The sequence below is a fragment of the Cinclus cinclus genome, chromosome 23 (genome assembly GCF_963662255.1).
Source record: "Cinclus cinclus chromosome 23, bCinCin1.1, whole genome shotgun sequence".
NCBI classification, from domain to species: Eukaryota; Metazoa; Chordata; class Aves; order Passeriformes; family Cinclidae; genus Cinclus; species Cinclus cinclus.
Genome location: NC_085068.1, coordinates 2259157 through 2328801, shown reverse-complemented (window position 1 = coordinate 2328801; position 69645 = coordinate 2259157). Strand labels below are relative to the sequence as shown.

At 52.3% G+C, this 69645-nt stretch overlaps 4 protein-coding genes across 6 annotated transcripts in view; all 4 read right to left on the bottom strand.

Annotated features, from left to right (window-relative positions):
* The window catches only part of PAX7 (paired box 7), a 97224-nt gene extending 83883 nt beyond the window's left edge, over nt 1-13341 (bottom strand). For 2 of the 3 annotated variants that reach the window (XM_062507376.1, XM_062507378.1), the window contains exons 1-4: nt 13257-13341; nt 10937-11172; nt 10201-10330; nt 9115-9243 (exon numbers count right to left, since the gene is read on the bottom strand). In XM_062507376.1, coding sequence (XP_062363360.1) covers nt 9115-9243; nt 10201-10330; nt 10937-11172; nt 13257-13341 — 580 coding nt within the window. Of the gene's footprint in view, nt 1-9114; nt 9250-10200; nt 10331-10936; nt 11173-13256 lie in introns of all 3 variants that reach the window. The other variant, XM_062507377.1, reaches the window with a different exon arrangement.
* An 8810-nt stretch (nt 13342-22151) lies between these two features.
* Nucleotides 22152-22733, bottom strand: LOC134052766 (octapeptide-repeat protein T2-like). Its single transcript, XM_062507401.1, has one exon. The coding sequence runs from the start codon at nt 22731-22733 to the stop codon at nt 22152-22154; it is 582 nt and encodes a 193-aa protein (XP_062363385.1).
* Nucleotides 22734-30301: 7568 nt separating this feature from the next.
* KLHDC7A (kelch domain containing 7A) lies at nt 30302-32749 on the bottom strand. The gene has a single exon (XM_062507784.1). The coding sequence runs from the start codon at nt 32747-32749 to the stop codon at nt 30302-30304; it is 2448 nt and encodes an 815-aa protein (XP_062363768.1).
* A 4708-nt stretch (nt 32750-37457) lies between these two features.
* On the bottom strand, nt 37458-55363 carry IGSF21 (immunoglobin superfamily member 21). The gene is made up of 11 exons (XM_062507400.1): nt 55175-55363; nt 54789-54864; nt 53700-53812; nt 48189-48310; nt 43223-43341; nt 42340-42455; nt 41683-42130; nt 38904-38989; nt 38096-38288; nt 37961-37999; nt 37458-37531 (listed from the first exon to the last, which is right to left on the bottom strand). Exons 1-11 carry the CDS (start codon nt 55361-55363, stop codon nt 37458-37460), a joined length of 1575 nt encoding a protein of 524 aa, XP_062363384.1.
* Between the last annotated feature and the right edge of the window lie 14282 nt (nt 55364-69645).

Below are 69645 nucleotides of genomic sequence, written 5' to 3'. Positions count from 1 at the left end.
AAATCCTCCTGGTCCCTGGGGAGTTGGGGAAGTTTCCCGGGTGGTTCCGGGAACTTTGTCCCAACTTTGAGCCAGCCCGGAACCACCCGGGTGCTTCCAGCTCCTGCTCCAAAAGCGCCTTCTGGAATCAACTTTCCTCCCGTAATTCCCAATAAAAATGCAAATCAACGAGTCCCGGCCACGGGAATGAAAATAAATTAAATAAATTAAATAAAGGACGGGATCGCCCCGCGCTACCGAGCTGGTAAAGGCAGAGGGGCAGGCGCGGCTTTCCCCGATTCCCTTGGAAAATCGGAACATCGCTTTTTTTTAATTTCCCGGACTGCGCTGGGGTTTGGGCACGGCGGTTCCTGAGCTGTCCCCACTTCCGGCCCCTCTCCCGGAGATGTCCCCGGGTCTCCTTGATCGCGGGGCCGCGGGGCTGGGGACAAAGGCGGCTCTGAGGGTCGCGGCCGGGGTTCCCCTGGCCTGGGCAGCGCTGCCCAGCGTCAGCCGGGGGCTCCTTCCAATATTAGCACTGAAAGCTCCCGAGGGGAGAGACTGAAAACCAAGAGGGTCTTTTCCTTTTTTTCCTTTTCCTTTTCCTTTTCCTTTTCCTTTTCCTTTTCCTTTTCCTTTTCCTTTTCCTTTTCTTTTTCCTCCCTCGGTCGGGGCAGGGCAGGCCCAGGGCAGGGGGGTAAAAAACAGCGCGAGGGAGCCCTTGGAACATCTCTGGGGTAGGGAGCGTCCTTTGGCATCAGGGAGAGTCCTTTGGGATCAGGGAGAATCTTTGGGGGCATAGAGCGTCCTTTGGGGGCAGGGAATGTTCTTTGGGATCAAGAAGAGTCCTTTGGGATCAAGGAGCATCTTTCGGGGCAGAGAGCGTCCTTGGGGATCAGGGAGAGTCCTTTGGAATCAGGTAGAGTCCCTTGGGATCAGGGAGAACCTTTGGGGGCAGAGAGTGTCCTTTGGGGGCAGGGAGAATCTTTGGGGGGCAGGGAGAATCCTTTGGGATCAATGAGCGCTCTTTGGGATCAGGGGGTGTCCTTGGGGAGGCAAAGGAGAATCCCTCTGTGGGGCACAGGAGAATCCTTTTGGGGCAAAAGACGAGTCCTCAGTGGGGCAAGGGAACTTCAGCTTGTGGGGCAGCGGAACATCCCCTGTGGGACAGGGGACACTCCCTATGGGGCACATGACACGTCTCTCCCTGTGGGACAGGGGACACCCCATTTGGGGCAGGGGACACTCTCTATGAGGCAGGGGACATCCCTCTATCTATGAGGCAGGGGACACCACTATGGGGCAAGGGAGACTCCCTATGGGGCCGGGGAAACCCCCGTGCCCTCTCCGTCGCCCCCTTGGAACCCCAAGTTTCTCTCCGCTCCCCAAATTCCCCCGAGGAGGTGCCGGAAGACGCGGAGGGCGAATCCCCGGGCGGGCCATTCCCACATCGCTCCATTCCCACATCGCTCCATCCCACCCTCTCCCCCTCTCCCGAGGAAAACTTGGCTGGTCTTTCCGGGAATCCTTTTCCAGCATTTCCCTGGGAAAAGCCACGCTGTCAACAACTCCGCGAGCCCAAAATCTCGGATTCCATCAGCGAACCCTGCCCTGCCCCGAAGACACCGAGAGGCGGGAATTTCCAATGATATCCCAAATGATATCCCAAATGATATCCTAAATTAGATTCCAAATTATATCTCGAATTATATTCCCAATGATACTCTCAATGATATTACCATACCATATTCCCAATGATATTCCTAATGATATTCCCAAATGATGCTCTCAGTGATACTCCAAATTATATTCCCAACGATATTTCCAAATGGTACTCTAAATGACATTCGAAATGCTATTCCCGACTCTGTTCCCAGCACTTTTCCCAGCGCTATTCCCGACTCCATTCCCAGCGCTGCTCCCGGTGGATGAGGCAGCCGAGCACGAAACGCGCGGCCTCAGATCCCCCGCGCCCCGGCAGCCGCTAATTAGCGGCGCGAGCCGCTGTGATGTGATGAACTTCCTTTGTGGCGCGGGTGTTCCCGATAAGAGAGAGCAGCCGAGGATCAAAGGCTCGGAGCCTCCGTTTCCTCCAGCGGCCTCCGCCTCTCCTCACCTATCCCGGCTTTTCTGCGCTTGGGCTTGGCTGTTCCCAGTCCCGCTCTGGCTCTGCCCTGGCCACGCCGTCCCGAGGGGGTTTGGAGCTCCAGAACCTCCTCGTGGAGCTCCAAACCACCCCGAGAAGATCCAAACCCAGCTCCAAACGCCCTCCGAGGAGCTGCAACCCTCCCCGAAGAGCTCCAAACCCAGCTCCAAACTACCCCGAGGAGCTCCAAAGCCTCCTCGAGGAGTTCCAAAGGCCCTCTGAGAAGTTCCAAATCCCCTCCAAAGTGCTCCGAGCCTTCCCCGAGGAGCTCCAAACCCTTCCTCGAGGAGTTCCAAATCCCTCCTCGAGGAGCTCCAAACGCCTCCAAAGGACTTCAAACCTTCCCCGAGGAGCTCCAAGCCCCACTTGTCCCTCCCGACAGCCCCGAGGGCCGTTCAAGTGCACGGGTCACTCCCAGACGGTGCCCCCAAAATATCGCCACCATCATCATCACCATCACCATCACCACCATCTCCTCATCACCGTCATCCCCTGCACCTCCCAGACCCCGCTCCGCTGGCGGCTCCCGCCCTCCCCGCGCCCCCCGGCCCTTCCTTCCCCCCTTGTCCCCAACTCCGGGTGACAAATGTCTTTATAAACTGGCATTAGTGACATCCAGCTCCTTTTGTGGCGCGGCCCCGCCGAGCGCCAGCCTCGGGATGAGGCGGGAATGAGGAGGAGGAGGAGGAGGGTTTTTTTTGGGAGGGGGATACCCTGACCCTCCCTTCCCCCGGCAAAGCCGCATCCCCATCCCGAGCTCTGCTCCCTCCCGGAGCTGCACCTGCGCTTCCCGACTCCTCCATTCCTGCTTTTTTCCCGGGATGAGCGGGGAGCAGGGGAGGAGGAGCGCCCCAAAACCCCAGCTCTGGGGGGTCTGGCTCCTGAACCTCCCCCTCAGCGCTCCCGGCCGGGGCTCCCCTTCCCCGGCTCGCATCCCTCCTTTCCTGACCCCCTCAGCATCTCCTCGTCCCACAGAAACCCCAGAGTCCAAACCAGGGGGATGTTCCGATTAAATAAAAAATAAAATAAAAACCTTTTTTTTTAAAAAGGCGACTAAAACCATGTGATGATGAGGAGAGAAAAGTGGCAGCTGATTCAAACGGGTTTTTTAATATCCATAAATAGAGAATATCTGCAAAGCCCAGATCTGCGGAGGGGCCCTGATTCGCTTTTTTTTCTTTTGTGGCAAACGCAATTTTCCCCAGGATCCTTCACCCTAATGCCAGAGTAAGTCCCTTCCCGCTTCAAGGCCGCTCTTATATGTGCTTTAAAACCCCGCCGCGGAAATTCCCCTGAAAAATTTGGAAAAAAGCTTCTCGTGGGGGTGGATTTTGGGGGGGGGGGGGTGGAATGGGGGGTGTGAAACGGCGACGGGAAGGGGGAGGAAGGGGAGGTTAATCCGGGTTTAACGCCGTGATGCAGTCGCAGGACCAGGGCTCGGCTGATTGTGTTATCTCTCCCCAACATTTGGGTCTCCCATATTTCACCCAGCCAAATAGCTGCGAGGGAAAAGTGCGTATGGAGGCACTCCTGACGCCTCAGGAAAATATGTTATTAATATCTAAATAACTTCCCAATACTGTCTCTAAATCTCCCCTTCGCCACTCCAGATGATGAATTCGTTTGAAGTGTTCTCCCGTCTCATCTTCGCTCTCTCTCTCCCCCCCGCTTTTTTTTTCTTTTTCTTTTTTTATTTTTTTTTTCCATAGGCAGGCTTATTTCAAACTGGTAAATATCTAATTCCTTTAACCACGCTGCAGACACGTCTCACCCCTCTCCCGCGCACAATTCCCGCTTGGAAAACATCCTCAACGGGAGAACGAGACCCAGCGCGGCCTTGAGCTGCTCCTTGAGATGATTTCGGGTTAAAAGCGGCGGTTTTTGGGGGGAATCTGTTTGTTTGCAGCAACCCCTGGATCACGCCTTTCCCTCTCAGCCTCTCCTGCCTTAATTCCATCTCTGCCCCCTCCCTCCCTGCCCAATTAGGGTCCAAACCTGGGATTAGGACAAGACGTTCCCTCTTCCTTCCTGCGCTGCTCTATCGCAGATCCATCTCCCCCCTTCGCCCAAAATCTGCTTCCTACCCGCCCTGGATAATGAAATCCCCCCCAAATTCCACATTAAAACGTCTCCGACGCGCTTCCTCTGCCGTTCCCCACCTGCCTCTGATCCCGAGATTTCCTTTCCCATTCCTCCCGCTCCAGGACGGATCATTTTCTTCTCCCCCCAAAAAGGGAGAGAAAGAGGGAAAAAACCTCAACCCCAAAGAAACCCCGGATCTCAGACATCTCCCTGATGCTCTTTCGCTCCCTCCCGTGCAGCCGAGCCCCGCTCGCCGCATCCTTGTCTCAAGTTTGTTTTTTCAAACGCCTCGTGTTCGATTATTCTCGTTTATTCCCCTCTCCAGCCTTATCTCTCCTCCTCTCTTCTCTCCTCCCCGTCACACTCGATTTAGGCAGGAGTTTATCTTGCGAACATTTGCCGACTTTGTTTATGTAGCCCAGGTTCCCGTTCCCAAAAGCCACTGTTTGCCTTTGTAATTGTTATCTGTGTTTATTGTTGTACCTCATTTGTCTCAGCTTTTTTTGTGACATGTAAGCTCCGTGTGCGCCCGCATCCAGCCCCCCCCCCCCCCTCCCTTCTCCCTGCATTTTTTTTATTCTTCTTTCCCTCTCTTCCCTCTCCTCTCGGCCTGAAATATGCACAGAATAACTCAGCCTAAAGCCAATGAATTGCTTGACACCTCCCTATCTCTTCTCCTGCCCCCCATTATTAGAGCTGATCCCGCTCGCAACACTCACAAATCCCGCCTGGGCTCTGTTTGATTAGATTGCCAACCTTTGGTAATCCCTTGATTTGATGAAGTGTCTGCTCGCGCCCCCCCCCGCGCTTCTAAACACACATTTACAGAGGAGCCGCGTGTTGGTTTTTAAACCCGCGCCGATTGTTTGCTGATAAATCGGCCCCGCAGCCCCTCCTGCCTCACGCCCGGCTCGGGGAACAAAGCCCCTGCCCAGGTGTGGGGGTCCCCCCTTCTCTTTCCGCTCCTCCCGAGCTCCCCCAAATCGAGAGGGACCCTACAAACCTGCCCCCACCCCCCCGCTCGCTGCGGCTCCCCAAAATCGCGGCTGGAGAGGGGCTGGCAGCTCCCGGCTGGAATTGTCCCTGCCCCCACTCCCGCACTGTCCCCAGCTCTAGGGAACCCCGATCCCACCGCTCTCCCGCTTTTCCCCTAAATTTGGAACCCAGCTCCCACCACTGTCCCGATTTCCCCAGAATTCGGAACCCCGATCCCGCCTCTCTCCCTCTTTCCTCCAAAGTGGGGACTCCAATCTCACCGCTGTCCGGATTTCCCCCAAATTCGGAACCCCGATCCTGCCCCTCTCCAACTTTCCCCCAAAATTGGAACCCCGACCCTGCCCCTCTCCTGCTTTTCCCCCAAAATCGGCCGAGAGCACAAACCCGGGGGGCACAGAGTTGAATTTGGAAAATCCCCTAAAAATCCGCGTTTCCACCCCAAAAACCAAACGCGGGGTTCCGGGGGGGCAGCGCCTCCCGTCCCTGTTGCTGCTCGGGGGGACCCTCCGGAGACCCCCCCGGCTCTGGTCTCAGTCTGTTCCCTCCCCCCAGGACCTTCTGCCTTCCCCAACAACCCCCGAGCGGCACCCCCCGAAATTTGGGGGTGCCCAAATTCCACCCCCCTTGCACCCCCAGAGAGGGAGAGAGCTGCGCATCCCCTCCCTAATTAATAACAACAACCCCAGATAATAATAATTATAACTATAATAATAACAAATAGTAGCAACAACCACTCGCTCTTAACAAGGAGATATATATATATATATATATATATATATATATATATATAAAATAAACATATATTAAAAAAAATTAAAAAACCCAAAGTGAAGCCTCATGAATATCCGCCCAGGGCTAGCTGGAGTGAGCCGTTTAAAGATGAAAGTGCAAAGAAATAAAGGCTCAATTTAATCTGCCTTAAAACCCTTCAACTTAACGTTTGTGCTGGGAACTCAGAGAGTGAGTACTGATTGGGGATAAATACATTTCTTAGCATGCCTTGGAGCTATTACACCCTTCTCCAACACAGCTCCCTATTCAACAGCCACAGTTTTCATTACCAGCTCTAATAAGTCTTAACATTATTAAATGCCAAGCAGACGATAGAAAGAAACAGGCGCAGGGTGGAAGCTTTCTTTCCCACTTAAAAAGAGAGAGCATTTAGGGCTGTCTTCCCCCGGCTCCCCGCGAGGAGAACCCGCCACGGAGCGAAAAAAAAAAATTAAGAAAAAATATATTTAAAAAAAAAGCAAACCCAAAGTTTTTTCGCCATTTTCCCCTCGCAGCTCTCGGAGGGTGAAGCAGAAATTGACAAAAAAAAAAATAAAAATATAAATAAAAATCCCTTCCTCCGTCAAGCGGTGCGAGGTTGGGTTTGTTTTGGTGGGAGCCACCTGGAAATAAAAACCGTGGAGGGAGAAACAGCTCTGATGAGATTTTAATTGCGGGATGTAAAATCTCGTTGTTTTCCAGCAAAAATTGCTGGGTTTTTTCCAGCAGAAATCGTGTTTGTTTGTGGTTGTTGGGTTTTTTTTGGTTTTTTTTTGGTTTTTTTGTTTTTTTTTCCCCGAGCAGAAACCGCGGCGTTTTCCAGCGCGCAGCCGCCGCCTGCCAGTGTTTTACAAGCAGGATCATCAATTATCTTAATTGGGGCCATTAACACTTTCCCAGGCGTTAAAATCCGCCCGGGCAGCGGGAAATTCGGAATTTTGGACGCTCCTGTTGGAGCCGTGGCTTTGGAGACGCGCACGACCCGAAAAACCCCCCGAATTTACGCGGTTTTTTAGGGATTTCTCCTCGACGCGACAGCGGGGGCGTCGACATAAAACCGGGAATTGCAGAAATATTGGGATTTCTCTGCGGGGCCGGGAGAGATTGCGAGCGCTCGGAGGGAGCGCGGCGCTCCACAGGCTCCGGCCGCGGGAATTTGCCCAAATTAGCCCCCTTTCATCCAGGAACGGGGGCTCGTGTTTGATTTGTCCGCGGCCTCACCCATGAAGGCAGAAGGGAGCGTTTTGTTTTGCCTCTTGACACGCACTTCTTGCGTGCTAATCAGGGATAAAAAGCTCCCCGCTCCTTCATTCTTATTTTTTTTTTAATTTTTTTTGTCTGTTCTTTTGGGGGTAAACGCGGGGACAAGGCGAAAAAGAAAAAAAACAACAACCCGCTGTTTCAAAAATAAAGATATTTTTCCGAGCTGCGAGCCTGAGTGAAAACACAACTTAACCTTCCCCCCCCCCAAATCTCTTTTCCCCCCCTTTAATAAAATTAAAAACACCCCGAAAGTGAGCGGGGGGAGCTTCTGGCGTGCACAAAGGCCCCGATTTGCAAATGAGCATCGCCCCTCTCCCAAATCACAGCAACATTTTGCAGCGTCCAACGGCTCTGCCTTTCTGCAGCAGCCGCTCCGATAATATTACAAAACTATCTAACAGCAGGGAGTTTTGAATAATTTATCTCCCTTTCTTCCCGTCCTCGGCCCTTTGTCCAAAAGTTTTTCTCCTCCTCGCGGAATTTTGAATGAGAATGGACGCGCCCTCCCTCCCCCATCCCTTTACTCCATTTTTAAGGCAGCCTCGGGTTTTCCCCCTTTTTCCCCCTCTTTTTTTTTTTCCTTTCTTTTTTTGCTTTTTTTCCCCTCGCTGTTTGCTTTTGTGGTCAGGAATCTTTTCCTTATAAAGCTTCAATAGACTCGAAGGTCTTTGTAAGTGAAGTTCATCTTCAAGGTTGGGAAAAGAAGGGGGGGGGGGGGGGGAAAGGATCGGATCTCTTTAAAAAATGAAATAAAAAATATAAAACCCCTTTTGTGCACCTTCATTTCCAACTCCCGTGATCGCGGCTGGGGAGAGCCTTTTTTTGCCCCAAAATTCCCCCCACGTCACCATTGCTCCACTTGTCCCAAACTGGGGGAAATTTGGGTTCCGCGGGGAAAGTTTGGGAGCGACTCCCACGCCGGGATTGGGGAGAATCCCGCTCACCCCGACAGCGGCGATGTCACAAATCCCCCAAAATTCCAACTCCGCTCAAACCCAGCCCGTCCTCGCTTTGCGTCGATTCGGGAGAAAACCGAAGTTTTGGCAAATCCCAACTTCCCGCTGCCCGGGATTCCCAAATTCGCCATTTTCGCCCCAAAAAAGCGCCGACCTCCGGCACAGGGCTCTGGTTCCGTGCCCGAACCGAGCGGCTCCAACTCCCCCGTTTTCCCGAGCGAATCGCGCGGATGCTCCCGCAAAATTCCACCTCTTGTTTGGTTTGGTTTTGTTTTGGAACCGCACTCCAATTCCCGCCCCCGAGTCCGCATTCCCAGCTGGGAGAAGTTGGAATTTTCCTGCCGGGTCTGGGAGGTGATAACAGAGCTCCGCCACCGGCCTGGCTCGGAGCCTTCCCCCGCCAGCGCCGGCAGGATATTCCCCGCATCGCATCCCCTGGGTCTTTTCTCCTGGATGGTTTTCCCTGGATATTTTTTTTCCCCAGGATAATTCGGGGGTGCCTGGCCGCTCCAGGGACCCCCCCGTGTCCCCTGGTGCCTGGCGGCGCTCGCGGCTCCCGTCTCTAATTGATATTGATCGGCGCCATCGGTCACCTGTCAGCCCCAGTTCCAGGGGACCACTTAGGCGGCGGCAGCGAAATCTGTTTAACAAATTCATTTACGGCCTCCGAGGTGCCTCTTCCCCCCCCTCCGGCCATTCCCGGCCTTTTTTTTTTTTTTTTTATTTCCTTTTTTTTTTTTTTAATGGATAATTGATCCCGAGCAAAGCGCCGACAACTCTCCCTCCTCCTGGCAGTGCCGCCGGCCCCGCTTCCTGCAGGGATATTTTTCGGGAAAAGCCGAACTGGGCGGCTCTGGAGCCATCCCCGTTGGGCCGGGCCGTGTCCCCGGTGTCCCCCCCGGCCCCAGGGACGCGCGGTACCTTTGTCGCCCAGGATGCCGTCGATGCTGTGCTTGGCCTTCTTGTCGCCGTCCTCCTCCTTCTTGTCGCAGTCCTCGTCCTCCTCTTTCTTGCCGAATTTGATGCGGAGCACGCGGCTAATCGAACTCACTAAACCTCGGACAGTCAAAGGCAGAAAGGCGAGTATAAGCTGCCTGGGAAAAGTGGGAACCGCCGGGAATGCCGCTCTTCCCATGGGAATGCACCTGCCGGCATCTCCGAGATCCCGAAATTCCCGGAGTGGGATCCGTTGGCCGCCACATGCGGGATGTCCCAACATCCCGGGACAGGCCCGTCCCCAGGGCCACCACATGCTCTGTTACGGGGAAAAATCCCCGAATTCCCCCAGATCCCACAGCCGGGATGGAGCTCCGGGCCCTCTCTGGCCCTACAGAGCCGCCCCAAAGCCCGCAGGGACCTCACAGGAGGAGCCCCACAGAGCCCCCCGGAATCCAAACACATCCCTGCAGGCCGAACTTTGGGATCCAGCCTCGCTCCCCATGGACCTCTGGACCTCTCTGGATCTCATGGAATCTCACCGACCTCATGGATCCCATAGGATCTCATGGATCTCCTGACCTCTGGATCTCTCTGGATCTCTTAGGGTCTCATGGATTCTCACGAATATCACGAATCTCATGAAACTCATGAGCCTCATGGATCCCTGGATCTCTCGGGACCTCATGGATCTCATGGATCTCTCGGGATCTCTGCCCCATGAGGACTGTGCAGCCCCCACAGCACAAATCCCAGCGGGACAAACCGGGCTCCCCTTTTCCCCCGGATTTGGGGGGCTTCTCTGGAGGTCTCCCTCAGCCCCAGCATCCCCCGGGCTTTCCAGGGAACTGGAAAAAGTTGGGGGAAAGAGCTTTGTTTGTGTTTGGTTTTGCAGCCGCCAGGGCACAAATTCCCCGCGGTGCCGGGGTTTGCTTGGGGTGAGTTCCCCCCCCTCCATCCAAGCAATGCCAGGAGGGTGTTCGGTTCCTCTGGGAAACCTTTCCCGTGGGACAACCATTCCCGTCCAGCATCGCACGGAGCCGCGGGGCTGTGGCCAAGCTGCCTTCTCACCTGAGGGCACCGTGCTGCGGTCGCAGTGCCCGTCCTTGAGCAGCCGGTCCCGGATCTCCCAGCTGAACATCCCGGGGTTCTCCCGCTTGTATTCCTCGATTTTCTTCTCCACGTCGGGAGTCGCGACCTGCTTTTGTGACCAAGGGGCGCCGGGGTGTCCCCGCGGGGGCGGACAGACGGGAAGGAAAGGAGAGCAGGGGGGAAAAGCGCTTTTAATTCAAAAGAAGCGTTGCGAGGCGCAGCTCAGCCCTGAGTGCGGGGTTTGGGGTGGAAAATGGGGATTGGGAGCGGGGAAAGGACGGAAATAAAGCTGGGAAAAGGCCCCGCTCCCCCAAATACTAAAAATGGGGTCTCTGGGGGCCGGGAGAGCCGGCAGGGTGGGGTTACCCTGAGCTCCGGGGAGGAGTTGCAGGGGACACTTTTTGGGGTGTTTGTGGACAGGCAGGGATTTCCCATTCCCAAACAATCCCGAATTCCCCTCCCCACACCCCGCCGGAATCGCTCCAGCGCGCACCACTTGTTGCACGTGGAAAAAAGAAACCACTTTAACCATTCATCACCTCCAACCAGGGCCCCGCTTTCTCCCCATCAGAGGCCGAAAATCGTAGCTTTATTCAAACCCTCCCCCTCTTAAAAAAAACAAAAAAAAAAAAACCTACAAAACCAGCTTGGAAAACTGGCGATGACCCCCGGAAAAGGCGGAAATTTGGGGGCGCGGTGTCCGCAGCGCACTCACCCTGGGCTTGCTGCCTCCGATGGCCCCGGGCCGGATAGATCCCGTCTCCTGGTAGCGGCAGAGGATTTTGGAAACGCAGCCGTGGGAGACGCGGAGCTGCCGGGAGATCACGCAGGGCCGGATGCCGTGGTGCGCCATCTCCACGATCTTGTGGCGGATGTGGTTGGGCAGCGGGCGCCCATTGATGAAAACCCCTCCGAGCTGGTTCACCCTACCCTGGCCCAGCGGGGTGGACACTGCGAGGGACACAGGGGGAAAAAAAAACCCGACCCAAATAAAACGGGGGAAAGTTAAAATAAGGGGGAAAAAATCCGGCGTGTTCTTCCCCGCACCTCCCGCTTCTCTCCCGGGATTTGGAGGTTTAAAAGAAGGGGAAAACTCTCGCCCGTGCCCTGCGCTCCGTGTTTATCCTGGTGTTTATCCCGGTGTTTGCTTATCACGGTGTTTGTTTATCCCGGCACCACGCGGGAGATTTTCCCGTGGAAAGTGGGGGGAAAAAAAATCCACCCCCCCCAAGCCTCTCGCCCATCCCCGAAACAACCCCCGTGTGTCCATCCCTGTGAATTTGACTGGATTTGGGATTTCACACCTTGGTTTGAAATAATTCCCTGAGTTTTAAACGCCAGGAGATCCAAACCCGCGCAGCAAAACCATCCCAAAACTTTCCATTTCTCCTCCAAAAAATCCTCCCTGCGCTTCTCGCCTCGATTTACCGAGGTTTGCTTTCAAACAAACTTTTAGAAATCACCTCTGAAACACCCTCCAAACACCTTTTTTTGGGTGGTTTGGGTTTTTTTGGGGGGGGGTGTGTTTCGGGGGGTTTTTACTCCGCGGCCGCTTCGCCGCCGCCTCTCCGGGTGCGGGGGTGGCGGCGGCTCCTTCGCCCCCTCCCCAATTTATCGAGCATCTCGCGCCGCAGATCTGGCAGATTAATACGATTTCACAGGCTGGAAATTAAGGCAAAAAGGAGGGGAGGAAGGACGGGAGGGGGCAGAACTCAGCTGGGTAATTTGCGCAAGGCTGGAGGGGGCGAGCATCAGGCGAGGCGAGAGGGGCGGATTTTTTATTTTTTTTATTTTTTTTTAATATAATTTTTTTTTCTCTCCCCTCTCCCGCTACAAAGAAAAGTCGATTCCAGAAATTGCCTGGCGATTTAGCGAGAATCATGCACCGCTAATTCCGAGTCACTTTGGTCGGCGCTCCCTGGATGTATCATTATCGACAGATAACACTCGAGTGGCCAATTTTACATTCAAGAGCCGCTAAAAGCGCCGGCCGCTCTCTCTTTTCATTATTCCCAGTCATGTTGTGCAAATATTGTTGTAATCCTTTGATCCTTTCCCTTGCCGTCTGTTTTACTTCATTTGCTACAGAAAAGCACTTCAGCAAATCCCCGCGCCCTGTGTGTTTTGCAGCCTGCGTGGTTTTCCGCGGGTTTGCGATTCGCCACTTGAGCACGGGCGGGATGAAATTTTCCCCGCTTTTAATAAATGCGGCCAGAGGTGTCCCGGCTAGAAATTTGCCTTTTTTTTTTTTTTTCCTTTTTTCCTTTTTTTTTTTTTTTTGGGAATGTGTGTGCCTGGAAATAATCTCCCCCCGCGTGACAAAGGCACGGAGGAGGGAGGGTGGGTGACACTCGGCGAAGTGACAGCTCCCGAGTCCCCGCTTCGCCAGCGCCGGCCAAGGACATCGCGGCTTCCCGCTGTCCAGTAGCCCTCCGGATAAAGGTTTTTATTCCTATTTTCCCTTCCGAAAAGTGAAATCCCATCAGTTGGGTTGTGTTCCTCCGCTTTGACGCCGAGGTGAAATTGTTGGGACGTTAAAAAACCAACCCGTCCAAAAAAACAAAAAAAACCCCAAAAAAACAAAAACCAAAAAACAAACAAACAAACAAAAAAACCAACCCGAAAAAAAGCCCCAAAGAGGGAGAAGCTGGCCCAAAAATCCTGCGAAACGCCCGGGAATACTCGGAACACGGGAAAACAGCAAAGCAAATCCCAGGAATTCGCGGCGGGAAGGGGCTGAGTAGCGGTGAGAAGTTGTGAGAATTTCGGGAACCCCCCAGGAGCGGAGCTCAGCCGTATCCCCCACCCCGAGGGCCCCTCCGGGGTGATTCCAGAGGGATGGAGCGGCGCTTTCCCAAACCTAAGGAACCCCCGGGGTGATTCCAGACGGATGGAGCGGCGCTTTTCCAAACCTACCCCCCCAGTAATTCCAGCGGGATGGAGCGGCGCTTTTCCAAATCTAACCCCCTCCCCCCCCCCCCCCCCGGGTGATTCCAGAGGGATGGAGCGGGATTTTCCAAGTTTTTCGGACCTACCTTCCAGCGGGAAGCCGGTGCGGGGGTAGTTCTGCCCCGGCGCCGGGCGCATCATCCGCGGCACCGTCCCGGGCAGCGCTGCCATGGTCGGGGGGCGGCGGCGGCCGAGGGGCTCCGGTGCGAACCGGGGCTGGGGGGGACACCGGGCACAACCGGGGGGGCAGCGGGGCCGCCTCTTCCGACCTTTCCAGCCCTTCCAGAGGCTGCAAAACAAGGGAGAAATCTGGGCTCGAAGCGCAAAAAAATACCCAGGAAAAAAATAATAACGACGAGGAAAATTAAAAAAAAAACAAACAACAAACAAAATAAAAGCGAAAAAAATCAAAACGCTGCAACGCGCGGAATAGAAAGGGTGGGGATAGAGGGGGGAGAATCACCCACCAGAAATTCCCGGGAAAGTTTGGGGGCTGTGTCCCGAGTGGCCGCTCCGCTGGAATGTCACCCGGGAAGAGCAGGCACAGCCAAAGTTGCCTGGGAGCTGGGCTGGGCTTAGGGCTGGCTCGGGGCTGGCTCGGGGCTGGCTCGGGGCTGGCTCGGGGGGCAGAGCGGGGGGAGCCGCGGCCCCCCGGATTCGCTCCGTGCGCTGCGGTTCTTCCTCCTCCCGGCGCGGTTGTGGCAGCGCTGGAGGGACGGAGGAGGAGGAGGAGGAGGAAGAGGAGGAGGAGGAGGGGGCTGGAAGTTGCTCCGGCGGGGAAGTTGGGGCGGTGGGAAGGACGGGCGGGCTCTGATAGGCTCCGGCTCCTTTCTTTTATGGGAAGGGGGATCCGCGCCGGGCCCCGGCACCAATGGGAGCGGAGCCCCGCGCTCCTTGCAGAAGATTTTTTGGGATGTTTTCAGTCATTCTCAGGCTCCTCATGAAAAGCTCAAGCGGCTGGAAAAGATAGCGGGGTGAAGCGGAGCAGCAAAAATTTAGGAATTGCGCGGTTGTGGTCGTTTAGGGTTTTTTTGGTGGGTTTTATTTTGGTTTTTTTTAGGCTTTTTTTTCCTCCCCATTCCAAGTGTATTCCAGGAGGGAAAAAGCGGGCGGGGCATGGGCTGAGCCCGGCTAGTGGTGGGGGATAGCGGCGTGGATTGAAAAATAAAATGAAATTTTAAAAAATGATTTTTTTAAAAAATGAAAATCGGAGCTAAAAATAGGATTAAAAAATAATAAAAGCTTAAAAAGAAATAAAATTAATACCAACTGAAATGAATAAAAAAAGAATGTAAATAACAATTAGGTTAATATTCAAATTAAACCAAATTATTTTTTAAATTATTGTGAGGATTTTAAAAAAATCCAATGAAATAAGAAAGAAATGGAATAATAATAAATAAATGCAATTAATTAATTAAATGCCCCCCGAAGGCGACCGGCGCTCGCTACCCCTCATCCCTCTCCCTCCAAGGGCTTTGGAGACGCCTTTCCCCCTTTTCCCATCCCTCACTCCAACCCCTCCCTCTCTGCGGGGCCGAATTTGGGACCGGCCCAGCGACCCCACTCCATCCTCAGACTAGGTGCTTCATTAATTAACAACCACGTTTAATTACGGGGCGGGCTCGGGGCCGGCCCCGCGGGGTTGGGGCTGCTCCGGGCCGGGCGGAGAATTCCCGATTTTCCCCCAAAAGCTTCGGGAGCCCCGGGAATGAGCGCGCAGCGGGACGTGACGCCGGCGCCGGCGCTGCCTTTTGTTCGCAGCTGTAAAAGGGACTCGGCCCCGCCGCCCCCTCCCCAAAACCCCCCCGGAGGGGCCGGGCAGAGCCAGCGCCACCCCCGGCCCCAAACCCCGTCCTGACTCCCCCCCCCCCAGCCCGTCCCGCTCCTGTCCCGGCTTTGCTTTGGGCTTAAAGCCCGGCCTGGAGCCCAATCTTCAGCTTCTCCCCCAGCTCGCCCTAAAGCCGCGCCTAAACCTGAGCGCTCGGGGTTTTCCTCCCTTCACATCCTCAGTCCCGCTCCTCAAAAACAACAACAACAACAACAAAAAAAAAAACATCGGGGAGGGGGGGGGGGGGTGGAAAGAGCGATTTTAAATTCTTTAAAATTCTTCCCGAGGTGTCAAGTTGTGCCCGAACTCTGAGCCCGGCTAAGGCGCGACTTTGGCGAATGAAAATAAATCTCCTTCCCCAAAAAACTACCCTCCTTCCCAAAAAACGTCAATTCCCGGAGGTTTTTTTTTTTTGGGGGGGGGGAAAGCCCGGGACCGGCCCGCAGCCTCGCCGCATTCCTGCCGCCCTAATTCAATTATCAGCCGGGATAGGGGGGAAGGAGCCTGGGAATAAAGTTGAAAATTAAATATTTCTGCTCTGCCGGCGCTGGGGAAAGGTGAAACTCCGGGAGCCGAGCCCGAGCCTTCCTTCCCCGCCGGCAGGAAAATCCCTCACTTCAAACGCCGCGTTTGTTTTCCCTCCTTCCCCCGCCCCGTTCTCCTGGAACTGGGGGAAGAGTCGGCACTTTTCGGCTAAAAAAAAAAAAAAAAAAAAAAATCACTTTCTCCTGCAGCTCCGGGCAGTGGCCACGCAAAGAACTCCATTATTATTTATTATTATTATACGCACCATTATAATTGTAATAATTATATTTAGTTTATTTATTAATTATATTTATTATTATATTTTTATTAATTATAATAGATATTATTTTATTTATTATTATGTTTATTTTGCGAGGAGTCTGGTGGTGGCCACACCCTGGGGTTTGTCCCGTGGGGGTCAAGGGGTGACAGGGACAGAGATGTCCCCACCCATCACCCCAAAATCCCAGTTCCAGGAAGGGCCAACAGCTTCAAACCCTTTTTTGGGTTAAATTTGAATTTTATTTATCTTTTTTTTTCTACCAGTTTTCCCATCTTTTCCCGGCTCTGCCTCGCGGACAAAAGCCGAGCCCGCTTCTCTGCGCTCCCCGGGGAGCGCTGGGTTAAATCCGGCCTCCATCGGGAGCGCAGCGCGGAATTCCCGCCCGCTTCCCGGAGCTTTCCCGGCGGGAATTCCGCTCCCCATTTCCCTGCCGCATCTCCATGGTTTCCTAAGGTATGTTCTTGCTCGATAAATGCCGCGATTCCCTCGGGAACCTGCGCTGGGATCGGGTCGGAATTATTTGGGATTTTTTTAGGGGCATCCCGTTATCCCCTGCATCCCTCACAGGAGGGTTTCCAACTTGGAAATACGGATTTTTGGGATAAAAATGCTCCACATCCCATTTTCTCCAGGGAAAATATGCTCTCAGTTTGATTAAACCCGTCTGGAAAACCGCCCCAATCAGCGATTCAATTAATTACAATTCTCCTCAAAAAGTCCCTTTTTAAAATTCTTTCTATGAATTAGGATTCTCCTAAATAAAAAAAAATCCTTCTCTTAATTTTTAAAATTTTTTTTAGAGATGTCATCCCATTTCTGGAGCGGGGCGCACCCAGGAAGGAGAAATTTCCTTGGAAAATCACTCAGAGGAAAACCTGAAGGATCTGATCCCGATTTTCAACACAAGGATAGAAAAAAAAAATAAACAACAAACAAACAAAATAAAACAAACAAACAAAAACCAAACCCAAACCAAACCCAAAAAGCGCCCGGGGATGAATTATTTAATGAAAAGTTGGTTCCTCCTGCAATTCCAAGAAGATTATGGATGTAGGAAGGTTTTCCATGGGAAATCCTGAGGTAATGAGCGTTATTTTCCCAAGCGATTATCCGAGAAATCTCCCCTGAAAGGGAGAGAAATCCACCCTGAAAAACGGGGATTTGGAGGAAAATATTTATGCGGGATTTCCGCATTTTTGCAAAGTCACCAGTGGGGAAAAACCGGGAAAGGTGCGGGGCCGGGAGGGTTCGTGTTCCCAGGAAAGGTAGAAAGGGGGGAAGGAAGCTCGGGAGCCGCGGGAAAATTGGTGGAAAAGGAGTTGGAGCTGGGAAAAAAGAATAAATTGATTGATTGATTACATTTATTTAATTCTAATTAATGGATTCTGCTTTTCCAGGATTGGCGAATCCATGGTGTCCCCAGGTGTCTCCAGCAGTGTCCCAGGAGTGTCCCAGGTGTGTCCTAGGTGTGTCCTAGGTGTGTCCCCAGGCGTATCCCAGGAGTGTCCCAAGAGTGTTCCCAGGGAGTGTCCCAAGAGTGTTCCCAGGAGTCTCCCAGCAGGGTCCCAGGAGCATCCCTAAGAGTGTCCCAGGAATGCCCCAGGTGTCCCCAGGTGTCCCCAGGTGTGTCCCCAGGAGTGTCCCAGGTGTCCCCAGGTGTGTCCCAGGAGTGTCCCAGGTGTCCCCAGGTGTGTCCCCAGGTGTCCCCAGGTGTGTCCCCAGGAGTGTCCCAGGTGTCCCCAGGTGTGTCCCAGGAGTGTCCCAGGTGTCCCCAGCACTGTCCCAGGCAGGTTTTTCCCAGCCCCACCCCCAGGATCCAGCTCCCCGCCGGGACTCCAAAGGCGGAGCGGCCCCGCCCTAGGCCGGGTTTAATTCTTCCTGGATCCATTCCCTGATCCAAGCCCAACATCTCTGGGATGACCTGGGAATTTTCATGGGATAAATCCCAACCACAAGGCTGCAGCGGCCTCGTACCCGATATTCCCCAATCCTACAGAATTCCCGTCCCTCTGGCTGGCCTTGATCGCTTTTTCCACGTCACATTCCCAGAGCAGGATAAAATCCCCTGCTCCCGAGGCTCGACCCCTCTCCAATGGGGTTTTCCTGCAATGGGATTTCCCGGGATCCCAGCGCTCCCGGGGCTCTTCCAGGCATGTCCAGCCTGGATCTTCCTCTGGAATAATGCCTGGAATCAGGAGCCGGGAGGGGGAGGGATTGTCCTGGTCTGTGCCCTCCGAGGGATCCCAAGGAATGTGATCAGAAGGGACAGGTTGGGAAAACCCGGGGTGGGCCCTGCCTGGAGGGGGAAAGTCAGGATTTCCAGGGAGTTTTCACCTGGAGATCTCCAGTTCTGTGGGATGGGATGGGATGGGATGGGATGGGATGGGATGGGATGGGATGGGATGGGATGGGATGGGATGGGATGGGATGGGATGGGATGGGATGGGATCCATGAAAATCCACAATTCCCTAAATTCCACACTATTCCATCTGATTCCATGAGGGATTCCCATCCCTACCCCTGTTCCCAAATCGTTCCAGCTGCATCCATGTAGGATTCCCATTCCAATCATCTCCATGGGTTTGGGGTCTGTCCTGATTTTTGGGAGCACTTCCATGGGATTTGGGTCTGTCCTGATTTTTGGGAAGCATCTCCCTGGGTTTGACTTTTCCATCTGATCTCCTTTTGTTGGGGTGAATAAGCAGCATAATTTCCAGTTCCCAATATATCCATCCCTGTCTCCCAGATGCAAAATTTCTCCCTTTGTGCTTCCTGGGTAATATTTTCCCCATTTGAATTTCAAGGGAATTCACTCCCTCCTTTGGATTCTGGTCTCTCCCACCACAGCTCCGTGTTCCCGTTAATTCCCTCATTTCATTCTCCACGCCGAGCAGAAAAAAGGGAATTATGGAGCTTCCTTCCCCTTCTCCCTCAGAATTCCCATCTCACCTGCAGTTGGAAAAGCCTGGATGGCCCAGGGAAGAGGATGGGAAGCAGGAAAAGCATTCCAAGGTGGGATGTTCCTCCCTCGCTGGGACTAATGAAGATAATTATTGATAATTATTGAAAATTATTGATAATTAACTGGGAAACAGTGGGAAGGTTAAAAAAAACCATCAACTTAGTGATCCCAAATATTGACAAAAATCAGGGATTATCAATAATAAACCCCCCCAATACTAATAAAAACAAAGAAATAGAATAGAATAGAATAATAGAATATAATAGAAAGAATAGAATAGAATAGAATAGAATAGAATAGAATAGAATAGAATAGAATAGAATAGAATAGAATAGAATATTATTGTCAACTCTAAATAGCATGAATAAATTGATAAAACAATGGAAAAAGGAAAAATAAAATATTTAATGGTAGGATTGAGACTTCAACAGGAATTATTTTAATATTCACACTCAATTAGTATTATTTATTTGTACTTATTATAATTCATTTATATTAATGTATATCACATGTAAATATTTGTTAATATTTTATTAATATTTTATAAAAGCCCCCAAACCTTTGAGTCATACAGAATTAAATGGGAAAATAAAGGGATTTTCCATGGGGAAAAGAAGATCATTCCAGGATTGTAGACCAGGAATAGGAATTTTAGGGTTTTCAGGAATTGTGGATTTTTATGGATCCCATTTCCTCTGCTGTCCTGCTCTCCCAATATCCTCATCCCTGGCATTCCCAGCCGAAAATCCCACCTGGAATCAGGGCCTGCATCCAAAGGAAGGAGCAGCAGGGAAGGGAAGATTTCCCTGCTCTACTCCGCTCTCAGGAGATCCCACCTGGAATTCTCTGCTCCAACATGGAACTGGCAGAGCTGGGCCAGAGGAGGCCATGGAGATAATGAAGGGATTGGAGCAGCTTGGATGGATGGATGGATGGATGGATGGATGGATGATGGATGGATGGATGATGGATGATGGAGGGATGGATGGATGGATGATGGATGGATGGATAGAGGGATGGATGGATGATGGATGGATGATGGATGATGGATGGATGGATAGATGGATGGATGATGGATGGATGGATGGATGATGGATGGATGGATGGATGGATGATGGATGGATGATGGATGATGGATGGATGGATGGATGATGGATGATGGATGATGGATGATGGATGATGGATGGATGGATGATGGATGATGGATGGATGGATGGATGGATGATGGATGGATGGATGGATGGATGATGGATGGATGGATGGATGGATGGATGATGGATGGATGATGGATGGATGATGGATGATGGATGATGGATGATGGATGGATGGATGGATGATGGATGGATGGATGGATGGATGGATGATGGATGGATGATGGATGATGGATGATGGATGGATGGATGGATGATGGATGATGGATGGATGGATGATGGATGGATGGATGATGGATGGATGGATGGATGGATGATGGATGGATGATGGATGGATGATGGATGATGATGGATGGATGGCTGGATGGATGATGGATGATGATGGATGGATGGATGGATGGCTGGATGGATGGCTGGATGGATGATGGATGGATGGATGATGGATGATGGATGATGGATGGATGGATAGATGGATAGAGGGATGGATGGATGATGGATGGATGATGGATGGATGATGGATGGATGATGGATGGATGATGGATGGATGATGGATGATGGATGATGGATAATGGATGGATGGATGATGGATGATGGATGGATAGAGGGATGGATGGATGATGGATGATGGATGATGGATGGATAGATGGATGGATGGATGATGGATGGATGGATGGCTGGATGGATGATGGATGATGATGGATGGATGGATGGATGGCTGGATGGATGGCTGGATGGATGATGGATGATGATGGATGGATGATGGATGATGATGGATGGATGATGGATGATGGATGATGGATGGATGATGGATGGATGATGGATGGATGATGGATGGATGATGGATGATGGATGGATGGATGAATGGATGCATATGGAGACCATGGAGCAAGTTCCAGTGTCTGAAGAGGCTCCAGGCTTTCTGGAGTGGGAATGTTCCTCAGGACATGAAGTGTCAGGGCAAGTTCAAAAATGTCAGACTGAAAGAGGGGGAATTTGGGTGGAATTTCAGAAGAAATTCTGAACTGGAAAGGAAGTGAGGCCCTGTCGCAGCTTCCCAGAAAAGCCATGGCTGCCCCTGGATCCCTGGAATGTCCAAAATGCAGGGGACAAGAAGAACCATTCTGGGATTCTAGGATCCCTTTCCCTGTCCTACAGTGCCACTGAAGGGGGAATTCCTGGCATTTCTGCAGGAAGCCCCATGTCCAGATGGGTCAGCATGTCCTCGGACAAATGAGACTGCACAAATCTCAGGCACAGCCGGGACACAGCCAGGACACAGCTGGGACACAGCTCGGACACAGCTCGGACACAGCCGGGACACAGCCGGGACACAGCTCGGACACAGCCCGGACACAGCCGGGACACAGCTCGGACACAGCTCGGACACAGCCGGGACACAGCCGGGACACAGCTCGGACACAGCCCGGACACAGCTCGGACACAGCCCGGACACAGCCGGGACACAGCCGGGACACAGCCGGGACACAGCCAGGACACAGCTCGGACACAGCTCGGACACAGCCGGGACACAGCCGGGACACAGCTCGGACACAGCTCGGACACAGCCAGGACACAGCCCGGACACGGCTCGGACACAGCCGGGACACAGCTCGGACACAGCCGGGACACAGCCGGGACACAGCCGGGACACAGCTCGGACACAGCCGGGACACAGCTCGGACACAGCTCGGACACAGCCCGGACACAGCCGGGACACAGCCAGGACACAGCTCGGACACAGCCGGGACACAGCCCGGACACAGCTCGGACACAACCGGGACACAGCCGGGACACAGCCAGGACACAGCTCGGACACAGCTCGGACACAGCCCGGACACAGCCCGGACACAGCCGGGACACAGCCGGGACACAGCCCGGACACGGCTCGGACACAGCCTGGACACAGCTCGGACACAGCCCGGACACAGCCGGGACACAGCCGGGACACAGCTCGGACACAGCCCGGACACAGCCGGGACACAGCCGGGACACAGCTCGGACACAGCTCGGACACAGCCGGGACACAGCCGGGACACAGCTCGGACACAGCCCGGACACAGCTCGGACACAGTTCAGGGACGTTTCCCTCCCTCTCTGCGAGCAGAGAATTCCATTGGGATCTCTGTCAGGGTTTCTGCGCCTTCCAGGGAGCAGTTCCCCCGTCCCTCATCCCTGCTGGTTTTTGGGATAAGCAGCGCTGCAGCTCCCGGCGCTCCATCGGCGGTTCCCTACTGCCACCGCGTGGATTCATCCGGGAAGGGTCGGGAAAACATTCCCTCCCGCTCTCCCTCCCGCTCTCCCTCCCGTTCTCCCTCCCGTTCTCCCTCCCGTTCTCCCTCCCGTTCTCCCTCCCGCTCTCCCTCCCGCTCTCCCTCCCGCTCTCCCTCCCGCTCTCCCTCCCGCTCTCCCTCCCGCTCTCCCTCCCGCTCTCCCTCCCGCTCTCCCTCCCGCTCTCCCTCCCGCTCTCCCTCCCGTTCTCCCTCCCGTTCTCCCTCCCGCTCTCCCTCCCGCTCTCCCTCCCGTTCTCCCTCCCGTTCTCCCTCCCGTTCTCCCTCCCGCTCTCCCTCCCGTTCTCCCTCCCGTTCTCCCTCCCGCTCTCCCTCCCGCTCTCCCTCCCGCTCTCCCTCCCGTTCTCCCTCCCGTTCTCCCTCCCGCTCTCCCTCCCGCTCTCCCTCCCGTTCTCCCTCCCGTTCTCCCTCCCGCTCTCCCTCCCGTTCTCCCTCCCGCTCTCCCTCCCGTTCTCCCTCCCGTTCTCCCTCCCGCTCTCCCTCCCGCTCTCCCTCCCGTTCTCCCTCCCGTTCTCTCTCCATCTATCTCTCCATCCCTCATTCCCGAGGATAATGGATGCAGCATGCATGGATGAATGGATGGATGTTTTTAAATAAATTGATATTTTGTCTAGAAAAGATCTTTCTCTGTAAATTATGTTTTCTGCAAAATTATAGTTCCTATTAAAATGATAACTCCAAAACGCTTCTGAGGAGGTTCCAGAGGAAATTTGGGAATGCTGCACCAGATGGAGTGAGCGGAAGTCAACCTCGGATCGTCCTTCCCAGAGCCCTGGATCAGGTGGACAGAATTCCATGGAATCCTGAGCCCCTCCAACAGCCTCATTTGGGGACCTGGATGAGACCCCAGCTCCTGGTGAGGATAAAAAACCTGGATGTCATGGATGGGCAATTCAAGGGAGCTCCAAGCTGGATCCAGCAGAGTTCAAGGAGACTGGAGCATGGGGGAGCTGGGATTGGGAAGGACCTGCTGCAGGAATTGTCCTGGGGCTGGAAAGGACCCAACATCCACAGGGCTGGGACGAATTATGGGATGAGCTCCCTTGGCCTTCCCGGTGTTTTAATCCCCAATTCCCATCAAAGGGCCATGAACAGTCTTTGGGAAAAGATTTCAGAGATCCAGGAGTCCATGGGAATCTGTCCCAGGATGTGGGGTTGGATCTGCCTGTGGAGGACATCGGGACAATCCCACACCTTCATCCCAGGTGATCCCGAATCCCTGCCTGCTCCAGGATCTGGGGCTGGATCTGGCTGTGGAGGACACTGGGACAATCCCGCACCTTCATTCCAGGTGTTCCCAAATCTTCACCTGTACCACAATGTAGGGCTGGGTCTGGTTTTGGAAGACACCGGGACAATCCCGTGTGTTCATTCCAGATCTGCACCAGGATGTGTCATTCCCAGGGGAGGTGGGAGCTGGGATTGAGATGGATTTGGGAATTGTGCCATTCCCAGCACAGGCTGTGGCTGGGATTGGGATGAATTCTGGAATTTCGTTCATTCCTTGCTGTCAGAAGTGCCTGGAGCAGCCCAGGATTCCAGGATGTGTCTCAGGATGTTCAGTGGATCCCATCAGAGCTGTGAAATAGGAAAAGTGGGAAGGAATTATCCCAGAATTCCCAGCCCTCTCTGGGAAGCCACAGGAAGTGGGGCAGGAGCTGGAAAAGAGCTGGGGAAAAGGAAAAGGGAAATCCCATTTCAGGCAGATCCTGACTCAATCCTGGTCCCTGCTCGGCATGGAATAAGGGGGAATGGGGTGGGATTTAAAGCCCTTACAGCCCAAATAATTCCAGGATTCTGGTGAGAAGTATCCTGGATGAGCACCCAGGCCTGGAGCTGGGAAGTTCAGGACTGGGAAAATCGGGAATTTGAGATAATTTGGATGATTTTCATTGGAACAGGGATTATTTCCACTGTAATTCTGATTATTTCATTGGAATTGGGATAGTTTTCATTGGAACTGGGAAAATTTCCATTGGGATTGGGATAATTTCATTGGAATTCAGGAGTGGGAAAGGCTGGGTGATGGATGTTCCTCGGTTTTTTCCCCTTGGAGTCCCCCCATGGAATAAGGGGGAATGGGACAGGATTTAAAGCCCTTCCAGCACAAATAATTCCAGGATTCTTGTGAGGAATATCCTGAATATCCAGGCCAGGAGCTGGGAAGTTAAGGGCTGGGGAAATTTGGAATCTGAGCTAAATTGGAAAAATTTTATTGGAATTGGGATGATTTCCATTGCAACTGGGAAAATTTCCATTGGAACTGGGATAATTCCATTGGAATTGGGAAAATTTTTTTACATTGGAACTGGGATAATTTCATTTGAACTGTGATCATTTCATGGAATTCAGGGGTGGGAAGGGCTGGGGGATGGATGCTCACTGCTTTTTTAGGATTATCTTCCCCCTGGAATCCCAGGGAATGCCTGGGGGTGGGAATTTGGGAGTCCCTCAAGCTCTAGGATTTTCCAGTGGGTCAGAGCTGGAGACGGATCCCGTGGGAACCCCGTGGGATGGGGAGAAATGATCCCATGGGAAAAGATTCCTTTGGTTACTCCAGTAACCAAGAAAAATAAAATAGTAACGAGTAAACCGGTTACTCCACGCTGTAAAAACTGCCCTGATCCCAGATTTCCCTTGGAATTTTCTGAAAGCTGCTGGAATTCCCACTTTTCCCTCTTGCTTTCCTTTCCCTGTCCTGCAGGAATTTGGGATGTGCCATTCCCTTGGAGGAAAACCAGCCAGGATAAATCCCGAAAATTCCAATTGGCTCCAAGTGTGGCCTCAGGGAAATTCAGGAATCCCAAATTTCTTCTGAAGTGATTTTTCCAGAGGCTGCTGGAATTCCTGCTTTTCCCTCCCCCTGGGGCTTTGGCATTCCCTGCACACGAAGCTGCTCCCAGCAGGATCCTTGGGATGAGCCAGGATGGATCCAGGGGAAGACCAATGTTTCCTCCAGGAAAATCAGGGGAAACTGGGAATAAATCCCATTTTTCCTTAAAAATTTCAGGAATTCCCTTGAATTCCCATGTCTTTTTCTGCTCCTTATTAATTCCCTGAGCTCCCTTTTCCATGGGAATTCCAATTCTTCGATTGCAGCTTGATATAAAAACCCTGGGATTTTTTTCCCATACGTGATTTACCCCCTTTGGACGAGAAACATCGGGAATTAAAGGAATCCAGGATGCCTGGGAATAAAAATATTTCTGGAAAATGGCTTCAGGTGGTATGCAGGGAGGAGCAGGAGGAGAATTCCCACTTTTCCCTGGATGTTCCCTCATTCCCAAAACGCTTTTGGGTGGCTGAGAGGAAGAGGGAACAGAGATGGGAAAACTCCAAAATTATGGATTTTTCACCCTTTCCCTACAGAAATGGGGCAGGAAATGGGTGGAATGAAGATCCTGCTCATCCTTGTGGGAGCGAGGGATTTGCTGGGATGAGGAGCTGGGAATTCCCAAATTCCTGCGATTTTGGGAAATTTTCCATGCCCGTTGAACCCCAAAGATGTTTTGTGCTTTCCAAGTTTTTCCTGGGAAGCGTCCAAGCCTTCGCCGAGATTTTTCCAGGGATAAATCTTTCTCTTTGCTGGGATGAAAAATCTTGGAAAAATCTGGGATATAACCCAGGAAAAAAAATTCCGGGAAGATCAAAGATGCAAACAAATAAACAAAAAAAAACCAACACAAAACAAAGTTTAGAAAAACAAAACCAACCAAACAAAAAAATCCTGCTGGAAATCAAAGGAATCGTGATACTGAAAGTTAGGAATAATGCAGGGAAATCGGGAATAAATCCCGTTTTCTCATGTTTTCAACCGGGAGCCGCTAGATGGCAACAACGCCCCGAGAAAAAAGCTCGGGAAAAGGGAATTTCGAGGATTTGGAGGCTCCGTTGGGCTCAGTTTCCATTGAAAACGCCTGAATTTTAATTCCTGCGGATTCTTGCGCTCCTGGATTTTTTCTCCTCTCCTCATTCCCGGATTTCTCCCATTTTTCTGTTGAAATCACAAATTCTGTGTTCGGGTTCCAATGATTTTCAGGAAATTTTTGGGATTCTTTATCTTCTTCTCCAGCAGGTTTGGAAAATCTGGATCTCCCAGTAAAGGAAAATCCCAGAATACTAGCCTCATTCTCCAGCTCCAAAATTCCCAGCATACAAAAAACCAAGAATTCAGTTAAAACACCTCGGTGGATCTTTATGGAATTTCTCCAGGATCAGGATTTCCAGCACCTCTGGAAGCACCGTTGGTTTTAGGGAAGCAAAACCCTGGAAGTCACAAATGTGGGAATTTCTCTGGATTGGGCCATTCCTGTTGCTGGGAATGCGCTGGGGGCGGTTCCAGCAGAGTTCCTGGAGGATGGTGATAGAAATCCTGGATTCTGGTGTAACCTGGAGATTTAGGTTTTATTTTGGGAAAAGTTTCTTCTTCCAGATGGTGTTGGGACTGACCCGGCTCCCCACAGAATGGGAACATTCCCAAGCCTGCCAGAGCTCCAGGAGCATTTGGAAATGTGGAATTTTAGGATGACTGAGCAGGGCCTGGAGTTGGATTTGATCCCTGGGGGTTCCTTTCAGATTATTCCACGATCCTTTGGCAACACCTCATCCCATTGCAGTGGGATTTGGGATCAGGAATAATGATCACAGGGATGGCTCCAGCTCCAGAATTAGGATGGAGCTCCAGGAATGGGAGGGAGCTCCGGGAATGGAAGGGAGCTCCAGGATTGGGATGGAGCTCCGGGATTGGGATGAGGGGATCCAGCAGTTTCTGGGAATCCCTGACCTTTCCCAGGCCTTTTCCAGAGCTTTTTCAGAGTATTTCCAGGGCTCTAGCTCCCTCTGGAATTCCCATGGAGCCCCTGGAGCCAGCTCAGCTTTTCTTCCACTCCTTGGGCCCAGCTTTGCTGACGCTTCCCAGGAGCAAATCCAGGGAAAACAGAGCGGAAAAGAAGGTGCTGAGGAAGCAGGAGTGGGAAAAAGCTGGGAAGCAGAAATGACAGGGAAGCTGAAGCAGCTCTGGGAATGCTGAAGTGGCTCCAGGACCGTCCGCATGCCTGGGATGCGCTGGGAATTCTGCTGGAGCTGCAAAAATTATTCTGGAATGAACTTCTCCTGCTCCCTGGATCCAGGGATGGGAAGAGGGGGAGCCCCCACAATTCCAGTGATTCACAGAATTTTCGGAGTCCCAGCTGCAGAGCCTCTGCAATTCCAGGGATTGCTGGACTTCCAAGAGCATCTGCTGCTGGAGAGTCTCTGCAATTCTAGGGATTCCTGGATTTTCAGAAGTCTCTGCTGCTGTCCCCATTGGATCCTGGAGCTCTCCCTGTTCCAATGCATGGATCCACAGAATCCAGGGAAAATCCCACTCCCACAGGATCCATGGTGACCTCTGGTTATTTATCCTCAGATATGTCAGGAAAGATCCATGGGAGAAGTTGTGGAGTTTATTTGGATGCATCCTGTGCATTTCCAGCTCATTTCCCTGGAAATTATGGCAGCTTTTCCAATCTTTCCATGAAAATCCAGGATATCCTGATGAAAGGAATGAACCAAACCTTCGGGATTTGGGAGCAGGGAACCAACAAAACTTTTGAAATTTGGGATTGGGAAATGAACCAAATCTTTGGGATTGAGGAGAAGGGAATTATTTGGGATGGGGAAGAGAGAACAATCCAAACCTTGGGGATCTGGGAGAAGGGAGCAAACCAAACCTCTGGGGTTTGGGAGCAGGTGATGATCCCAACCTTCAGGATTCGGGAGCAGGGAACGAAACCTCCGGGTCTGAGCGTGGGTTTGCATTTGTCCTTTCACCTTTATTTTCCCATTCCCTTATCCCAAAGTCATTGCCTCACGTTCCCAGCTCCCAGCCTGTGCGTCCTTCTCAGAAGGACAAGCCCGGGATGTCCCTGGGCGTTTTTAATCTCCCAAATGCTTCCCAAAATTAATCTTGGAGAGTGCAGGAGCGGAGGAGGGAGCGCTGCCTTGGTGTTCATCCCTCGTGAATGCGGGATCGGCGGGCAGGAAGGGGTTAAAGGGAAGGTGAAACATGAAACGGCGCCAGGAGAAAGGCGGGATCTGGGCAAGCTTTCCTAGGATGGAAAACAATCCAATGTCCTCTGGAAGGGCTCCAGTGCCTCGTTCCCACCCAGCCGGGAATTCTCCTCTGCAGCGGTCACAGGGAAAGGGCAGAAATGCGGGATTTGAGATGGGGACAAGAGGGGTTTCACGTTCCAAGGGGCTGGAATGCTCCAACACCTGGAATTTGCCGTGGGAAAAGCAGAAATGTGTGGGAGCACGAGCGAGAGGTGACTTCAGAGTGAGGAGTTAAACAGCGATGGGCAAAAATAAGGAGTTTTTTTGATTAATGGAATCTCTCAGCTGAAACATCCCCCCCCCCAAAAAAAGAGACTCCAGGATGTGCAAAGCAGGAATTCCAGCCCGGCAGCTGTGGGATGATCCCTCTGGAATGGCACCAGGGTGGGAGAAGGAGGCTAGAGTTGGATAGGGATCAAATCTTTGGGATTTGGGAGCTGGGAATGAACCAAACCTTCAGGATTTGGGAGCTGGGAATGAACAAAACCTTCAGGATTTGGGAGAGAATGAACCAAACCTTTGAGATTTGGGAGTGGGGAAAGGACCAAACCCTCAGGATCTGGGAAAGAATGAACCAAACCTTCGGGATTTGGGAGTAGGGAGCAAAACCTCCGCGTCTGAGCATGAGTTTGGATTTTTCCTTTTCCCTTTATTTTCCGTCTCCCTCACTCCAAAATAATTCCCTCACCCACCCTGGTGCCATTCCAGAGGGATCATCCCACTGCTGCCAGGCTGGAATTGCTGCCTCGCACATCCCAGAGTCTTTCTTGGGCTGTTTCAGCTGGGAAATTCCATGAATCCCAAAAAATCCTCGTGCTCCAATGTATTCCTGCTTTTCCCATGACAGAGAGGGGGTCCCTCAGCTACCCCCCGCCAGCACAAGCACTGAGAGCCTGGGCAGGTTCCTTAATTAACACCGCCCCGGGTTAATTAATTGCTGTGGCCCCAGGTTCATTAATTAACACAGCCTCCCAAGGTTCCCTGCCCTTCGTCCGGAGGCTCCAGGCAGTGCCAGGAATCCTTCCAGGAGCACTTTAGGAGAACGTTAACCCAGGCTCTCCTAAAGGGCCCCAAGTAACAGCAAAATTCCCAAAAAACCCACGATTCCCCATCCCTGGAAGTGTCCAAAGGCCAGGCTGGAGCAGCCTGGGATAGCAGGAGGTGGAACTGCAGGGGATTTCAGCTCCTTTCACCCAGCCCCTCTGGAATTGTGGGATAAGCAGCAATTTCCTGGAAAATCTGGGAAAAGGGGATGAGAGAGCATCTGCTCCTGGAAAAGCTGGAAAAACGGGATAAGGGAGAGCTGTTCCTGGAAGTTCTGGGAAACGAGAATGCTGGAACACTGTTGCTGTGTTCACCTTCCCAGAGCTGCCGGCCGTGCCTAATTAGCGATGTCGAACATGCAGCACGCTCTTGCCTCCAATTAGGCTCGGTTTAAAAGGAGGCGTGGGGTTCATTTCACTGAATGTTGGCTTTAATTTTGGCCCAGCTGTGCCTAAACCCCCGGTGCCTCTTTACATAGAGATTAAATACAGAGAACCGCACTCTGAGGAGGAGGAGGGGAGAGATAACGAGGCCAGCCCTGAACTCTGTCCCCGAAATGCACTGAGCGAGGTGAGGTGTCCGAGCGATGCTGGCAGAGCTTTGGGGACACCTCCCTGCGGACCCCACCTCCACCCTAAACCACCCCATCCATGTCCGGGTCAACATTCAGCACCTGGAGCCTAAGTCAGGTCTAAGTCAGGTGCTGGACAGCTGGAGCCCGCGGAGATCCGGGATTTGTTGGCACCCGAACAAACACGGCCCTGTTTAAACTCCCCTGAGCAAACGAGTCCACCCAGCTCCTCCCGGCTCTTCCTGGAGCCTCCAGGCTGCGGCTCTCGGCCGCGTCCAAGGGTTGGATCACTTCCTGCATCCCAGAGAGTGGGAATAGGCTGGGTTCATGGAGCTAGGGCTGGGGACTCTTTCTCCGGCTGCCACCACTCCCTGGAGACCCCTCAGAGCTGCGGTGGCTCCGTGCCCCCCTCGGGCAGCACCAGGACTGCAGGGAGGAGGTTCCCGTGGGGCTCCGGGAAGGGCCGCAGCTCCTTGACCCCGAAGCGTGGCGAGACGGGATCGGCCAGGAAGCGCAGGTGGAAATCTCGGCCGAGGCAGTGGACGAGGCTGCCCAGGGCGGCACAGCGCAGCCCGGCCGGCTCGGGCAGGGGGTGGCTGGCACAGCGGTACCACAGCCTGGCGCTGGCGCTGCACCGCGACACGGTGACATCGGTGCCACCAGCGCCGCGCCGCAGCTGGAAGCGGTACAGGAAGCCATGGGCGCTCAGCAGTTCGGCCGTCCTGTCATTGTCGCCAATGGCCGGGCTGGTGGCCCAGCAGTCCCTGCGGGCGTCGTAGCGCAGCAGCAGTGAGCGCAGGGTGCCCCCGGTGACATAGATGTCCCCGTCGCACGCGGTGGCCGCGTGGGCCACGGCGAAAGCGTCCCTGGGCAGGGCGGCGGCGAAGGCCCAGCGGTCCCGCCTCGGGTCGTAGCGCTCCACGGTGGCCAAGCACTCGCCCCCGATGGCGTACAGGTGGCCGTCCAGGGCCACCAGCTGGCAGTGCGGCCGCGCCTGGCGCAGGGGACAGATGTCGCTCCATCTGTCGCCCAGGGGGTCGTAGCAGAGCACGCGGCGGGAGGGGCTCCTCGCCCGGCCCGCGCCCTCCCCGCCGGGCACCACAAACAGGTAATTGAACATGGGGCACACTGCGCAGCCCCGCCCGGCCACCTCGGCCGGCAGCTGGCACAGCTGGGACCAGCGGTCCTCGTCCTCGTCGTAGTAGCAGAGGCGGCCGCGGCGGTGGCCGGGCTCGGCCGGGGGGACATCGACCACCACCAAGCGCGGCCTCCCGCGGCTTCGGAGCCCCAGGAGCAGCTCCCGCTCGCCGGCGTTGAGGCGGCCGTAGATGTGCGGGGAGCGCAGCACCTGCAGGAGGTGCTGGCTCATCACCTGGAGAGCGGCGTCCTGCAGGCCCCGCAGCTGCCGCGCCTTGGCCGAGCGCAGAACCTCGGAGCAGTTCCCCAGGTGCACCTGGGTGGGTGGCGACCCTTGGGATGGCTCAGGACCCCCGGCTGGAAGCCCATCGGGCAGCCGGGGGGCGATCTCGTGGGTGCTGCCGTCCCAGCCGGGAGAAGGTGGCTCGGGAGGGCTCTCCACGCCCTCCTGTGCAGCTCTGGAGGTGTTGGGATCAGGAATTCCCGAAACTGGATTCTCCCTTTGGGTTTTGGATCTCCGCGGCTCTGCCTGTCCCCGCTCCTCACGGCGCTGGGATGTCCCCGCGGGGACGAAGGGCAGGGACGTCCGCCTGGACACCGACTCGGAGATGGACTGCACGAAGTAATCGTAGACTTTGCCCCGCAGGTCGGGCCCAGGCGAGCTGTCCCTGTCCTTGTCCCGGCGCTCCGGGATGAAGTTCTCCACCTGGATCTTGGCCACCGAAGAGAAGCAGTAGGAGGTGTCCGAGCCCGCCTCGCTCGCCGTCAGCAGCAGCCCCAGGTTGGAGGTGACGCTGAGGGTCCGGACTGTGCCCGTGCTGTCCTCGCTGCTCCTCCCGGCTCTAGCCGGATCGTGCTCCGTGCTCTGGGCACATCCATCCCCCTCTGTGCGGGCATCGCAAATCCCCGGGCAGCGTCCGGAGCTCGGGGCAGGCGCGTCCCCGTCCCCCTCCCTCTCCGCGGGGCTGCCCCGGGCTCCGGCCTCGGGGTCGTGAGAGCCCAGCTCACTTCCCATCTCGATTCTTGCCTTGCCTCCCAGCTCTCTTCCCATCTTGTTTCCTGGTTCTCTTCCCGGCTCACCTCCCAGCTCCATTCCTGACTTAATTCCAAATTTATTTCCCAGCTTGTTTGCCTGCTCATTTCCCGACTCATTTCCCGGCTTCATTGCCAGTTTGATTCCTGGCTTTCTTCCTCTATTATTTCCCGGCTTGATTCCCAGCCCGCTTCCTGGCTGACTTCCCATCTCGCTTCCATGCTCTTTACCCAGCTCGCTTCCCGTCCTGCTCCCCGGATCACTCCCTGCTTCGCTTTCTGCTTGAATTCCCAACTTCCATCCCAGTTTCCTTCCCAAGTCCCTCTCTGTCCTGTCCAGACTGAGCGGGGCTTTCCCGGGAATCAGCTCCAAACCCACCTCCTCTCCTTCCTCTTCCTCACTCCTTGGCAAACTCTGCTCCCCCCGCAGAGCCGCCTGCCGCAACCCGAGGCCATTCCCAGATTTGTCCCCCCCATCCCTTCTCAGACTCCCATCCCGGTTTTCCCGCTGCTCTCCCGGCGGGATTTTTCCCGGGGGAGGCGAGCGGTTCCTATAAAACCTGAAGGCCAGGGACAGGAGCAGCAGCGCGGCCGCCGACAGCAGCAGCTTCCCGGGCAGCGGCATGTCCGAGTGCCAGGCCGGGGGCACCCGCTGGGGCATTTTTCCATGCGGGAATGCCGAGGAGCCGATTAATGATTTGCCGGGAGAGGCCGGAGCGCGGAGGGTTGGGACAAGGTGACTTTGAGAGGGCAAAGCTGGCAGGAGGCTTCCGGAGGAGCCGCGAATGTTTGGGATGGGCTGGGCTCCAGGGAAAGGTGCAGCCCATGGAAACGGACAGAGGCTCGGGGAAGAGCACGAAGGCAGGAAAAATATCCCCGGGGAGCTGCTTCTCCTTTGTGGTGCTTTAAAAAGGGTCACGCAACGAAAAAGGCGGAGGGGGGAGAGAAAAGTTGTTTTGCCCAGCAAAGTCTCTTCATCCCTCGGTGCTCCCGGTTAAGGAGGGAGCGGCAGCCCGGAGCCCTTTGGGCTGATGCCGAGCAGCTGCTCCACCGCACGGCCGGGTGATGAATTCAGCAGCTGATTCAGTGATTAATTAATTCAGTGATTAATTAATTCAGCGGCCCTCGTTTGCAGCGCGCTGCCTAACGAGGGCTGACGGGAAAGAGCCCCGGAACTTGTGGGGTCTCTTGGAGCTGATAGAAAAAGAGCTGGGGGCGTCAGGAAGGGGGAAAATCCTGGCACTGGGGAGGAAATCGAGGCTGGAGTTCAGCTGCAGCTGTGGGGTAAGAGGAGAGGGGTGAAGGGAGGAACAAAAACAGGAAGAAATTCAGGATGGGAAGAGACAGGAGTTGTCATTCCTGAGGGATGCCACAGGAATCGGTGTCACCGTGAGGAAACAGGCACGGCAGGGCTGCGTTCTCCCCCTGGGACGGTGTTGGTGGTGGATCTGCTCCTAGCCTGAATTCCAAACATTCCAGGGAATTCTTGTCCCCAAGAATCCAACAAAGCTTGGACGGTGGGGGGGGGGGGGGGGAGAAGAGCGGGAGCCTTTCCATCGCTTCCCACTGCTGCCGAGGGAGCGGAATTCAAAGGGATCCAATCCAGCTCCTGCTCCCCAAGGGACCACCCGGGAGAGGCGAGGAAAAAAAAAAAAGAGGAAAGAAAGAGCCAAACTGGGGGTGGGAGTGGGTGAAACTCATGTTTTCAGTCAGGGGCTCGCTTCCCTGCTGGCTCTATCCCAGACCGGTGAGATTTTCCCAAGGGATGAACCCAGGGGATGTGGGGGTGACATGTCCCAGCCCGTGGGTGCCTGTGGTGGGGGTGGGCCTTGCCAGGGATCTCCAGTGGGAGGTGGGAGCTCAGGAAATCATCCTTGGTGTCCTCAATTTCCCAAATCTCATTTCAGCATTTCAGAGCAGCTGATCCCCACCAGCTGCTTCCCGAGGTTTTGGGATGGGGAGAGTCTCTGAACCCCCTTGGGGCCGGTTCTGCACCATCCCTGAGTGTTGAGGTGTGCCCCTGCCCAGGCTGGGATGCTGGAATTTCCGTGGTGGATGGGATAGGGCTGGGTCCCCAGACCCTCCAGGGCTGCTCTCAGCTAGCGGATCCCATCCTAAACCCCAACAATGTTTTTATATCCCTGAAGAAGATGGAAAGGGAGCACAGGAATGACCTCCCCTGGCTGGTTCGGCACTCAGGGATCCCTGGGCTCATCCCTGCTGGGAACACGGATTCACCGATGGCTTTAGGGGAATATTTGGGATATTGTCCATTGTGTGGGGAAATGCAGCACGGAAGAGCTTGGGGGAGTTAAGACGTTTCGATTTAAAGCCGGGTTTTGGAGCGTGGGCGGTGCCATGCATCCAAAACAGCGCCAGCCAAGCCCACTCATCCTCTCTCCTCCATCCTGTTGGGGATAGAGCGCCAAAATCCATCCCTGTGGGGCTCGGTGTGGCCAAAACCTTGGGACAAGGGGAATTTCTCCTGCCTGGAAAAGCGGGTGGTGCCGGAGCTGAGGAAGCAAGGCCGTGTGTGGAGTCCGGGCACGCGTTCCAGGGCTCGGCTAATTGGGAAAGGGTCTGGCGGCAGTGACCTCCTGGGCCCTTCACCGCTCCCTGCCGGGGCTTTTATCCCGCGCCTGGATCTACAAAGATCCCGGCGCTCCGGAGCCGGGAAGGAGGAGGATGAATTATTCATGTGCTCGGCAGCCCCGTGAACCCAGCCCGTAAAGAGGGGGAGATGCAGGGGAGGCACCGAGCGAAGCTCCCGCTGGCTTTCCTGCAGGGCCTGCAGGAGCACCCCTGGCTCCTGCTATCCCAAAGACCCCATGGATTCCGCTGGATAATTCCCCATTTATCCCTGCCTGCCGTGTGAGGGGAGCGGGAGAAGCAGCGCTGACGTCTCGGTGCTTGTGACTCTAATTGAGCGTAATTACCTCTTCCGAATCTGCTCAAACCTTTTTCGAAGTCCCCTGGAACTCGGGAACATCGATAACGCCGCTCCTTTGAGCTTTTCAGCTGCCATCAGCCCCTCGCGAAGGCGTTGCGGTTGTTTTTTTCTTTTTTTCCCCGAGCTAATCAGATCTCCTCGGAAGGTTGTCAGGAGCGGATCTGTCAGCTCTCATCAATAATGGAACAACCGGAGCCGCTCCTTTCCCCTCCAGCCTCCTCCTGCATTATTCACTGCCAGCGCCTCAAACAACATCATCGGGAATGGGGGGAAAAGGGGATTAATTAATTGCCCCCTCTGCAATTACCTGGACGGGGCAGGAGGTGGAGGCGGGTCCAGCACAGCATGGATGGTTCCCTTTGGTGGGATGGAATCCCTTTGTGCCCCTCGTTTCGGAAGGAATTCAGGTAAACAGGCAGCAGCTCTGCCCCAAAAATGAGGAGAAATTCCCAAATCCCCTCATTCATCTGTGCCGGCGCTGGCAATGTCCCCACCTTTGGCTGGTACATCCATATCAGAATCCCTGGAAAAAGACCTGAGCATCCCAAATCGGGGTGGATTTGGGCCTGAAGGCACACGGAGCCCAGCATACCTGTCCCAACCACTGGATCATTGCCTTTGGTGGGATGGCAGGATGGAATCCCTTTGTGTTCTGCATTTTGGGAGGAATTCGGGTGAACAGGCAGCACCTCTGCCCCATAATGAGCAGGAACTCCAAATCCCCTCACTCATCTCTCTGAAGGTCCCCACCTTTGGCCGATCCATCCACATCAGAATCCCTGGAAAAAGGGATTTTCCCAGGGATTTTTCCCAGAGCATCCTGAATTCGGGTGGATTTGGGATGCAGACCCTCAGAGCCGCTGGCTGGGGACCTCCTGGTGCTCCTGAGGTGGCACTGAACAGAGCTGGTGGTGGCCCTGCTGCTGGAATCGCTCCTCGTTTCCAGGGTTCTGGGAATGCTCCTCATTTCCACGGTTCTGGGCTAAACCGGCCACATTTGCATTTAAATGGAGCTTCCCTCAGTTGGAAATGCTCGATTTTCCAAGCGAGGAGGCCTAATGGCTGTTTAATCCTGGCGGTTGTTTAATTACGGTGGGGTGGGATGAGGCCCCTGGAGCAGCTCCAATCCGTGAGGAAGGTGAGAAGGATCCATGGGAGGGGCTCTCCAGAGCGTGGGGGAAACTGAGGCAGGGAGAATTCCCAAAGAAACTACTCTTCCTCTAAAAAAACAAAGATTTTTCTGCTCATCTGTGGAGTGAAAGCGCAGATCCGATGGGATTGGGGTGCTTGGATGTCATTCCTTTGGGATGGAAGCGGAGCTGCTGATCCTCCCACACTTCCCAGCTGGTCCCAATTCGATTGCTCCCAGTCTGAATGATAAAACTCCAGGATTTTGTATAGGAAGGAATTCCGGAGCTGCTGTGGGTTCATTCAGCTCCTCCAAGGCTGGGAAAGCAGGGAGGTTGGCAACAGAGTGGGGAAGGGCTGGAATCTGCTTAATAATAATTAATGATCACGGTAATAATGATGCTTAGTGCTTGTGCAGGGCTTTGGGAAGATGAGGCGCTACACGGCTGCTGGATAATCCTCCAGGATTACGAGTTCCCAGAGAAAAAGGCTTGGGAATGCCCCATCTTTGGGAACCTTCCCCCCAGGACATCCTGGCCCACAGCTGGATGCTCCAAAACAAGGAAAAGCAGCCTGGAAAACCTCCAGGATTGGGGCAAAACCACCTGGATTTTGCCAGGAGCCATCAGGCTGCAGGATTGACACCATCCCGGGATGGGGGACAGTGGGAATGGCTGGATCCGGCCTGTTTCCATGGGAACAGGTGGCCACGACACCCAGTGCCCGATGGGACATGCTCAAGTGTGAGTGCTGACATTTGGAATGTCACTTCTCATTCCTCAGCCAGCCCAGGACAAGCGGTACACACAGGCCCTGACTCCCAGCACAGCTGGAATCCCACTGGATAAACCCAGTGATCCAGGACTTTTGGGCTCCTGGCACCACCTCCATGGCCTGGACAGGGCTGGAGACGTGTGCGGGTCCTGACCCTGGGGAGACGAGGCCTGGAGTATCTCAGGGAGGTGGGAATGCTGCACTTGGGTTTTTCCAGGAAAAATTTGGTCCTTGAATCCTGGTGTCCTCCTGAATCCTCTTTTAAGACCTTGCAAAACCCCCCGAGACGGAGCTGGGAATCAAAGTACAGGTAAAACATCAATTGTAACCTTCTCCCAGGAGAGGTTTTCCTTTTTCCTTTTAATTCAATCATCTGAGGAAGCCAAGACACGGAAAGAGACCAAGACTGTCGAGAGTATAGAAAAAAAAAAAGAGCAGGAGACCAGATGGCTGGAGGCAGGAATGCCGGGAAGAGCTGTGTGGAGGTGGAGGAGGAGAAGGAAGAGGTGGTGAAGCTTCACGTGAGCTCCAGGATCACTGTCAGGGTTAGCGCCAAAACGAATCTGAAGCCGTGGTGGCCAGGAAGTGAACCTGGAGAGGAGGAAAAAGGGATCAGCGGCTCACGGAGCCACATCCCCATGCTGGGGGTCAGAGCAAGATGGCACCACTGGTTAGGAGGGGGATTCCCCCCCTGAAACTTGCCATGGGCATTGGGTGGGGTTAGGTGGAGGTGAGGGATGGGGTGGGAGCATCTGCGGGGCCGATTTCAGTGCGAAGATATTCCTGAGGACCCAGGAGAGGGCTGGGAATGAGGCAAGGAGAGATGGGAAAGGGCTGGGAATGAGGCCAGGAAGGATGGGCAAAAGCTTGGGACAAGGCAAGGAGAGGTGTGTGAGAGCTTGGATTGAGACAAGGAGAGGTGGCCCAGGGTCTGGGCCAAAGCAAGGCCAGCCCCTCTGCCCTGGCCTTCCCACCCTGAGCATTCCCACTGAAATCCCAAATGCCACCAGCACCCCTCACCATTGGAGTCCTCTGGTCCTCTGGGAATATTCGGGTTTTCTGATGGGAAACAAAGAGTAGAGAGACAGTTTTAGCAGGGAGGAGCCGAGCGGGGACCCACGGGGGGGGCACGGTGAGGCCGCGGTGTGGCCGTACCAAAGACGATGAGGCGGGTGTGGGTGTCAGTGGAGCCCAGCGGGTTCTGGGCGGTGCAGCGGTACATGGAGCCGTTGAGCTCAGCCGGGACCCGCTCCAGCACCAGCTCCTTCCCGTCGTGCTCCGCGCTGCCATCCAGCAGCCGGCTGCCCACGCGCGTCCACGTGAACAGCGGCTCTGGGAACACCTCGTTCTGCAGAGACAAGGGGGGGTGAGAGGGAACAAGGAAACCTGGAGATGAGGTCATCAAATGGCTTGGGGTTCGGGTTGGGCTTGGGGTTCGGGTTGGGCTTGGGGTTGGGTCTGAACTTGGGTTTGGGTTTGAGTCTGAGCTTGAGCTTGGGTCTGGGTTTGGGTTTGAGTCTGAGCTTGAGTTTGGGTTTGGGTCTGAGCTTGAGTTTGGGTCTGTTTTTGGGTCTGACTTTGGGTTCAGGTTTGGGTTTAGGTTTTGAGTCTGTGCTTGAGTTTGGGTCTGGATCTAGGTCTGAGTCTGGGTTTGAGTTTGGGTTTAGATTTGAGTTTGAATATGGTCTGAGTCTGAGTCTGGGTTTAGGTTTGAGTTTGGGTTAGAAGAGACCTTTAAGCTGCACCCATCCCACCCCTGCCATGGCAGGGTCGCCTTCCACTATCTCAGATTGCTCCAAGCCCCATCCAGCCTGGCCTTGGACACTTCCAGGATGGAACAGCCACAACTTCAGCCAACCCATCCCAACCCAGGGACCATGATGCCACCAAGGTCTCTAAGCCAGTCCCACAAATCCTTGGATCAAGGCTGTCTGTTGACGTCTGCAACTGTGGGAATGCTGACCTGGAAGCCCTGCACCAGGATCCGCACAGTGTCTCCCACGCGTGCTCTCGTCGGGGTCATCGTGATCTTTGGACCCTTGGGAGCCACTGCATGGGAAGGGAACAGGAAGAGCCATCAGTGCCACACGGCATTCCCGGCAACGGGGCTGCCCTTGGCAGGGTTAACGAGGCTTTGATGGATGATCCTGGTGTGGAGGGGTGGCAGCCTGGGGGGTGACAGCTCTGTGATTGATGGCCAGGCTGAGTGATGCCAGAATGACGGATGGACAGGGAGGGAAAGGAGCCCCCAGGCAGGAGAACGGGGAAAGTGTGAGGCTGATGGATGGCTGGGATGGGATGGATTGATGGGAAGGAGTTATTTCCCAACCAAGCCCTTCTCCACTTGTTAAAAATGGCCAAGAAGGATCAAGTTGGTTTGAAGCCACGGAGATGGACATCTCAGGGAAGCATTCCCAAAAAATGTGGTCTTGGTGAATCTCACCCAGGTGCCGTTAGCACAGGAGACAACCCCAAAGCCTGGCTGGCACAAAATCCCAAGGACAGTGCGGAAAAAACAGGAATTCTTTTTCCCATGCCAGGCTAGGGATGCTGTGATGGAGGGTCACCCCACAGGATCTGGTCCTGCTTCCACCTGGGGTTGTATGGATGTCCTTGCTGGGCCAGAAGTGTGATGGGACATCCCAGGAGCTTCCTGGACTTTCATGTAAGGAGAAGGGAAATTGGGCAAGAGCAAGGTTGTGCTTTGGGTGGGTCACCTTTGTCCATCCAAACTTTGTCATGGATGGGACAAAATGGACCTGGACATGAGCCTGGCAGGACACAGAGGGACAAAGAGCCACCAGGGAGCTGTGGTGGAGGACACTGGAAGCCCTTGGAATGGTCATTCCCTCCCCGGGATGCTCTGCCTGGACACCCCACAGACCATGGACTACTCCTTCCATGGGGGCATGGTCCTCTGGAGCAGGATTGGGCAGGATGCAGTGAAGTTGATCTCACCACGCCCTGGTTGGGACCAAAAGCCAGCTTTGGGGTTGGTGTTGGGTTTAATGCAGCTTTTATTGGGAATATCTTCTCTTTCATTGGGAATCTATTTTATGGTTTAATAGTGTATATTTATACTATGGATGTGGGGAAGGGGTTTACGGGGATCTGCTGGTATGGTGCCCAAAAAATGGGGGTGGATGGACACCTCAGGAGCTGCAGAGACACCTGCAGGAACAAGGAGAGCCCTGGATTTGGGGACAGGAGACAATGTAGGCTGAGATTTGCCAATCCAGGTCTTGGACTGCCTGAGCAGAAGCAGTGAAGCCACAAGGTCTTGGCCTTGGATCTAAACCCGAAGAGCTCCAGAGGGTGGGAAAATGCAGGATTTCCATAGGTTTTGGATGCTGGGGAAGAGATTTAATGTGAAGACATTGGGAAGCCGAGGAGAAGCTCTCCAGGAGATGATGAGGAGCCAAGTGCTCCATTTGGCCAGGAGCAAAGCCCAGGATGCTCCACCTGGCTTGAATCAGGGAGAGCCTTTCCAAAGGAATATCCTGAGGTTGGAAAACCCGGCGGAGAGCACAGCCTCTTCCAGCAGGAGCCAGAAGAGGAGAAGGGAGCCCCAGGCAAAGTGAGAGATGGCAAAGGACCCATGGATCCCCCAGTCACCTGAGGAGCTTCTGCTCTTCCAGGGGCCTGGGAATGTGGGGAGTCAAATTCCCTGGCTTCAATCCCATCAACCTGTTCACAGCTTCATGGGCAGGAGCCAACTTGGGAATTCCCTCCCTGGCAATTCCCACTGGGATGAGTTTTGTGGCAGCCAATAAGGGCCATGGGATGCCCTTGGATCTCCTGGGACTGGGATGGAGGTGACAGTTCCATCCCTGGCTCCAACACCACCTTCATGCTCATCCCAACACAGAATCCCCAAAAATTTTCTTTATCCCAGAAAACCCCGCCTTAAACACTGCCCATGGCTGGGGGGCTGTAAACCCCTGGGAAATCCCTTCTCCTGCCTGATGGACATCTCTGATTCCCTTGTCTCATCCCAAGTTTTGTGGAGCCTTGGCATCACCACCTCTGTCCCAGTGCAGCCCCATGGCTGAAAGCCCCCAAAAGAAAAGGATAAGAATAAAAAGAGAGAGAAAATGAATGCAAGGAAAGCAAATTCTTGGAATTTGTGGAATTAAAACAAACAAAGAAAAAAACAAACCAAAAAAACAAAACCTGGGGAAAAGCCCAGAAAAAGTGGGGGGGAAAAAGTGCCAAAAAAATGGAAAACAAGACAAAAAATTTTTTTAAAAAAGCAGGGAGGAATGGGAAAAAAAATCAAAAAAATAGAAAACCCACCAAAAATTGAGAGAAAAGCCAAAAACTGAAAAGGAAAAAAAAATAAAAAAAGGAGAACAGGCCAAAAACAATGAAAAAAACAAAGAAAATATTTTTAAAGGCCAAAAATGGGAGGGAAAGGGCAAAAAACGGCAGGGGAAAGGCAAAAACATGGAGAGAAAAGCAAAAAAAAGGGAGAGAAAAATTAAAAATAAATGAAAAGAAAAAAACATAACAACAAGGAGAACAGGCCAAAAACAGTGAAAAAAGAAAAAAAATTAAAGGCAAAAAATGAGGAAAACGGCACAAAATGGGGGGGAAAGGCCAAAAAACGGTGAGAAAAGCAAAAAAAATAGATAAAAAGTCCAAAAAATGAAAAGAGAAAAGCCAAAAAAAGAGAAAAAAATTCCCCAAAATGGAGAAAAATGCCAAAAAACTCTGGAAAAGCCTCAAATCCATTGTCTTACCGAGCGTGACCTCAGACTGCATGGGCATGGAGAGCGCCGGGTGCTTGACCTCGCAGCTGAACAGGGCCTCGTTGTCGATCTGGGGGTTCAGGGTCCACGTGAGGGTGGCCCGGGCCTCGACGGTGCCGTCGCTGACGGGTGCGTGCGTGTGCCGGAAGTAGTAGATGGGCTCGGCCATGTGCACCCAGCGCGGGAATTCCCGGCTCACGACTGTCTCGGGAATGCTTTCCGTCACCGAATCCCGCTCGGCCGCCAGCCCCCGCGGCGGGTCCGCCGTGGGGAAGGGGTTTCCCATTCCCAGCTCGCCGTCGGCCGCCAGGGATTTTGGCACCTTGGTGTCATCCAGATCGCGGTGCAGGAGGTTCCGGGGGGCCCAGCTGCTGGCGCCGGCCAGCGGCTCCGGCAGCGGGGTGGCCTCGATGGGCTCCCCATCCCGTTTGAAGTACACCTGGAGGGGACAAAGGGGACAGACAGTGCTGCGGGGGTGTCCCCAGCGTCCCTTTGGATGGAAGTTCTTCCCGCGGTCTCCGTGGAAAGATGGGATTTGGGGAGCGGGTTTGGCCCGACAGAAGAGCACATAGATCTGGTGGATTTTATAGAGGAGGTGTTTGATTATTCCAGGTGTCAGTGGGAGGGATGATCCCACCAGGAGCTCACCAGTGGCGCGGGCTTCCCGCCGGACACCACGCACACCAGGGTGAAGTTCTGGGCCTGGTAGCGGCTGAAGGGTGCCGGGGTGTCCGCGGCCAGCACCGAGATGGACGTTGGGGGAGCTGCCGGGGCAGAGCCGGGAGGTCAGCATGGAGTCCTCAGCAACCCTCATCCCATCCTCATCCTTCTTCTTCTTCATCCCCATACTCCTCCTTGTCCTCTTCCCCATTCCCATCCTCATTCCCATTCTCATCCTTGTTCCCATTCCCATGCCCATCTTTGCTCTCATCCCCATCCCCACCTCCAATCCATTCCCTGTCCTAATCCCTGTCCCTACTGTTGTCCTGCCCTTGCCCCCATCCTTGGCACATCCCCAAATTCATCCCCATCCTCTTCCTCCTCCTCCCTCTCCCCATCCCAATCCCTAAACCCATTCCCATGGCCATCCTCCTCCCCATGTTCATCCCATTCCCCATTTTCCTCCCTATCCCCATGTTATCCTCATTATTATCCCCATCCCCATCCTCATCTTCATCCCCATTCCCATTCCCATTTCCATCCCCACTCCCATTCCAATCCCCAGTCCCATTCCCACGGCCATCTTACTCCCCATGTTTGTCACATTCCCCGTTCTCCTTCCTATCCCTGTCCCTATCTCTGTCCCTGTGCCTAGCCATGTCCCATCCCCAGCTTCATAACTATTCCCATCACTATGGGAATCCTCATCCCTTTCCCCACACCATCCTCACCCTCATCTCTATCCCTATCCTTGTCCCCATCCCCATTCCCATTCCTATCCCCGAGGATGGCAGAATGATCCCAGTCCCTGCTGTTCCCACACCCTGAGACCTCGCAGTGATTTTCCCTCGATCCAGATCCCGGCGCTCACCCATCACATTCAGGAACACATTCCCAGAGGCCAGGACCACCTTCTCCCTCGTGGCTCGGTCGTAGATCCCTACATGGCACTCGTAGGGACCGTTGTCCGAAATCCGGACCTCAGGAAGGCTGTGGAGGAGGGATAGCACTCACCAATCCATCCCCACCCCGTTTCCCCATGGGATTCATCGGTCGGCACCCGGATATCGTGGCGTTGGACAGGGATCAATAGATCAATAAACTCTTAATAACTCCAAAGGCTGCAGGAGTAGCTCAGGAATGCTTTAGCAGACAGAGTTCCCCAGCACTGACAGCTCCTCTGAGGGGAAGGAATTGTGTTATTGGAAGGAGACGTGGATGGGAGCACAAATCCATGACCATGGATATTGCCCGCCCACGGAGTGTCAAGGCAAAACCTTGTCACCGGCTTTGCAAGGCCAGCACAGCAAACTGGGGGAGAAAAACAGCAAATCCCAAATTCTGGAGCACTCATCAATCCTCTTTTTTGTCTGGAGGCTTTAGATGGACTTGAGGAAAATGGGAGAGGAGGAGTTGTGCCAAAGGATCAGTGTTGCTGGAGCTGGGAATGCTCAGGAGGCCGCACAGGAGTCACTTCACTGATGGGCAGCAGCCCGGCTACCTGGCTGGAGACATCCCACCTTTCTGCTCCTCACCACCCTACCTTTCTGCTCTTCTCCATCCCATGTTTGTGTTCCTCACCATCCCACCTTTCTGATCCTCAGCATCCCAATTTTTTGGTCCATACCATCACCCCTTTCTCATCCTCAGTCCCACTTTTCTGGTCCTCAGCATCCCACTTTTCTGGCCAGCAGCATTCCACTTTTCTGTTCAGCAGTACCATCCCGCCTCACCAGCCAGCACCATCCCATCCCATCCCATCCCATCCCATCCCATCCCATCCCATCCCATCCCATCCCATCCCATCCCATCCCATCCCATCCCATCCCATCCCATGGTACCAGTTGGCATCATCCCACCTCTCCAGCTGGGAGCATCTTTCCTTTCCAGCCAAAATCCCATCCCACCTCTCCTGCTGGTCCTACCCCTCCTTGCTGGTCTACAACTTCCTACCTCCCTGGTCAGAAGCATCATCCCAACTTCTCCAGCTGGAACCATCCCACATTCCCAGTTGGAAGCATTATTCCACCTCACTGGATGGCAGCATCCGGCCTCTCCAGCTGGAAGCATCCCACCTTTCCAGCTGGCATCATTCCACCTCACCGCCTGGGAACATCCCACATTTCCAGCCAGAAGCTTTATCCCACCTCTCCAGCTGGGAGCATCCCGCCTTTCCAGTCAGGACCATTATCCCACCCCACCATCTGGAAGCTTCATCCTGCTTTTCCAGCAACATTCCACCTTTCCAGCCGGCACTGCCATTCCGCTGTTGTGGAGAAGAGCGTTCTAGTGCCATCACACCTTTCAGTTGGCTGCATTCCCTCTTTCCAGGAGATCCATCAGTCGTCTCTGGCTGGAAGTATTCCCATTTTCCAGGAGATCTATCGCTCCTTCTGGGTGAGACCATTCCCACTTTCCAGAAGATCGATCCCTGCTCTCCAGCTGACAGCATCCCACTTCTCAGGAGATCCATCTGTCCTCTCTGGCTGGAACCATTCCCTCTATCCAGGAGGTCCACCCCTCCTTCCAGTTGGCAGAACTTCCTCTTTCCAAGAGATTCATCCCTGCTCTCCAGCAGCCTCATCCCACGTCATCCATCCCATGTGGATGAGAGCAATTCCCTCATGGGACACCCAAGTTAAAAATCCCGCTTGGAGGAATTTTCCCATCCGGGGGGGGGGGGGGGGGGGTCCAGCTCTGCTTTTCCCTTCTCCTAGCCCCGTCTGCCTTCCCACTCCAAGGATCCCCCAGAAGTGAATATTTCCTCCTTTCCATGGACACAACATTTCCATCCCTCTGTGACCTGCTCCAGCCTTCGGTTATCTGTGCATGGATCAGGAATCTCCCGTTAGCAGCACTTCAGAGCAGCTCTGATTCCACTCCATCACTTTTGGAAGGATTCCTTTGGATTTGCACATGGATTTAGGGGCCTGACTGGCTCCATTTGGTATTCCCAAGGATGGGTGACAGGGAACAAATGACCCCGGAAAAACAAATGCTCCCTGGTGCATCCTCAAGTTGGGAACACGGGAAAAAAACAGGATTTGGAAATTCCTAAAGTGGTGCTGTAGGATGAGGGTGGGATTTTAATCAAGGGAAAGGAAACAAATACGGGATTGGAGGGATTGGATCTGTCCCAGCTTTGCTCCTCACATCTCAGAGCCGGGATGGAAAGAGGTGGCGCCGGCAGCCCCTGGTAAGGCTGGGAAAATGCTGATAAGGTTTAGGAAAGGCTGATAAGGATTGGGAAAATGCTGATAAGGACAGGGATAACGCTGATAAAACCAGGAAAATGCTGATAAAGACCGGGAAAATGCTGATAAGGGCCGGAAAATTCTGATAAGGACAGGGATAACGCTGATAAGGAACGGGTAAAACGCAGATGTGGCTGCCTTCTTCTGGGATAATGTTCCCTGGGACAGTTCTGCCTGGGATAACCTTGATAAGAGCGTGAAAATACTGATAAAGATGGCTCCACCCGGGAAAACTCTGATAAGGAGCAGGAAAATGCTAATAAGGACCTGGATAACGCTGATAAGGACCAAGGACCAGGATAATACTGATAAGGATCAAGGACTGGGATAACGCTGATAAGGACTGGGATATTGCTGATAAGGACAGCTCCTTTTGGGATAAAGCTCCTTGGGATGGCTCCAGCCATGTCCGAACCCCAGCAAAGATTCCCCCCAGAAACCTGAGAATTAATAGATGGAAAAAGAAAAGGAGAATGAACAAAAACCTGGATTGAGAAATGCTTCCTCCATCCCCAAACCCTTCTTGGGTTTGCCCGAATTATTCAGGAGAGCCCAAAATCAGGTAGGGCCTTCCTAAAAAAAAAAAAGCCAATGACTGGGAAAGCCGGCTCTGGGAATTATCTCCTCCTCAGGTCGGTTTCTGTCTTCCCCAGTAAAAAAGCACCTTGGCATGAAAATCCTTTTCCCTCCAACATCTCCTGGTTCCACGCCTGATTTCCTGGCCATTCCCGTGGCTTTCAAGTGCCTGGTGCTGGAGCAGGGGAATTTTCTGCTCCCAAATTCCATTCGTTGTACAACATGTGGAGAAAGGAAGGAAAACAAAGCTGAAAAAAGTGGCAGCCCCTCCTCGCCAGGTCACGGAGATATTCCATGAACAGGGAGAGAATGTTTGATCCTTGTTCTCCTGTTCCAGGCATTGTCCTGATCCCTCATTCCATAGACAGGAAATGTTTGATCCCGTGTTATCCTGTCCCAAGGATTCTCCTGATCCCCCTTTCCATGCACAGGGAATGTTTGATCCTTGTTCCTGTGAATTCCTTTTGTGGGCACAGGGAATGTTTTCATCCCATTTAATTCCCTGATGTTCCCACTGCTCCTGGCTGAAGGCGAGTGATGGCCAAATCCCAAGGAAAGTGTTGGATTTATGCTGGAAAGATGACCCCGGAGTCAGGAATGTGAAATTCCTGTGTGGAGCTGCCAAAACCTTCTCCAAACAGGAATCGTGTCAGGAACTTGTTCAATATCCAAGGAGCAGCTCGGTGGATCCAGGGAAACCAAAAAAATGCAGGGATCGAGCAACCTCGGAGCAACTCCGAAGCATCCTTGGAGCATCTCCTAGCGTCTCCAGAATCCCTGGAGTATCCTTGGAGCATCTCCTGAGCATCACTGGAGCACCCCTGGAGAATCCCTGGAGCATCTAAAGAGCATCTCCAGAGTCCCTGGAGTCTCTCCAGAACACCCCCTGAGCATCCTCTTAGTAACCTTCAAGTATCTCGAGCATCCTCTGACTCCCCTGAGTAACTCTGGAGTAACTCCTGACTAACATGAACATCCATATGAGCATCCCACACTTCTCCTGAACATCCCCAGAGTATCCTCTGAGCAACCTCTGAGTATCCTTAGAGTAAACCCTGAGTATCCACTGTGTGACCCCTGAGTATCCTCTGAGTGACCTCCGGGCACCCTGAGCATCTCCAGAGCATTTCCAGAGCATTCCTGGAACAATCCCTGAGCATCTCCTGACCGCCCTGAGCATCCCAAATTTCTCCCGAGCCTCTACTGAGCAGGGTCTAAGAATCCTCCTGATCCATCCCATAATATTTTCTCTCCATCCTTATTTTCCTATCCTTTTCCCACTCTAAATCCACACTTATTCCTACGCAGCTGCACTTTTCCTTAGGATAAAAAAATAACTCCAAATGTAGCAGTGAATAACAGCAAAAAGCTCCTGAAAAATCCCAAATTCCGAAGGATCAGGAAGAATTTCCCATGGGATGAGCCCGGCCCAGCCCTTTCCAAGCCATTCTGGATAGTTCCAGGTGGAAAACATCCCAAACTGGAGGAAATACCAGTTTTCCCCCACCACACCAGCATTTTTTCTTATCCCCATGTGGGGAAAAACAAGCTGGGAAAATCTGATCAGGAAATTCTCATTTCCCAAGGAAACGAGGCCGGAAAGAAACCAGGAGGAAGGAAAATGTCATCCCAGTTTTTTCCCCCTTGGATCAAGCCTATCCCGACCTTTTTCCAAGCTCCAGTGTTGGGAATGGAGCAGGTGTGGAATCAGGAATAAACCTGGAATTCTGGAAGTGATTCCCACTTGAAATAAAAGCAAGGAGATGCTCCCATGCCTGTTTTATAAATAAATATGGATCTGTTTTTCCCGATTTTCCCAACCTTTGGATTTCTCTCCCCATTCCCACCTCTAAAAATCCCCATTTTCTCCACCTTTTCTCTGAGAATCATCAGGAAAATGGGAACACCCCTTCGACGGTGGCGGGTTCTGCTGGAATTCTTTCAATGGAGCCAAAAATTGGGGAAAAAATTCCTAAAAATTTACATTAATAGGAAAAAAGGGCTCACCGCACGGTGGATTGGTAAACGAGGTCTTCCCGCTTCCGGTAGTTTTCCATCTGGGAAAAGTTGGTGGAAAACATGGCATCAAAGGTGAAGATCTTCTGTTTGATGGTACCACCATCAGTGACCTGTGGGAAACAATCCCAGAGTCCCAAATTTGGGATTTTTGGGCCCATTTTGGAATATTTCAAAGGGTTTTTATTCTGAGAGTTTGAATACATTTATTCAGATTTGAATAGATTTGTTTAAATTTGAATCTATTGATTTAGATTTGAATAGATTTCTTTCAGTTTCAATGCAATTTTTAATATCTGGATATTTATTTGAATTTGAATAAATGGATTTAAATTTAATCTCTATTAAATAGTGTAAATACATTTCTTTTAATATTTTATGCAATACATTTAAATACTTACTTTAGAACTTCATTTTTCTTGGCTTTGTTTTTGTTTTTATATTATGATTTCCATATTTATCCATAGAATCCCAGCATGTTTCAGCTTGGAATTTATGGATTTCTGATGCCCCTGTTGAGACGAATTCGAAATCCACGTTTTCCATTCAGTTATTCAGTTTTCCAGCTGGGAATTGTCATTTTTAAATGGAAAATGGCTTTTTAAAGCACTTGTTTATTCCCTGTGTCTCCCAAAGCCTCTGGATTTATCTTCCCTGCTTTTGAGGAGGAGTTTTAGTGGAAAAATAAGGAGGAAATGGGAATTTTGGGGCAAAACCAGCTCCCAGCAGAGAGTGAAAATTCCCATTTTTTAATAAACCAGGAGCAGCAGAAGATGATTTTAGGATTTAATCCTCAAATGCAACATTTCCTGAGGACAAAACCCCAAATTCCAACCCAACGCTTGGCCAAAATTCCGCCGTTATTCCTGATTTCCTCTTTTCCTGCTTTTTTACAGCAAAAAGCGGCAGAAGAGAAGGTAAAAAAATCTGTCACTAAAATAACCTCTTCTAATTTATTATCCCGGGCTGAGGCTTTTATGGGAAAGAAAATCCACCCTGGCACAGATGTGGGATAAAGAAAAGCAGGAAAAATGACAGGAGCTGTACATCTCTGGCCTTGGGGAGTTTCCAGGGAAGTTTCCAAGGATTTTCCATGACTTTTCTTTGTGTTTGAGGAGTAACCTGGGAGCTGCTCCAGGACGGAGAAGAGATCCAAATCTAAAGGGATACTAGGGATTTTTTTAGGGTGGGAAGCGTTGGGAATGGTGAAGGATCAGGAATTTGCTGTCTTGGGATTTGCCCAGCACAGCTGGACAAATGAGGGCCTAAATCCTGCCCAGGAAAATGACCCTGGATTCACCCTCTGGGAATCCTCACATTCCCTGAAGATTGGGAGTGGTGGGAAGAGCTACATCCCTGAAGGAATTCTAGGGAGTTAAGGTCTCCCAGGAAGAGGCCTGTCAGGAATTCTCTCTCTCCAGGGATCAGCCCTAATTCCAGCCTTTTATCTGAGCCCCGGGAAATTTTTGGGAAGAGAAGCTCCATAGGAATTCGCAGCCCAACACTTATTTCTGGGAATCAAAGGAGAATAATTGGGCAGCACCCCATAGTTCCTGTCCCAACAGATATCTACACATCCAGGAATTTTGGGAAAAAATGCTCAGGAACACATTCCAGATGCTACTTCCTGCATTATTCATAAATCCCAGGAAAAATCCCATTCCTGACAAAACTTGGCTGTTCCAGAGGCAGTTCCTGCCTGCCGGCCTCCCCTCCACAGTGACCTGAAAAAATCCCAAATTCCATTAAAATGAACATTTGCTGCTCCCAAAAGCCATTAAAAAGTCCGGGGCCTGCCATCGGGATGCCCAAAAGATCCAAAATCATTGGGAAGTGACGGATGTGGAATGAAGGGATTGAGTTGGGAGTGGTTGGAAAGGGCTGGAATCGGGATCTGATCCAGGCTCTGTGTCCCGAGGATGGATCAATGGATTCCCTTACTCCAAGTAAATAGAAATTGCTCTGGAAAGAGGGAAAATTCCCTGGGGCAGCTGCAGTGCTCCCAGTGTCCATGTAAGCACCACTGGGAAGAACTCGTTATCCTGGAAAACTCCAGATTTAGAATTTTCCTGCCCATTTCCTGGAAAATCAACCAGGAAAGCTCGTTTTTGTGGAAAACTCCAGATTTAGAATTTTCCTGCCCATTTCCTGGAAAATCAACCAGGAAAGCTCGTTTTTGTGGAAAACTCCAGATTTAGGGTTTTTCCAGCCCATTCCCTGGAGAAGTGACCAGGAAATACTCATTATCCTGGAAAACTCCTGGTTTCACTTTTTCCTGCCCATTCCCTGGAGAATCACAGCCAGTGGGAAAAGCTCCTCATGCTGGAAAACTTCAGTTTAGGCTTTTCCTGCTCATTCCCTGGAAAATTGACTGGGAAAAGCTCATTATCCTGGTTTCACTTTTTCCTGCCCATTCCCTGCTCCCAGCATTCTCAGCTCCAGCATGGAGTTCATTCCCTTCCCTCTAATTACCCTGAGCACCAAACTCTAATTAATGGAGGCAGAGCTTTGTGGGCTCCCCTCCATTCCTGCCTTCCATTCCCGGACATCCCAGGAATCCCACCTGGCACCAGGAGCAGCTAGAGAATGGTGCCTGGCCCTGCTCTGACACCCCAAATCTGCCAAACCCCCTTTGCAATTCCCAAATTCCCATGCTCCGAACCCAGTCCAACCCAGGTCCGCTTCCCTTCCCACGGCACAGAGACAGATTGGAGCCTCTGAGGATTTTCCCTCCCTCTCCTGCTTCCCTGTTATTTTTCCTGAGCTCCACTGGGAAAAGGAGTCATTTTCCCAGTTCCCATCCCAGCACTGACCACACAAATCCAGGATCTGGCACAGCTCCGGAGACGCCAGGAACCAAGGAACAGCTCCGGGTGTTCCCGGCCTCATCCTGAGAGGATTCTGCCACCCCTGTCTCCTGCCAAGGCTTTTTTTGGGAGCTCTCCAGGTGCAGATCCATGTTTGCACCTGTTCCCAGGAACATCACACCCTCCGGAGGTGTTGGGATTGTTGGATGTTAATTAACGCCTCCACTCGTGCGATGTGTTCCTGTTTATTCTGGGGAAAATTCCCTTTGCTCATCCCAGGAATGCTGAAATCAGCGGCATTCCAGCAGCTGAGGGTTTCCCAGTGGGAGGAAAGGGTTGTCCCAGCCTGTCCCTCAGCCCTGGGAAATCCAGGGGAATTGCTGGAATTGTGGGTGCTGGTTGTAGTGTGGGGCTTCTCTGTGGGGTTTCACCCATGGGATGAGGCTCCGCAGCCTCGGAGTGCACAGATCCTGACGGGATCACCCACCTGGGAGTTACGGATCCATCCCAGGATTTATAGATCCATCCCAGATGTTATGGATCCACCCCAGAAGTTACGGATCCATCCATGGATTATGGATCCATCCCAGGGGTTATGGATTCATCCCAGAGGTTATGGATCCATCCCAGAGGTTATGGATCCATCCACTGATTATGGATCCATCCCAGGGGTTATGGATCCATCCCAGAGGTTATGGATCCATCCATTGATTATGGATCCATCCATTGATTATGGATCCATCCATTGATTAAGGATCCATCCCAGGGGTTATGGATCCATCCCAGAGTTTATGGATCCATCCATGGATTATGATCCATCCCACGGGTTATAGATCCATCCCAGGGGTTATTCCCAACTCCATCCCCCACCAAAGTGAGGTCATTGACTTTTCCACCTCTCTCTCTCTTTTTCCTCCCCCTTCCCCCCCCTGGAGCAGCTCAGATCCTTCAGACTCCAGGAGCTCCCTCTGCTCCCTGTCCAATAAATCCCTGAAAAGGGGAGATGGACATGACCCCAATCCCGCGATCCGTAGCCACATTCCCATGATTTACAAGCAGAATAAGCAGAATTCCACAGCTCCAGCAGCTCTGCCCCGCTCACTCAGATCCATCCATCACCTCCAACACCCTGGAGCTGCCACTGGAGCTTTACAAAGATGCAGAAGTCCAGAAGTGAGACAAGACAGGCAGGAAAACAGGAAAAAAAAATTTAAACCAGGAAGGAATTGGGCAAATCCTGAGATGTTCCATGAAAAACCCAACTTCCCAAACCCGAGAAGCTCCCTGGAAAAGTAGCAAGAGGGAAGGAGGGGTAAAAAACTCTGGAAGAAAGGGGGGATTTGTGGGGATAAAAATAAAAGCTGGGATATTTCTGCCCTTGCCTTTCCCTCCGAGGTTTCTCAGAGCATCATTTGCTCAGGAGCAGCAGCCACTCCTGCATCCCTCCTCGCAGGGGGGATTATGCAAATCCAGCCCCAGCTCCCAGCAAAGTGGGTTAATCCAACCTTACCGAGTGGAAAAAGCAAGGGAAAACCTGGTGGAGATGGCAGAGCCAGCAGAAAAAAATTCCTCCCTAAAAAAAGGAGGGAGATGAAGCCAATTCCAAGCTGGAATTTCGAATTCAGGGCAGGTTTGGGGTTTTATTCCCTGCCTGAATCCCCTGCCCAGCATTTAGGGGTCCATCTATAAATAATTATGGGGAAATCTGTCTCGGATTCTGTGGAAATGTTCCTGTGCACACATAACATTCCAGCAGCCGATTTGTCCCCATCCTTTCCTTATTTATAAACCTGGAATGAGGAAAAGCATTAGGGAAGGGCTGCTCTAATTCAGGGAGCAGGAAGAGGATGGGAAATTCAAGGAAAAATATTCCCAGCTGCTGCATCCAATGCCACCGGCACCACTCGCCCTATCTTTGCCTCTTTCAGGAGTTTTTCCTGGAAAACTTCAGGTTTTCTTGGATAAAACCCTTTGTGGTTGGTAGCTTATCCCAAATTTTCCTGGGAAAAGCTCAGGATTGGTGAATCTGAGGCTGGATCAAGGCTCGGGAATGATGATCCAGGGGCAGCTTCAGCCTCCAATTTCCCCTTTCCCAACTAAAACCAGACTCCAAATTTCCCCCTTTCACAAATAAAACAAACATCCAATCCCCCCCTTTCCCAAATAAATCCGGTCTCCAAATTTACCCTTTCCCAAATAAACACAGCCTCCAAATTGCCCCCTTTACCAAATAAAACCAGGAGCTTCCCTCCTGTTCAACATCCCAAATTCCCAAAGATTTTTGGCAACAGGGAAAGTTTTATTTTTAGAAACTCTACATAAGTAGCCCCAAACTTCTCCCCAAACCCCAGATATCCCAATTTTTCCTGATTCCTCCCTTTCCCCCATGGTTTTCCACTCACCAAACCCTCAGCAGAACGGTGCCAACCTCAGCTCCAATCCAAATCCCAACCCAGCACCGAGCCAATCCGTCCCTACTTCCACCCGGCAGCCACCCCGAAACACCTGGAAAAATCCACCTGGAGCCCTCACAATGATCCTAAATCTATCCCGCATTTTCCCAGGCCAGCCCAGCTCCCTGGAATTGATATTCCCATCAGCTGGGGCTCCATCTGCTTTTCCTGCCTCATCCAGCCTTGACCCTCCGTTCCCGATGCTGGCTGCGCGTTCCCATTCCCGAGGTCTCGGAGCTCACCCGGTACCAGACGATCTCCCGCATTTTCCCGTCGGTTTTGAAGTTGCATTTCAGGGTCACAGCGTCTCCCACCACCACCGGAGGCAGGGGCTCAATGCTGACAGTCAGATAACCTGGAAAAGTGGGAATAAAATGCAGGGAAAGAGCGCTAAGCTCCAAGGGTTTGGAGCCGGGGTTAAATCGCTGTTTTCCAGGAATTCTATGGATTAGTGGCACTGTTGGATGCCAGGGAAAGTCCTGCCAAGTCCTGACCCCTCACAGGGATGGATTTGGGCTGCCCCCAACGATCCCAAAAATGTCCAAATTGAAGGAAACCCTTCCTGAATTTGCGAAAATCCCAGCGGCTTCCATTCCCACTGCAAATTCCCATCCTTCCTATGGAGACACTGGCTTTCCATTCTCTCTCCACATTCCCTGCCCTGTGCTTCCAGAAAGCTTCCGAAAAACTTCCAAAAAACTTCCCAAATTCCCCATTCCCAGCAGGAATGGGTCCAACAGCTTCCCCAGAGGATGCACAACCCCAACCCGACGGTTTTCCAGCTCCTTCCCGTCTCCCCACAGCCAAATTCTGGATCCATCCTCACTCCAAAGGGAAAATCAGAGCCTGGGCAGCTCTGCCCATCCCCTTTCTTCCTCTTTTCCCTCGATTTGTTGGGAAATCGGGAGCGGGGAGCAGCCGGGAGCAGTAGGGCAGGGAATTGCATTCCCCGTTTATTTTCCTGCCTTTTCTGAGGATGTTGGGAAGTGATGGATTGACAGCCTGGCAAATCTCAGCCCTTCCTCGGCATCCTTCCCTGTTCGACACTGGGACATCCCAAAAAAACCTCTCACCCACTCCAAATTCCCTGTTTTGTTTTGGTTTTTTTTTTTTTTTTTAAATCATTCCTGACACCAGATGGAAAAACAGCCGAGATAAAGTCCGGGAAACAGGAGCAGGTTTGTAAAGACGGGTGGAAATCAGAGATTCCTTTGTGGAAGATCCCCTGGGAGGGGAGAAGGTGAATTCCCGGGATTTTTTTTTTTTTGTGCCTCCCAGGCAGTTATCCGAGGCTCAGCATTCCTTGTAAAACAACTTGGAGGTGTTTTTGCCATAAATCCCAGGCACGACCTGCGGGAGAACACGCTCCGGGAACACGTGCCGGCTGCGGCAGCAGGGCAGCGTGGCCTGGAATATTGAACACCGGGAAAAAACCGGAAAATCCCGTTTTGTGCTGCTTTTGGGGGTCTGCGGGAACAGCTCTGCACAAGGAAATACGGGGGGGGGGGGGTGGGAAAGGGGGATGAAAAGTGGATTTTTGAGAATGTTTGGGGGTAGGGCTGAGGGTTAAATCCCTTTTCAGCCTCAAATGATGCTTGGAATGAGGGAATTCTGATGTTGCATCCCGGAATCCTGGTTTTCCTCTCTGTGAGCAACCCAAATCTTGGCCATCATTCCCTGTGTGCCTGGGGCCGGCGCCTTTCCAGCCTCTCCCTGCCTGCCCACAGTTTATTTCTGTTCCTAAAGCGGGGATTAAATCTCTGCGATCGCCAAGGCTGCACGAGCGCCCCTTGGATTTGGGGCTCTGCGGATGGAAAAGGCAGAGATGGGAGGAGGAGGAAGGATGGAGGAAGGGCAGCCGAGGTCTCTCCGGCTGCCCCGATTCCCCTCGCTTGGCTTTTGACATTTCCGAATGCCGGGATGAGCAACAGGCACGAAGAAGCGGCGGGGGAATGAGCAAATCCTTGGCAGAGCGGCAGGATCCGCCCCAAGGAAATCGGGATGGAGCCTCCGTGCGTGCGGAAAAGCTCTGCCTTCCCTGGGAGCCTCCGCTGGGATCGCAGCTCCCGCCTGCCCCCGGATCAGCGGGAGATTAAAGGGAGCCGGGGAGGAAGCGGCAAAGCTGGAGCAAAGATTGGATTTTCCCTCCTGTCCCTGGGAGATGGAGATCCAGGAGCTCACAGAGCAGCCTTTCCAGATGTTTTCCGACTCTTTTCCCACACTATTCCCTTCCAGACCGGCGAACTTCCATGGGAAACAGTACCATCCCCATCCCAGTCCAACTGTAGTGGGACTTGAGTTTTCCCTCCTGTCCAAGGGATCCAGGAGTTCCCAATGCAGCATTTCCAGAGTGTTTTCCATCCTTCTTCCCACATTATCCCTTTCCAATCCCTGTGAGCTCCCATGAGAAGAGAAACTATCCCCATCCCAGACCAGAGCAAAGACTGGAATTTTCCTCTGGTCCACAGGATCCAGGAGTTCCCAGTGCATCATTTCCAGAGGTTTTCCATCGGTCTTCCCACACTATTCCCTTCCAGACCCACGTACTGCCATGAGAATGGGATCCATCCCCATTTTGGTCCAGCCAATGCTTTTGGTGGTGTTTGGACTATTCCCTGATTTTTGGTGGATTTTTTAAAGTCATAAAGAACCAAGTTTGGGATGGCCTCAGTCACTCCTATGCAGTCCATCCATCCATCCATCCATCCATCCATCCATCCATCCATCCATCCAAGCATTTTTTCCAAGGAAATTCCCCTCCAAACCCATCCCTGACCTGCATCTTCTGGGTGGCCAAAAAAAAAATCCCAACATGGGAATTTCCTCCCCCTCTCTGCTCCCCCAAGTGTGCTAGAAAACCACTCAGAGCTGGTACTGGGAGCAACTTCCACCTCTATTCCAGGCAATTCCAGCTTGGCTGAACCTTAAATCCGATATTTGGTCCCTGAAAACACCAGGATGGAACCACAGGATGCTCCCAAGCTTTTCCTGCATGGAAAAGACAAAGCTCTGTAGTTCCAGGATTTATTGCTCTGGTGCTGTGGGATAAGGATCCCATGGAGAGCTGATGCCAGAACCCCATCTGCGCCTGGAAGGGGCAGGAAGGGAAAAAACCAAATGCTCCAAGAACATCCCTGCTTAAATCCAGAGCAAAACCAGACCAGAAGTTGTGGGAAAGAAGGAGAAGAGAGGGAGAGGGAAACAGATGCCGAGTCCCCACAGGAGCCGGCCAAGGATGCGTGGAGGGGAGGGGGGAAACTGGGAAAACAAAGGCAGGCACTGGAAAATAAAGCAGGAATCCAGATGGAGCCGTCCAGACCCCGCTGCTTGGCTGTGGCTGACGTGTGAATCCCATCCCTCACCCTCCCCTTCCCTTCGCTTCCCGACAGGGAACAACTGCGAGGTGTCAGCGCTGCTCCCAAGCCTCCCTCGGCTCCCTTTTTTTCGGGATTTAGTGAGGAGAACAAAGCGGCAGTGATAGGAATGGCTGGGTGGGAAGAATTCTTCTGAATGGGCTCCAAAAGAGGAGCCCATCCCAAATTTCTGTCATCCCTCGCGTTGTCAGCATCCCTTTATCAGCGTCCCCTTCTCTGCCTTGCTCCGCTTCCCCTTTGCTCTTTTCAATCCGAGATTTTCCAGAGAAAGCCGGGCCGGGCCTCCCCCGGATCGGATTCAGCCCTCGGGAAATTCATCCCTCTGATTAGATGGCAACCCTGGGGAGGAGAGGATATTTTTGCTGGCAATCGCTGGGAATTCTGGCACCGTCCAGTTTAAGGGGGATTTAAAAAAAAAAAAAAAAAAAGGGAAAAGGGAAGGGGAGGAGGAAAGGGGGAAGGGAGGGATAAAGGAAATGTCCTTTGAAATCGGGAGTGACGCGTGCATAAAGGAGAACATGGGAACGAGCTCGGTGCTTCCAATTACAAAAGCACTCCCAGGGATGAGGCAGGAATTGCTCCAGCTCTGGAAGTGCGGGATGCTGGATAAAAACCCTGTTTCGAGCCCTTTCCAGCATTCCATGGGGATTTCTGCCCACAAAGGCAGCCGTGGAGGACACTCCATGGGAATGGCCAGGGATGAAGCACGAGTGGCTGGAATCCCTCAGAGGTTCCTGGGGAGGAGGGGAGGGAGGGAATGGATTGGGAAGGCCTTGGAGCAATGGAGCCTTCCAAGGAATCCCAGCACCGCAGGGAGCCTCTTCCACATCTTCCCTGGGAGCCTGATTCTTTCCAACCCACATGGAAATCCAAGATTTATTTACAGAGGTCACCCAGGGCTCCCATTCCTGGATCTCTCATTTCCCACTGCTTCCCAAAAATCTGACTTCAAACCAATGGAATTCTGGAATTGGATTGGAAGGGATATTAAAGCTCATCCCATTCCATGGGCAGGGACTCCTCCCACTATCTCAGGTTGCTCCAAGCCCCATCCAAGCTTGGACAAATCCCGGGATGGGGCAGCCCCAGCTGAGGATGGATTTTCCCCCTTTCCATGCTCCCAAAATCCAACCAGTCCCCATCCTTTTAGGTGTGGTCCTTGGAAGCAGCAGCATCCCAGGAGCTTGGGATGGAGCCAGAGGAGGGGATTCTTGGGATCCAGTGGCTCCATCCCCCTCTGGTATGTCCCCAGCATCCTCGAGGAGCCAGTGACAACATGAATACCTCATCATTTTAATTAGCCAGTGATTAATGGGGCTTATCCATAATTCCCTCCTATTTCTCCACCTCCCTCTTCCAAGCTAGGGCAGGGATGGAAAAGCCAGAAGGAAACAGGAAAACAGACACCAGCACTCCCTTAACCAGCAGATATCCTGCAATTCCAGGATTTAAGGAGAGCAGGAGACATTTTGCCCGTTGAGGTGGGATCTAAAAGGGTGCAACACCCCTGGAAAATGCTGGTAGTGCTCCTGCAAATTCCTGACCGGAGGGGTGAAGAATGTCCACAGCTGTGGTGGATCCAGGGATGGCACCCCCAGATCTGCAGGAACTGAACACACCCTGACCGGCGGCACTTTGCAACATCTTGTCCATTAAAAATTCAGCAGCTCCAGTTGTTCCTGGGAACGCAGCAAATGCCTTCCCACTCCCTTCCCAGCTCTGGCCATGCCTTATTTATGACATTCCAGGACAATTTACAGTTGGAATATGACACTGCCTCTCCTTGTTAACCCGGGAGGGCTCCAAGGGCAAAGATTTCCTGGCTGGACCCATCAGGAGCAGTGGAATTTTGCTGAATCGGGAGCTTTTCCACCTGGAAATCTGCACTGGGATTTTATGTTATATTGAAACGGGAAAAAGCATTTGGCATGGGTTTAACACCAGCCGGGGAATGGGATGTGGCAGCTTCCAAAGAAAATAGGCCTTGGGAAGCAGGAAAAATGGATTGGGGGAGCGTTGTGCTGAGTTTTCCTTGGATATTCAGCTTTGCTTCCCAAAAATCCACTAGCTCAGCTCTAGCAGGGTTAAACCTCCCCAGCCCCTCCACTGCCTTCCCAAAAGTCAACCTGTCTTTTGGAAAATTGGCGTATTCCCTAAAATAAACCCGGGAACGTTGGCGTCACCCCATGGCGAGGAGGAGCCCGGCTGGCAGGGAGCGAATGGCATTAATCCGGGAAAATGGGATATTAACAGGCTGAGCAGACAATTAAGAGCCAGTAATTAAAATTCCTCTTCCCTTACAAACATCTCATTAGGTGCTGCTTCCCTCCCTCATTTCCATAAGTGGGAGGGAACGATTCCGCAGCTGGAGCTGGAATTATTCCTTAGGTGGTGCCGCTGGACCAAACCAGCTCCTAAATTTTTAGGGATTGGGAGAAAATGTATGGAAGAGCAGGGGGATGTCCAGCCCGTGTTTTGGGTCCATTTTTCTCCAACCTGCCAGATCCCATGGCTATATCCTGAGCCTCTTTGTGATGGGAATCAATAGTTTGGATCAATCCTTTGGATCAATCCATGGATTGAGCGTGGCCCCTTTGGCTTCTTGCCCCCTCTTAAATGAAGATGAAATGAGGGAAGTGCTTCATGTCAGGGACAGCCGGGACCAAGGGGCTGCTTCCCATCACAATCTGTGGGCAAAACGTGTTGGAATTAGGGAGCGATGGAATTTTATGGATCAAGTCGGCCTGGAGAAGCTGAGCCTGCTCCATCCCTGAAAATGTCCAAGGCCTGGTTGGACTTGGAGCAAGCTGGGACAGGGGAAAGTGTCCCTGCCCATGGCAGGGAATGGGATGGGATTTAAGGTCCTTCCCATCCAACCTGTTCCATGATTCCACATTTTTATAAAATATGGATAAAACCAACCCTCAAACCCGATTTCCAAGGATTTCAACACCTAAATCCCATCGAGATGGATTTTAACAGCTGTCCAGCTTCCCTTTTATCCTTAAACCTCCTAAGCAAAATATCCAAAAGAAAAGATATCCAAAAACACCCCCGTCCAAAGAAAAAGGATTAATTCCCAATTTGCTCCATGCCGTGATTCCAAATGTCCTTGTGTCCATGGGAAACATCTCCAACACCACCTGAGGTCTTCCCAAGGATTGATGCTGATGGATCGTCAGGAAAAATCAATTTTTAGATGGGGTTTCTCCTCATGATGAACTCCAGATTCACTTTTAATCTTCTGGAGAGATGGGATTGGCTCTTGTCAGCTCCAAGATTCCAGTGGCTCCGGAGGCGGCAGAGAAATGAGAAATGAGATCCAAATGGATCCTGCTGGGCTAAAAGTATTCCAAACATTCCAGGACCATGGGATTTTTATCCCCATCGGCACAACCTCAGCACAACACAGGATTTCAGATGAGAAGGTAGCTTGGGCACTTTGGGAGTGGAAAGGCGAATGGAAATTTGGGATTTGGGAGCCTCCCAGTGCCGCCATGTCCCATCTCTCCAATTCCAATCTCTGTCCTTTTTCCATCTCCTTCCATTCTCTCTTCCATTTCCACCTTTCCCTGCCCAGTTTCCTTTCCACAGTGACTCAAGCCGAGCACTCTCCATGCCCAATAAATCCCAGGAAAACTCCAGCGTTTTCCACCTTTGCCAGGTGCCTCCCGACAAAGAAATCCGGGTGGGATTGAGCCATCGGAATCAGCTCTGTGGCTTCAGCACGAGCTGGAATAAATCCTCAAACGTCTTCATCCGGCTTTTTCCAAACTCCTCAGAGCTGTTCCAGATCATTGGAGCACAGGATGAGGGAGCCCGTTCCCGGCTTGGCTTCGACTCGCGGCGTCAATTTTGTGCTTGTTCGACATCTCCGGCACAAATCCACAGGGAATGCGGTGTTCCAGGAAAAAGATGGATGTTTGGAGGGAAATCTGTGACAGTTTTGGCTAGAGGGTGCCCAGGCCCTGCTACAAACCCCCGTAATGGCCTTGGAATCATCGTTTGGATGTTCAAGGGAACCTTCATCCTAAAAATCCTGGGATTTCCTGGGTACTTAAGAGATGTAATTTCATAGTTGATGCAAGGGTCACATCCTGCCCATCCCAAGAGCCAAATCCAGTGGCTACAAAACCAGAGATGCTGGAGAAGTGAGGATTTCAGGATGAATGCAGGAAAAACAAGGTTGGAGGGAAGCAACAGCCACCAGAAAATCAGGATCAGGTGGATTTGGGGAGTAGGTCCCTGGGATAGATCAAACAAAACCAGAGATGCTGGAAACGTCAGGACTTGGGGGTGACCACAAGAAAAACAGTATTGGAGGGAAGTAACATCCACTGGAAAACCAGGATCAGTCAGATTTTGGGAGTGTTTCCCTGGGATGGATGGGAATTATTTTCTGTTTGGGACAAAATTCCATCACCCCAAAAACTGACTGCCCCCCCCAGAGAGAATCCCTCTCCATGAAAACAAGGATCCAAGACCTTTCCATGACTTGGGAAACCCCTCCCGGTCCCAAAACTCCTTCAATCAACTCCGTCAAGGCACAGCGGGTGCAGAAAAGATGGATTTTCCCAGCCCATGCCGCTTATCAGCTGGAATGTGGTGGCTGCATTGATATTCCCAGTGATTTATTGGATTTTGGATTTTATCCCCCTGCCCGCACAGCCTGGGAATGCAAGGCCGTAAATCACACATGGAATATTTATCTCCGGATGGGAAGGTTGTTTAGGACCATTTACCAAAGCACTGGGAAGTTTTATTTATAACTTTTCCTCCTGTTTCCACTCCCAACATTTCCATAAAATCCCTCGGCCTCCCAGTGGTGCTGGAGGGGGGAATATTTTATCTCCACATCTTCATCCCACTAATATTCCCATAAAATAAAACATTGGACATCCCACTGGAGCTCCCACAGCTGCTCAAAGCGATGGCTTGGGATGAGTTGTTGGGATTTTGGGAAGAGCTTGGAAAAGATTGTGGGTTTGGATTTTGGGAAGAGCTCAGGATGGGTCATTGGGTGGGGATTTTGGGAAGAGCTACTGGTGGGTTTTTGGATCAGGATTTGGGAAGAGATGGATGTTTGTCATCATTCCACTGCCATTTCTCCTGTTCCTTTAACCCCTTTTCCTCATTAAGGATTTTTCCAGGATTTTTTCATTTCATTTGTATCATTTTGGGTGCCGTCAGAATCCAAAGCAATGCCTCATCCCAGGAAAGGTGGGAAGGTGAATCCAGAAGAGCCTAATTCCCTCAAAAACCTGGCACCATCCCTAATTTGGAGTGATAGCTCTGCTGGCACCTCGTGACCTCTTCCCAGATGTTGGAGCAGCTGCTGGAGCCAGAATGGAGCTGAAAATTCCACAGGGTCAGGTTGGGTCTGAGACGCCTCGCTTGATAAATGGAGATCGTGCCCCTCATTCGCATCTCCGCAAATATGCAAATCAGGGCTGATTCCCGGCTGCCAATCAAACCACTCCTCACAAGCTAATTAAGGCAGAATCCCCCAAAATGGTCACTCCCTGATTTTATTCCCATTCCATGGGGTGAAGCCAATGGATTTTGGCCAAACGAGGCTACCTCTCATCCCAAATTTTCCCTTTTCCCAATAAACAAACCCCATTCCTGCATGATTTCCTGCTATCTTATGGATTTCCTCCACATCAGCTGGATTTTCCTCTGAGTTTTCTACCTGGAAGTGCTTCCACCCCCAGTCTGGGCTGCAGGGCAGGAATTCCCTCTTGCTGATAAATCCCAGAAGAGAATTCCTTCCTCTTTTTTCCAGCAGATCCCAATGAAACCAAAGAACTATAAAAAATTGTAATTTTTCCTTCTTTCCCCCCATTTTTTCCAGCTGCCCCCAGCTGCCCCATGGATCACTCTCCAATGCATTTCCATGGATTTTAATTTTTCTCCAGAGAATCCCAAGCTCACCAGATGGGGAATTTCCTACAATCCAAATTTTGCCAAGCAGGAGCAACTACCAACCACCAAATTCAATGGACTGCCTCTGGAATGGCTCAACATTCCCCAAAATCCTTCCAGCCGGGCATGGTGCCTCCTCAACACCTGGATTAACCTGGATTAATGCTCCAAACTGGAATGTCCAGGTGTCCCAGGGCTAAAAGAATCCCCCCTGCTCCACTTCTCCCTGATTTTTAATCAAGCCGTTCCACAGAAAATACTTTGGGATCTGATCTCCATATGCACATTTTGGAGTTAATCCAAAATTGAGTGTGGCAGGAGAAGGAGAGGCCGTATCCTAATCCTGAACTGGAAACCATTGGAAACGGGATTTTTCTCTACATCAGCAAATTCCCGGCCCTCCTTTTTCAACAGTTCAGCTCTACATCCTGACAAGGAAGAGATTCCCAGCCAGCCAGATGCTCCTGGAGTTTCCCAGGAATCTGCACTCTCCAAATGCTGCCCCTGGGAACCAGGATTATGGAAAACCTCAGAGGGGATAAAGGATTTTATCCCCAGCCAGTGGTGCTGTACAAAATCCATCCCAGGAATGCAATTCCAGAGTAAAAATGGGAATTCTTGAACACAGTGTTCCTTTTTAGAGTTCCAAACTGGATCTGAGGGATTGGAAAATTGGGGAAAAAATCCCAAAGCTTTGAAGAGTTCAGCTGGTGCCTTGGAAGGGATTTGCTGGCAGCAGCTGAGGATTTCCTGCTGTTCCAGCTCTGTAGGGATGAGGATTATGGCACCAGCAGCCGATTCCAGGAAACCACGGCTCCAGTTGTTAATCCTGGCTGGAGTTAATCCCAGTGGGAATAATTAACAGAGCGGGAAGCAGCCAGGAGCTGCTTCCTATCCCTGGAAGTGCTCCAGGCTGGGTTGGAACAATGACCTATGGAAAACGTCCCTGTCCATGGCAGGGGTGCAACGGGAGTAGCTTCAGTGTCCACCCCAACCCAAAGTATTCCATGATTCCAGGTCTTTCCATGCCTCAGTTTCCCCAGTGGGGAAGGGGAAAGCAAGGTCTTTTCCAGTTCATCCAAGATCCAGGGAAATCCCATCCCAGAGGAACTGCAGGGTGTTATTAGAGATCCCAGAAAATCCCATCAGAGTAACAGCAAAGGGTTATTAGAGATCCCCAAAAAATCCTGGATTAACAGCCAGGGGACATTTTTAGATCCCAAAAAATCCCATCCTGAAACCATAGCAAGGGGTTTTTGGAGATCCCAGAAAATCCTGGAATAACAGCAGGGGATTATCAGAGGTGCTCCTGCTCCCAAAAATAACCCCAGAAAGGAATTTTCTGACCCAAATCTCCCCAGTCCTCCCTAAAACGCCTCTTTTTCCAGTTTTAGCAGGAGAAGCACAGGGTCAGGATGGGAAGAAGAGGGAAAATCATTAATTCCATCAAGGAAAGTCGGGGGGGTTCGGTTTGGAAGCCCCCATTGTGTTTCCCACCAATTCCAAGCAGGTTTTCCCAAGCCCAGGTAGCCCTGGAGAAGGGGTGACCCTGACCCAGATGATGATTTCCCTGATTTATGTCTCCACTTGCAGGAAATCCAATTATCCCAGATTTTGATTGGTGACAAATGAGGAGCCATCGATTCCCCCTCCCTCCCAGCTGTCGGCTCTGGGCGTTCTCCATTCCTTCCATCGATTCCTGCACGGAGGAGTTGGGAAGGGATCATCGTTACTGATATTTTGGGATTTTTCCTTTTCTGAACTCCTTCTCCAGAGGCACAACCTCAGGAAGAGGAAGAGGGAAAATAAATCCAGTCTATGCAGGAATCCCAGGAGCTCCATAATCCACTTTGTTTTTGGAATTCTGAGTGTGATGTGTGGCTTTTACCCCCCAAAAAAAAAAAAAAAAAAAGGAAAAAGAAATTACCTGAGGGGTGCCTGAAGCACCTGGATCAGCTCCAAAGGGTCCTGACTCCACTGGAAACCCCCAGTGTTCCCAAGGGAATATGCCGGAGGGGAAGGAAAGGAAGGAAAGGAAGGAAAGGAAGGAAAGGAAGGAAAGGAAGGAAAGGATTGGATTTTGGCACAGACTCCTCCAAACCCTCCATGGCAACAGCCAAAATTCCCACCAGGATTCCCAGCTCGGGGATTCTGACCTGGAGATGCTTCTTCCAGGCCCAGGGACATGGGGTGACTGCATCCTAAACTCTCCCTCATCCCTTGGAAAAGCTGAGATCCCATCCCTCAGGATTTCCTTGGTCCAGCCTCATCCAACTCCGCTTTTCCCATCCTCTCCAGCCCCATTCCCTGGACAAAGCAGGATTGTGATCACAGCTCCCTCTCCTCTGGATTCACACTCCGCCACCGATAATCCCTCTGCTCTCCCGGTAATTCCTCATCCCTAATGGGATTAACAGACATCTCCCTCTCCCTACCCCGATTCCTGACACTTACCTGCTCCCATGGAGAGGATGCACGGGGCTGTTCCCTTGATCCCAATCCATCTCCAAGGGGCTGGGAAATCACTGCTAATTAACACCTTTCTGGGAAAATTACGTCTAATTAACACCTTTCCCTCTCCCAGCACTTCCAGAGCTGTCCCATTATCCATGTTTGGCTTTTCCCTCTGATCCCAAAGGCTGACAGAGCAAAACCCCTCCCCTGATTCCTCCTTTAGTTCTGCTCATGGAATTTTGGTGTTTTTTGGGATCTTTTCCCTCAAATTCGACATTCTGGGTGTTCTTCCACCCCTAGCTTTGATCATCCTGAGATGGAGCAAAACTGGAAAATCGGGAGGAGATTTTTCCACGGCTCCACATGGTGTCTGTGACTCCACTTTCCCAAATCCATCCCCATTCCTGCTGAAAAACTCCCATTCCAAAGCCTGCCAGGACAGAGAACATCCTCAGACAAACCAAGCATTCCCACTTTTCATCCCAAATTTCCCTCCTCTTCCTGAAGACCCCAAGGAGTGGCACTGGGAATAATAGGGGCAGCCAGACCTTGGAAAAGAGGGAAAAATGCCCAACAGAGCCTTGGATCCACTGGATGCACCGGGAGGCCGAGGCTCCACATTAATAAAACATAACCAAGCGTGGGATCAGCCAATATTCCTTTAATTCACTGCTCCCGGGAGGGCAGGAAAAGAGGCTGGGAATGCGGGAGGTTTTCCTGCTCACCAGGGCGGAGAGAAGTACCCAGGATATTAAACAGCTGGAAAAACCCTCCCTTCCCATTCCCACTCCCACTCCCATTTTCCAGGCTGAAAGTGCTCTCTGTTCCCATTCCCATTCCTGTTCTGCAGGCTGGAAACACTCTCCATTCCCATTCCCATTCCCCGCCCATTGTCCAGGCTGGAAGTCCTCTCCATCCCCATTCCCATTCTCCAGGCTGGTTGTGCTCACCCTTTCCATTGCCTTTGTCTGGGCTGGAAATGCTCTCCATTCCCATTCCCATTCCCATTCCCATTCCCATTCCCATTCCCATTCCCCAGGCTGGAAGTGCTCTCCATCCTCATTCCCATTCCCATTTCCATTCCCATTTCCTCCCTCCCCCTGATATAGATAAAATTGTTCCAATCAAATCCTTTCAGCTCAAAAGCTCCAGGATTTTTTTCCTCCTATTTTTTGTCTCCCAGCAGGAAGCATGCAGCAGATCCAGAGAGTGATCCATGCAAACCAAGAAAGGCAGGAGCCCCAGTCCCATTGCCCCAATCCTCTCTCTCCCACCATGGAATCTCACAGATTTTCCTGCCCTAAATAAAAACAACCTGGCAAATTCCAAGCAATGGGAAGGTTTAATTTGGGAAGCGCTTCCCACAGCTCTTCCCGCATCCCACCCCCCATGCTAATTACAGAGGAAATTGGGGAGGAACTCCAATGATCTCCACTCCTCACAAAGCACTTCCCTACAGAAAAAAAAAAAGCCAGAATAAAGCAGGGAGACACAAACAGAACTTCAAAAAGTCACTGGGAGCTGGTGTTTATGGAAAACATCTCATTATCCAATTCCAAAGGGAAGGACTCCAAGTGGAGGCAGAGCGCTGGAGGCTTTTCCATGCAGGATGGGCTCTCTGGAGTCCTTGTTCCTGGTGGGAATTGCATCCTTTGGATCTTTTCTGGAACAGGATCTGTCCATTCCCTGGTGCTTTTCCAGCAGCAGATCCAGCTTCATATCCTGCATGGAAAATCCCACTCCTCACTGGATTCAGTGTTATCCTTCCATCCATCCCACATGGAAAATCCCACTCCCCAGCAGCTCCCTGGGAATATTTTGGGCTCCTTGGCCTTTCCCAGCCCCCCAAACCCTCCCACCCCTCTCCGAGTCACAGGGTCCTCCAGCAATCCAGTGTTCCTGGGTTTATTTTTAGGAGGAAAGCCAGGAAAGCAGCCAAATTCCACCCCCAGTTCTCAGGATGCTCCTGAAGCTGTGGAGGGTGGGATGGCAGAGCCCAGGCACGTGGATCCCATGTTCCCACATAGATCTCACATTCCCACATGGATCCTGTGGATCCTGTGTTCCTACACGGATCCCATGTTCCCACACTTTGTGTGGCTCCATCTGCAGGGAACAAGTGTGACTTGGCTTAAAAAAAGGAGAAATATTTTCCTGGGAGCAGCAAGAGGATCCCAAATCCTGGTGCAGGAATCCAGGCTTGGAATCTTCCGAAGCCTTGGAGCCGAAGCTTTCAATGCTCTCTCCAGAGGGGCAAAGCTGGGCTGGGAATTTCAATCCCGGCAAAATATCTTCCCAGGTAATTCCCATCCAATCCATGGGGTTTTCCCAAAGGAAAATCGCAACCATGGAGAACTCAGGATGAGGAAGGGGAACATCTCTACAAGAGGCTCACAGGGAGTTCATCCCCATCCCACTTATCCTGAAATCAGGATGATCCTGAGGATTTTGTTGGAATTTGATGAGTAAGATCCTTTGTGCCCCTCTCCCGCGGTCCCAGTCCCACTGGGAAGAGCCAGAGATCCCCAAATCCATGCCAGGACATTCCATGGTGACAATCACTGGCCAAAAAAACCTGATCCTTCCATGACCTCCCTCTTTTCCAGGTCCCAGCTGCAGGAGCAAATCCCACCTTGGGACTGGCCTGGCACAAGAGACTTCCAAAGCAACATTTACCCATAAATCCAGTCTTATCCATGGGATTCATTCCCCCCCAAAAAAGCATTTCCATGGTTGGAAACTACCAGGAAGCAGATCCCTCATTCCCCTTCATCCCACCTATCTCTCTGATCCCAAACTCCCCCCATGGAGCCTCTCCCTGGATCCAGACCTTCCCTGGTGCTACAGATCCTTGGAAAAGGAACAAAGAGGTGGAAAAGGAGGAGATGCATGCCAAAAGAAGGTTCCCAGTTCCGGGCCTGATCGGAAGCAGCTCCAGGATTTGTCCATGAGCACAGGGAGGTGAAGAGCTTCCAGTGGGCTTTTAATCCCCACTGCCTGAAGAATATTGACCTTACAGGAATGGGAAATTTTTCCGGAGGTTTGGGCAGAAAACAAATTCCCTGCCTCCAATGCTTCAGGCAGGATTTTCCAGATGGAGAAGCACTCCCGGCACTGGATAAGCCAAAATGTGTGGCCTGGAGGCCGGGAAGGGCTTGGTGGAACTACATTCCCACCTCCATTGCCTCCAACAGGAATTGTGGGGTTTCCTGGCATTTCCCCAACCTCCTCAGAGCAGAATCCAAGCTGGGAGTGGGAACGAGGCACCTTCCCTGATCCAAAGGCTTTGGAGAGCCCCCAGTCCCTAATTTGATAAACCAAACAATTCCAAAGAGGGAACAACAGCCGCGGGTTATTATCCTTGCCTTTGGAATCCGCCCGCCCTTGGCATTCCTGCCGGATCCGGGTCCCAACACACTGAAAACAAGCCTGTGATTGACAGGTTATTTTGGGAAAAAAAAAAGAGGGGAGAAGTGGGAAGCAGAGAATGGAATGGGAGCGCCAGCCACAAGTTCGGAACGAGCCCGGCAGCACCGCCGCAAGCAAACAAAAGGGCTCAGAGAGCAGCTGGATCGGGAACGATTCCAGCCCCTTCCGTCAGCTGCATCCCTCCTGCGGGACTCGCCAGAATCATGGCTGGAGCTGCCTCCCAAAATGAAGGATTTGGGGTCTCCTGCCCTCATTTTGCCTCTCTGTGGGATCTGAGAGCACAGCTGGATGTGGCTGAAGTCAAGGATTTGTCTTGGAAAATTGGGAACAATCCCAAAAATCCCATCACTGAGAGTTGCGAGGGGGTGGTGCTACTTCATCCCCCCACACCTGGCCCAGGTATGAATTTGTGTCCCTTCTCAGCCATCCAGGGTGAGCTCCCGGCTCCATTCCCAGCTTCCTGTGGAGCTTTTCCCTCAGCAAACACTGCTGGAACCTTGGGAAGATCCTTGGCTCTTCCTCAGCTGAATTCCCACACCTGGATTCACTGAAACCCCACTCTTATCCCAAGAGCTTTTCCTCTGCGCATCGCAGAGCACAAGGTGAGAGCTGGTCAAGCATTCCCAAGTGAAGGAATTCCCAGCAGGAAAGAGCATTTTTGTGGGGAAAAACCATAATGGGAAATATCTCCATGGGAAGGGGCAGCTGAGGGGATCATCTGGGTGCTCCAGGACCAGACATGGATTTGGGATGCAAGGTCCAGGCAAGGCCTGGAAGCATTTGGAGGCACCTGAGAAGTTTTTCCAGACCTGGAAAAATCACAGAGTGGCCCACGGGAATCTCCTGAGGTTTAGCAAGAGCGGGCAATCAATCCCAGGGATGGATTCAGGCTGGGATGAGCACATGGAGCAGATCTGGGAGAAGAACCTGAGGGTGCTGGTGGGGGAGAGCTGGACATGGAAATTTCCAGAGCCCATGGCTGATCCCAGAGCAGGAAAATGGGGAA

Bases quoted from the DNA above. Each gene is read 5' to 3' on its own strand.
- LOC134052766 (XM_062507401.1), bottom strand. From the start codon at position 22,733: ATGGAGAGAGAACGGGAGGGAGAACGGGAGGGAGAGCGGGAGGGAGAG.
- KLHDC7A (XM_062507784.1), bottom strand. From the start codon at position 32,749: ATGCCCCAGCGGGTGCCCCCGGCCTGGCACTCGGACATGCCGCTGCCC.
- IGSF21 (XM_062507400.1), bottom strand. From the start codon at position 55,363: ATGTCAAAAGCCAAGCGAGGGGAATCGGGGCAGCCGGAGAGACCTCGG. The intron at 54,865-55,174 runs GCAGGGAGAGGC...TCAATATTCCAG, and splicing joins CAGAAATAAACTGTGGGCAG to GCCACGCTGCCCTGCTGCCG. The intron at 37,532-37,960 runs GTGAGGGGTGCT...CCTCCTCTCCAG, and splicing joins AGGACCAGAGGACTCCAATG to GTTCACTTCCTGGCCACCAC.